General features: G+C 45.1%; 1 protein-coding gene and 1 long non-coding RNA gene across 2 annotated transcripts; both read right to left on the minus strand.

Annotated features, from left to right (window-relative positions):
• Positions 1-21,559: 21,559 nt before the first annotated feature.
• On the minus strand, positions 21,560-22,709 carry LOC138796802 (uncharacterized). The gene is made up of 4 exons (XR_011363825.1): positions 22,658-22,709; positions 22,367-22,399; positions 22,042-22,089; positions 21,560-21,922 (listed from the first exon to the last, which is right to left on the minus strand). It is a non-coding gene; the product is annotated as an uncharacterized lncRNA (long non-coding RNA).
• A 796-nt stretch (positions 22,710-23,505) lies between these two features.
• LOC138796549 (major centromere autoantigen B-like) lies at positions 23,506-44,119 on the minus strand. The gene is made up of 14 exons (XM_069976157.1): positions 44,001-44,119; positions 36,713-36,734; positions 36,599-36,617; positions 36,427-36,468; positions 35,824-35,859; positions 28,695-28,733; positions 27,455-27,505; positions 27,246-27,287; positions 26,928-26,966; positions 26,279-26,320; positions 25,683-25,718; positions 24,929-24,967; positions 23,948-23,998; positions 23,506-23,557 (listed from the first exon to the last, which is right to left on the minus strand). Exons 1-14 carry the CDS (start codon positions 44,082-44,084, stop codon positions 23,506-23,508), a joined length of 594 nt encoding a protein of 197 aa, XP_069832258.1. The 5' UTR covers positions 44,085-44,119.
• Positions 44,120-56,881: the final 12,762 nt, after the last annotated feature.

Raw genomic sequence — 56,881 nt, forward strand, 5'->3', positions numbered from 1 at the left:
CAATCTGATATCAAGAAATTCTTGCCATTGTCTACACACAATTCGGGGAAATGAAGTCTTGGCCAGAGTTTAAAAAAAAATCACTAAAAATAATAAAATGTTATTTATATAGTACCAACATTTTCAACAGAGCTTGTGATCACTTGTATTCATTCCAACCTGCAAGAGTTCTCACAATCTAAATGTCACATTAAAGGGGTAATCTTGTAAAAAAAAAAATTCTTTTAAATCAACTGGTGTCAGAAAGTTACATAGAGTTGTAATTTGTAATTAACATAGAGTTAATTACAAATCTATATAACATTCTGAAACCAATTGATTTGAAAGGGGAAAAAAAATCAGAGTACCCTTTTAAACCTTGCAACGTTGCTAATGTACATCATGTAGAGAGCAGTAATAAATCCCCATAGAAAAAATCCCTTGCTGAGCTCCATGTCAGTATGGAAACGATACATCACCTCCTGCAGGACACACAGCAGCTGATAAGTACCGGAAGGCTTGAGTTTTTGTTTTTTAATAGACGTAATTTACGAAACTGGTACCAGTTCATTTTAAAACATTTTTTTTCCACTGAAGTAGGCCTCTGGTTGGAGACAGTGTTGACCAGCTTCCATGTCAGTGATTGTTCTACTGCAGATGTCCTTTTGGACATGGTGTGAGCGATCTGCAAAGTGCTTATATTGCATGAAGATGGTTGCTCTAATAATCCAGATGCAATGTGGGTAACACCCCTGTAAGATTCCCCAGTAAAATCCTTATAAAGATTTTTAATAAAAGTGCATTGCTGCCTCTTCTAAAGAAATCGTCCTTGGAGTCATTTTTTCTGTAAGTATTTTATACTAGGGTCTTTGATGTGCTGGGGGCCTTCTACTGGGGTCTATAACGTGCTGGGGGTCTTATACTGGGGTCTATAATGTATTGAGGTCTAATAGTGGGGTCTGTAATATGCTGGGGGCTTTATATTAAGGGTATATAATATGCTGGGGGCCTTATACTGAAGTCTATTATATGTTGAACAACCTTATTCTGGGGTCTATAATATGCTGGGGGACTAAGAGTGTATAATACGTTGTGGGCCTTATGCTAGGTTATCATTCTGGGGTCTACATTTTGCAGGACTGCTGTGGTTACAGTGGTCATCTGTGCTGTACACATCACCTCCCTCTGTAGCATCCTGACTGTAAGGTCCTTACAATGAGGACAGTATGGGAAAAATTGGTATACTAGTGTCTGCCATATTATACCCACTGGTGATCTTCCACATTGCTGACAACACAGGAGCGCCCCCTTTAGGCGTATATACTCAGTCTTATTTACAGTTTGGTAATGGGACAATCCTATGAAAACTGTGACTGTTGCGTAGTAACACCCCACTAGGAGCAGGTGGATGCAATTGTAAGTAAATGGTGTGATGTCAATAAGCCTAATGGAAATAAGTATGACTAGACATGCCCATGTGACATCACAACCTTCGATGACATCACGATGTAGGAGCATAGATGGAATCTCTTACTGCTAGGCAGGGCAGTTTCTAGATCATTTTGGCAACAGGGCGAATATTGATAAAAGCGGCATTATGGCATAGATTGGTGTTGCACCCCTAAGAGATAATGTTCAACCGAATACAAAATCATCATACAGGGACTCACAGGTGACGTTCTCTTTGATCTGAGGCGCCATTTTCCTTTTCCTCTCCAACCGGACCACCATGATGATTTCTTGCAGCTACAATTCGTCTCCTCAGAACCTGCCAGACAAACATCTCAGCCTCCGCACTTATCCAGCAACTTCCTTCCCTTTTCCCTCCTAAGCCTCCTAAACTGTAGTAATTCTGCTGCTTGGTGCAGTAAAGTCTGCAAGGTGTGACCTCCATTACACTGACATACAGGATGCTGGGAAAGCTGTGAGACCTCCATTATACTGACATACAGGATACTGGGAAAGCTGGGTGACCTCCATTACACACTGACATACAGGATGCTGGGAAAGCTGGGTGATCTCCATTATACTGACATACAGGATACTGGGAAAGCTGGATAACCTCCATTACACACTGACATACAGGATGCTGGGAAAGCTTGGTGACCTCCATTACACTGACATACAGGATGCTGGGAAAGCTGTGTGACCTCCATTATACTGACATACAGGATACTGGGAAAACTGGGTGACATCCATTATACTGACATACAGGATGCTGGGAAAGCTGGGTGATCTCCATTATACTGACATACAGGATACTGGGAAAGCTGGGTAACCTCCATTACACACTGACATACAGGATGCTGGGAAAGCTTGGTGACCACCCCCTGTAATCCCCCCTGTGCTGTCCCATTGTAACCCCCCCTGCTGCCCCCACTGGTCATAAAGCTCTCTTCCCTGTGCTGCCCCCATAAAAAAATCACCCCCCCATAATAATAATCCCCTCTGCTCGCCCTGCATTGCCAAACACTCACACACACACACACACACACACACACACACACACACACACACAAAAAACACATTATACTCACCTTATTCTGGCATAGGGGTCCCTCTCTCCTCCTCTTCTTCTTCTCCAGCCTGCGAGGAGCAGGCCGCTGCCGCCCCTGCACACTGCTCTCTCCAGCAAACGCAGTGATATGACGTCATTGCGCTGCTGGAGGGAGAAGATGTCTGCAGGTACACAGTGTTCGGCTGGGTCTGGGCGTTCCAGGGCCGGAGCTACGGGCGGTCCGGGGGCAGAGCTACAGGCGGTTCGAAGGCGGAGGTCCGGCGGTCTGGGGGCGGAGCTACGTGTGGTCCGGGGGCGGAACTACTGGCGATACGTGGCGGAGATGAGGGCGGGTGGAGGGCAGTCTTGCCAGATGATGGGGCAGAGGGGCAGGTGATGGAGCGAGCGGGCGGGCGGCCGGGGGTGCGCGCAGCTAAGTGGAGTCCAGGGATGCCACCAGCGCCCCCTAGCTGTCGGCGCCCTGTGCGGTCGCCCGGCCCGCCCGCCTCTAGAAACGGCCCTGCTGCTAGGGCTGCTCATTTGCAGCTTTCTGCTGATCCTACAGTCCACTCTTTGGTTTCCTGGCTGAGCAGCCCAGCTCCTCATTTATACAAGGTGAGAGTCTTATCCGCAACCCCCATCCCCCCATTATTTTTTTTGCTTGTCTTTTTCAGCATTTGTATCTGGAAAAGCCTGGAAGAAGAGCTGAAAAAGACCAGAAGGAGGATGGATGTCTGCATCAGGAAGACTGCCTGCATAAAGACATTACAGGCAGATAGGGATTATACAAACAGGGTTAGAGTGTAACTTCCCCTCCTCCTTTTTATTTTATTTATTTGCAGCTGGTAAAGTCTGGAAGAGGAGCTAAAGAAACCACCTGAGTTTACATGCAAGGTGAGAGTGCCCCCCCCCTCACTTTTTTTTTTGCCTTGTCTTTCTTAGCATTTGAAGCTAGTAAAGCCTGGAAGAGGAGCTGAAGAAGACCGCCTGTGTAAACCTACAATCTATCTATCTATCCAGTGGCGGAACTACTGCCGTAGCAGCAGGTGCCGCTGCTACGGGGCCCGCCATATCATGGGGCCCGGTGCCCGATCGTGTAATGGACCGAGCCCCCTGAGAAGACACTCGCAGCACCCGACCGCCGAGCGGGCCTCATGGGTGCTGCAAACGGCAAGTCGCAGTGTGCCATGAGGCCCCCGTCCTCAGCGTCCCCTGCGGCACCCGCCCCCTCCTTCCCTTGTCCTGCGCAGGGCCATTTTGGGCGACCGCACGGGGCGCCGACAGCTAGGGGGTGCTGATGGCACTCTCCGCACCCACTTAGCTGCGGGCACCCCCGGCCGCCCGCTCAGCCCATCACCTGCCCCCAGTGGCGTAGCGACCGCGGTCGCAGGGGTCGCCGCCGCGACCGGGCCGCTACCAAGGGGGGGCCCGCGAGGCCCCCCCTTACCACTGCACTGCCCGCCTCCCACTCCCTCTTGTGACCGCAAGCAACGTTTTGCTTGCGATCACAAGAGGCAGGGGCCCCCGGCTGTCTTGCCGCCCCCAGGGAGCTCTGTGTGCAGCGGGGGGGGGGGGGGGGGGGGGGGGGAAGTACTTCCAGCGCAGGGAGTATCGCGTTAAGAAAAAACCAGGTCCCGCGAAGCTCCGCCCCCTCCGCGCTAAGCCCCGCCTCCCGCCGGGGGAAGCCCGCCAGCGCGTGTGACCTGGGGGCTACAGAAATCATGCAGGTGAGTATAGATTTTTTTGTTTTTAAGGGGATGATGGGGGTGTAGTGGTATGATGATGGAACAAGAGGATGATGGGGTGTAGTGGTATGATGATGGAACAAGTCGATGATGGGGGTGTAGTGGTATGATGATGGAACAAGAGGATGATGGGGTGTAGTGGTATGATGATGGAACAAGAGGATGATGGGGTGTAGTGGTATGATGATGATGAAGGAACAAGAGGATGATGGGGATGTAGTGGTATGATGATGGAACAAGAGGATGATGGGGGTGTAGTGGTATGATGATGATGGAACAAGAGGATGATGAGGGGTGTAGTGGTATGGTGATGATGGAACAAGAGGATGATGGGGGTGTAGTGGTATGATGATGGAACAAGAGGATGATGGGGTGTAGTGGTATGATGATGGAACAAGAGGATGATGGGGTGTAGTGGTATGATGATGATGAAGGAACAAGAGGATGATGGGGATGTAGTGGTATGATGATGGAACAAGAGGATGATGGGGGTGTAGTGGTATGATGATGATGGAACAAGAGGATGATGAGGGGTGTAGTGGTATGATGATGATGGAACAAGAGGATGATGGGGGTGTAGTGGTATGATGATGATGAAGGAACAAGAGGATGATGGGGTGTAGTGGTATGATGATGAAGGAACAAGAGGAGGATGAGGGGTGTAGTGGTATGATGATGATGATGGAACAAGAGGAAGATGAGGGGTGTAGTGGTATGATGATGATGATGATGAAGGAACAAGAGGATGATGGGGTGTAGTGGTATGATGATGATGATGGAACAAGATGATGATGGGGGGTGTAGTGGTATGATGATGATGATGATGATGGAACAAGAGGATGATGGGGGTGTAGTGATATGATGATGGAACAAGAGGATGATGAGTGGTGTAGTGGTATGATGATGATGGAACAAGAGGATGATGGGAATGTAGTGGTATGATGATGATGGAACAAGAGGAGGATGAGGGGTGTAGTGGTATGATGATGATGGAACAAGAGGATGATGAGGGGTGTAGTGGTATGATGATTATGGAACGAGGATGATGGGGATGTAGTGGTATGATGATGGAACAAGAGGATGATGAGGGGTGTAGTGGTATGATAATGATGGAACGAGGATGATGGGGATGTAGTGGTATGATGATGGAACAAGAGGATGATGAGGGGTGTAGTGGTATGATGATGATGGAACAAGAGGATGATGGGAATGTAGTGGTATGATGATGATGGAACAAGAGGAGGATGAGGGGTGTAGTGGTATGATGATGGAACAAGAGGATGATGGGGGTGTAGTGGTATGATGATGATGGAACAAGAGGATGATGAGGGGTGTAGTGGTATGATGGAACAAGAAGATGATGAGGGGTGTAGTGGTATGATGATGGAACAAGAAGATGATGAGGATGTAGTGGTATGATGATGATGATGATGGAACAAGAGGATGATGGGGGGTGTAGTGGCATGATGATGGAACAAGAGGATGATGAGGGGTGTAGTGGTATGATGATGAAGGAACAAGAGGATGATGAGGATGTAGTGGTATGATGATGAAGGAACAAGAGGATTATGAAGGAACAAGAGGATGATGAGGGGTGTAGTGGTATGATGATGGAACAAGAAGATGATGAGAATGTACTGGTATGATGATGATGATGATGATGATGATGATGATGGAACAAGAGGATGATGGGGGTGTAGTGGTATGATGATGAAACAAGAGGATGATGAGGGGTGTAGTGGTATGATGATGAAGGAACAAGAGGATGATGAGGATGTAGTGGTATGATGATGATGGAACAAGAGGATGATGAGGATGTAGTGGTATGATGATGATGGAACAAGAGGATGATGAGGATGTAGTGGTATGATGATGAAAGGGCAGGAGGATGAAGGGGTAGTAGTATTATGGTGGAGGTGGTTGTAGTATGATGATGGAGGGGCAGGAGGATGAAAGGGGTAGTAGTATGATGATGGAGGGGCAGGAGGAGGGGACAACATGGGGGGCATCTGTAAGGGGGATAAAATGGGGGGCATCTATATGGTTGATAACATGGGGGCAATCTATATGGGGGATAACATGGGGGGCATCTATAATAGGGACAACACAGGGGGCCATCTATAAGGGGGAAACATTGGGGGGCCATCTATAAGGTGGACTACACAGGGGGTGTATACAATAGGGGGATATGTACTATAAGGGAGTCACATAGAGTCAGGCTACCCACTAAATGAGGGTCTAAAGGGGCCAATACAGATGTGCAGTTTGTAGAGAGATGAGGATGGTGTCAGTGTGAGGAGCCTAATATGTCTGTCTGGCAGATTCTGTGGATTCGTGGCTCCAAAAAGTTCTCATAATGGCCCTGGGCAGATGGAGAAGATGAAAAGGGAAGAACTCCGATCAGAGAAGACGTCCCCTGTGAGTCACCTGATATATTTGCACTGTAATGTATATGGTGTATAGAGCCTGTGTAGAACTGGGGCCACCTCTATATGACTGGATGAGGTGATATTGGTCTATGTACAGAGGATTTTATTCAGTAGCAGCGGTTGTGTTAGTCAGTATGTGGTAAGGGGGGGGGGGGCCAAGTTGACCTCTTGCACCAGGGCCCAAGAGACATTAGCTATGCCCCTGCCTGCCCCTCTGCCCCATCACCTGGCAAGACTGCCCTCCGATCGCCTGCCCGTAGCTCCGCCGCCCACCGATAGCTCCGCCCCAGCCCGCCCGTAGCTCCGCCCCCGGACCGCTCCGACTCAGCCGAGCACATGGAGACATCTCCCTCCAGCAGCGCAGTGACGTCATGGAGAGAGAAGACGTTGCAGGGGCGGCAGTGGAGGAGGAGAGGGACCGCGGTATGCCAGAATAAGGTGAGTATAATGTGTTTTTTTTTTTGTGTGTGTGTGTTTGCCAATGCAGGGGGAGCAGAGGGGATTAGTACTATGGGGGGGGGGGGGGGCACAGGGGGGATTTTTTTTATGGGGACAGCATGGGGGAATTACAATGAGGTCAGCACAGGGGAATTACAGGGGGTGGTCACCCAGTTTTCCCAGCATCCAGTATGTCAGTATAGTGGAGGTCACCCAGCTTTTCCAGCATCCTGTATGTCAGTATAATGGAGGTCACACAGCTCTCCGCATCCTGTATGTCAGTGTAATGGAGGTCACCCAGCTTTCCCCTAATCCTGTATGTCAGTATAATGGAGGTCACCCAGCTTTCCCAGCATCCTTTATGTCAGTGTGTAATGGAGGTCACCCAGCTTTCCCAGCATCCTGTATGTCAGTGTAATGGAGGTCACATAGCTTTCCCAGCATCCTGTATGTCAGTGTAATGGAGGTCACCCAGCTTTCCCAGCATCCTGTATGTCAGTGTGTAATGGAGGTCACCCAGCTTTCCCAGCATCCTGTATGTCAGTGTAATGGAGGTCACCCAGCTTTCCCAGCATCCTGTATGTCAGTGTGTAATGGAGGTCACCCAGCTTTCCCAGCATCCTGTATGTCAGTGTAATGGAGGTCACACCTTGCAGACTTTACTGCACCAAGCAGCAGAATTACTACAGTTTAGGAGCCTATAGGAGGGAAAAGGGAAGGAAGTTGACGGAAATGTGCAGAGCCTGAGATGTCTGTCTGGCAGGTTCTGAAGACACGAATTGTAGCTGCAAGAAATCATCATGGTGGTCCGGGCCGGATGGAGGAAAAGGAAAATGGCGCCTCAGATCAAAGAAGACGTCACCTGTGAGTCCCTGTACGATGATTTTGTATTCAGTTGAACTCTTAGGGGTGCAACGCTGCTCTATGCCATAATACACACACTGCTTCTTCCTAATAACCCGATTCCTGATAAAAGCCCCCCTTCCTTCTCCAGGGATGAATTGAGTGAGGTTGGGGGGGGGGGGGGGGGGGGCTTTTATCAAGATTCGCCCTGTTGCCAAAATGATCTAAAAACTGCCCTGGTCCTGCGGCCCCCTCCCCCATCCTCAGCGTCCCCTGCGGCATCCGTCCCCTCCTTCCCCTGTCCTGCGGCTCCCGTCCTCCGCGCCCCCTGCGGCTCCCACCCTGTCCTGTGTCCCCCTGCGGCCTCTGTCTCCGTCCCGTGTCCCCCTGCAGCCCGTGTCCCCGTTCTGTGTCCCCCTGCGGCCTCCGTCTCCGTCCCGTGTCCCCCTGCAGCCCCCGTCCCCGTTCTGTGTCCCCCTGCGGCCTCCGTCTCTGCGGGGTCCCTGTCCCCTACCATCACCATCAGTGCCCCCACAGACCAGAGAGAAGAGGAAGGCGGGCACAGAAGCCACACAGGACCAGAGGACAGAGCAGGAACTAGGACAGGTGAGATTACCCCAGAGAACTACAACGCCCACTATGTCCTGGTAACAGTTCATGAAGGGAGATGTAGTTTTACAGCCTGTGGACATTCAAGTTGCAGAACTACAACCCTCATCATTTCCTATTGATGGTTCATAGTGGGGATTGAAGTTCTGCTGGGGATTAGAGGTTGACATAGTATAGGAGGGGGGAGGCAGTGGCACAGTAGAACTACTTCTCCCAGCATGCTGTGTGGTAATATGCAGGACTACATCCCCCAGCTTTGTGTATAGGGTGGGCTGTAGAACTACATCTCCCATCATGGTGTGTGGTAACATACAGGACTACATCTCCCAGCATAGTGTGGGGTAATATACAGGACTACATCTCCCAGCATAGTGTGGGGTAATATACAGGACTACATCTCCCCGCATAGTGTGGGGTAATATACAGGACTACATCTCCCAGCATAGTGTGGGGTAATATACAGGACTACATCTCCCAGCATAGTGTGGGGTAATATACAGGACTACATCTCCCAGCATAGTGTGGGGTAATATACAGGACTACATCTCCCCGCATAATGTGGGGTAATATACAGGACTACATCTCCCAGCATAGTGTGGGGTAATATACAGGACTACATCTCCCAGCATAGTGTGGGGTAATATACAGGACTACATCTCCCCGCATAATGTGGGGTAATATAGAGGACTACATCTCCCAGCATAGTGTGAGGTAATATACAGGACTACATCTCCCAGCATAGTGTGGGGTAATATACAGGACTACATCTCCCAGCATAGTGTGGGGTAATATACAGGACTTCATCTCCCCGCATAGTGTGGGGTAATATACAGGACTACATCTCCCCGCATAGTGTGGGGTAATATGCAGGACTATTTCACATAATAGGAGTTGTAGTTTTGCAACAGATAAGACGATGACAGGGTACACAAGGGGGAGATGGTGGCACAGTAGACTAGCGGCTATGTGGGTGCATATGTATATGTAGGGCTTGCAACACATTGCCAGAGGCAGCATTCCTTCCAGGAGTATGCTGAGGAGGGGGGCCCCATACAGTTTTTTGCTATGGGGCCCCATGAATCCTAGTTACGCCCCTGTACCTGTGGTTGCCTGGATACCAGTAATGCCTTAGACCTGTGGTTGCTTGGATACCAGCGATGCTTTAGAGCTGTGGTTGCCTGGATACCAGAGGTGATTAGTACCTGTTGTTGCCTGGATACCAGTGATTCCTAGTACTTGTTGTTGCCTGGATACCAGTGGTGCCTAGTACCTGTTGTTACCTGGATACTAGTGATTCCTAGTACTTGTTGTTGCCTGGATACCAGTGATGTATAATACCTGTTGTTGCCTGGATACCAGTGATTCCTAGTACTTGTTGTTGCCTGGATACCAGTGATGTATAGTAGCTGTGGTTTCCTGGATACCAGTGATGTATAGTAGCTGTTGTTGCCTGGATACCAGTGATGTCTAGTATGTGTTGGTTTCCTTGATACCATTGATGCCTAGCATCTCAGCTTTCTTCAGCACAGCACACGTGATGCCAGTCGTGCGCTGAGCGCCGTGAAAGGGAGCAGCCATTGGCTCCTTGCTGCCACTGTCAGCGCTGAATTTCTTTATCAGGAGCGCTCACAATTAGGGCCAGTTCACACGGAGGAAAAGTTGCCGAATCCCGCCTGCCTCAGTGTGTCAATGGGATGGCTTGTGTGCCTCCACTTCCACTGCTCTCCGCTCAAAGAATTGACATGTCCACAACCCATCCCATAGACACACTGTGTGACACTGAGGCAGGCAGATATTCCGCCACTTTTGCTCCATGTGAACTGGCACTTAATAAAGCCACTTGCAGCACCCGGTGTGGAGGGGAACGGGACAAACATAAATCAATATATATAGTGTTTGTTCTCCATCTTTGCTTTCTCTTACAGATGAGCCGGCTCTGTAGCTGGCAGAAATGCAGTATATCAGTGTCACTATGTGCAGCATTTACACTCATCAGTCCTGATCACATAACAATAATTTTACAGCATCACAGTTTATGATTAATGATGTTTTTATTGTTAATATTCTCCTTTTTTATAACTGATCATTTATCACTACGATTGCTCAGAAACAAGTGAATATTGGTGATATTTAGCAACATTTCATGGGTGATTAATATGGTGTATTCAAGTATAAGCTTAGGGTCCATCCACCGCTAACTGCTCCTCCCTCATCACTGACTGCTCCTCCCTCACAGGCCCCTCCTCCATCACTGACTGCTCCTCCCTCATCACTGACTGCTCCTCCCTCACAGGTCCCTACTCCATCACTGACTGCTCCTCCCTTATCACTGACTGCTCCTCCCTCACAGGCCCCTCCTCCATCACTGACTGCTCCTCCCTCATCACTGAATGCTCCTCCCTCACAGGCCCCTCCTCCATCACTGACTGCTCCTCCCTCATCACTGAATGCTCCTCCCTCACAGGCCCCTCCTCCATCACTGACTGCTCCTCCCTTATCACTGACTGCTCCTCCCTCACAGGCCCCTCCTCCATCACTGACTGCTCCTCCCTAATCACTGACTGCTCCTCCCTCACAGGTCACTCCTCCATCACTGACTGCTCCTCCCTCATCACTAACTGCTCTTGCCTCACTCACAGGTCCCTCCTTCATCATTGACTGCTCCTCTGTCACATACAGGCCCCTCTTCCATCACTGACTGCTCCTCTATAACTTACAGGCCCCTCTTCCATCACCGACTGCTCCTCCCTCTCAGGCCACTCCTCCATCACTGACTGCTCCTCCCTCATCACTTACTGCTCCTCCCTCACAGGCCTCTCCTCCATCATTGACTGCTCCTCTGTCTCATACAGGCCCCTCTTCCATCACTGACTGCCCCTCTCTCGCTTACAGGCCCCTCTTCCATCACTGATTGCCTCTTCCTAATCAATGACAGGTCCCTCCTCCCTCACTCACAGGCCCTTCCCCATCGCTGTCAGACTCCTCCTCCATCACCAACTGCTCCTGCCTCATGAATGGACAAATGGACCCTGACTTGGATTACACCAGATAGCACAATACTCCCTTCGAAATGATTGTGCAGATGACCAGATTGGCAAGGTCCTGGGATTGCAGTGATAGGGCTAATAGAGAGCACACTAAACAACAGGTAGATACAAATGGAATTTTTTTTACTGAACAAGGGACGTGTTTTGGCTCTCGCATCTAATAGAGTTTACAAAGCCTCAAATCCAAAGTAATTTAAAGGGCAAGCCCCATGCCCTCTACATATGACTTTGGGGCTTTCCCTTTAAATATGACTTTGGATATGAGTGTTTGTAAGCTTGAGAAAGGCTCTATTAGATACGAGAGCCGAAACACTTGTTTAGTAAAAGACTCTCCGTTTGTATCTACCTGCTGTTCAGAGTGCCCTCTGTTAGCACTATCACTGCAATCCCAGGACCTTGCCAGTCCGGTCATCTGCAGGGCCATTTCGAAGGAAGTATTGTGCTATCTGGCGTAATCCAAGCCAGAGTCTATTCATCCTTGTTACACCTAGTCGCTGACTAGAGTGCATCCCGGCCATGCTGTACTGATTCCCCTGGATATAATAGCTCTGCATAGAGCTGTGCTTAGTGCACAACCAACTAAGGTGAGTGTGCAGTTACAGGAACCTTGTCTGCACTGTTTGTCTGACCTACTTTATACCAGGGCTGTAAACTCGCAGCTAGTTTTGGGTGGAGTCGTAGTCGTAAAAAATGTACCCACTTCGACTCCAGCTTTTAAAAAATCTTAACATTTTTTTGAATTGTTTTGATATAAATTTTATAAGTTTTGCTCATCAATATATTTTATGAGCAACATTCGAATAGGACACTGCCCCTATTAGATAAGGGTGATCGGGAAAAAGTTGTCGGTCACTATTTGGCAGTTTGTTTTTGAGCTTGAAGAGTCCATTGTTTGGGGGGAGATCTGTGCTGCTCTCTTCCTGGATGCTGGATGACTGTATATGAGCAGCAGTGTAATGAGAAGGAGGAGGAGAAGCCATAAGTAGTGTAGACTGTGTGTTTGTGCGCTATGACTGCAGCAGGTTATGTGTGTGTGTGCTATGGCTGCAGCAGGCTGTGTGTGTGTGTGTGCTATGGCTGCAGCAGGCTGTGCATGTGTTCTATGGCTGCAGCAGGCTTTGTGTGTATGTGTGTGTGCTATGGCTGCAGCAGGCTGTGTGCGTGTGCTATGGCTGCAGCAGGCTATGTGTGTATGCTATGGCTGCAGAAGACTATGTGTATGCTATGGCTGCAACAGGCTGTCTGTGCTATGACTGCAGAAGGCTGTGTGTGTGCGTGCTATGGCTGCAGCAGGCTGTGTGTGTGTGCCAGGGCTGCAGCAGGCTGTGTGTGTGTGTGTGTGTGTGTGTGCGCTGTGGCGAGAGCGGGCTGTGAGTGTGTGCTATGGCTGCAGCAGGCTGTGTGTGTATGTGTGTGTGTGTGCTATGGCTGCAGCAGGCTGTGTGTGTGTGCTGTGGCTGCAGCGGGCTGTGAGTGTGTGTACTATGGCTGTAGCTGTGTGTGTGTACGCTATGGCTGCAGCAGACTATGTGTGCTATGACTGCAGCAGGCTGTGTGTTTGTGTGTGTGTGTGCGCTGTGGCTGCAGCGGTCTGTAAGTGTGTGTGTGCTATGGCTGCAGCTGTGTGTGTGTATGCTATGGCTGCAGCAGGCTGTGTGTTGGCTATTGAAATTAAAGGGGTACTCTGGGCAACAGTGAAAAATCCAGGGGGAAACGGGGGTGGTTGGTTCATAATAAAGAAATTCTATTTACCCGTTCCTGTGACCCCTCTATATCACTATGTGTGACCCCTCTATATCACTATGTGTGACCCCTCTATATCACTGTGGCTGACCCCTCTATATCACTATGTGTGACCCCTCTATATCACTGTGGCTGACCCCTCTATATCACTATGTGTGACCTCTCTTTATCACTATGGCTGATTCCTCTGTATCACTATGGTTGACCCCTCTATATCACTATGTGTGGCCCCTCTATATCACTATGGCTGAACCCACTATATCTCTATGTGTGGCCCCTCTATATCGCTATGGCTGAACCCACTATATGTCTTTGTGTGACCCCCTCTATATCACTGTGTGACCCCTCTATAATCCTATGGGTGACCCCTTTATATCACTATGTGTGACCTCTATATCACTATGGCTGATTCCTCTGTATCACTATGTGTGGCCCCTCTATATCACTATGGCTAGCCTCTCTATATCACTATGTGTGACCCCTCTATATCACTATGGCTGACCCCTCTATATCACTATGTGTGACCCCTCTATATCACTATGTGTGACCCCTCTATATCACTATGGTTGACCCCTCTATATCACTGTGTGACCCCTCTATATTCCAATGGGTGACCCCTCTATATCACTATGTGTGACCTCTCTATATCACTATGGCTGACCCCTCTATATCACTATGGCTGACCCCTCTATATCACTATGTGTGACCCCTCTATATCACTATGTGTGACCCCTCTATATTACTGTGGCTGACCCCTCTATATCAGTATGTGTGACCCCTCTATATCACCATGGCTGGCCTCTATATCACAGGGATCTGCCATTGTTAGCAGTGTGTCTTTCTATATGGTGAATATTTAGTTAGAAACATAGAAGATTGTCAGATTGTCAGGAAAAGACCATTTGCTCCATCTAGTCTAGTTGTGAGTAGTTCAGGACCTGATAAAATTCAGGAGTCGGAGTCAGAGCTGCGGCTTACCGACTCCACAGCCCTGCTTTATACTACTCTAGATAGCACCTCCCACCCTTTCTTTCCTCCCTCACTGCTCCTCCTCTATCACTGACTGCTCCTCCTCTGTCACTGACTCCACCTTCATCACTGACTGCTCCTCCTCTATCACTGCTTCTCCCTCTTTAATAACAGGCCCCTCCTCCATCACTGACTGCCCCTCCTTTATCACTATCATGCCCCCTCCTCTATCACTTACTGCCCCTCTCTCTTTAATAACAGGCCCCTCTTCCATTACTGACTGCTCCTCCCTCAGCACACATCTACCCCCTCTCGTTCTACTGATTGGTTGGGGGCAAATACTCAGAGCTCAAACCAAAGAAACACATTTGCTGTGTCTCTGTGCCATGTGGTGCTGTGCCTCTGTGGCGGGTATACCTGTCATGGCATCGCTAAGGAGGTATAGAGAGATGAGTCCAGCCCTCTCTAAAAAGGCCTCTAAAAGCTGTAATCTGATTGGTTGCTATAGGAAACTGCTCCACCGCCCCCCTGCACAATGTCTGATAACTCTCCCCCATTATTATTAATGTTGCAGAACAAAGTGTATAATACAGTCATTAGCTCTGTAGGTGTTTAATGGATGACAGACTCGCCTTAAAGGGATTAGAAAAACATGGCTGTGTCCATCCAAAACTAGTACCACAGGTTGGGGACCATTGCTGTATACATTGCACATGCGCATCATATAGAACATATAATAGAGCTGTTCTACAAAATTTGGTGCAATTTTAGGTCTGTTATTTTTTCAGCATGGTGTAAAGCAAGATTTTAAAGGGCTGCACCCAGTAGAAGGGAATAGGGTCAAAAGGAGCCCCCTTGGCCCCTATTCCCCTCTGCTGGGTGCAGCTGCCTTGGCCCCTATTCCCTTCTGCTGGGTGCAGCTGCCTTGGCCCCTATTCCCCTCTGCTGGGTGCAGCTGCCTTGGCCCCTATTCCCCTCTGCTGGGTGCAGCTGCCTTGGCACCTATTCCCCTCTGCTGGGTGCAGCTGCCTTGGCCCCTATTCCCCTCTGCTGGGTGCAGCTGCCTTGGCCCCTATTCCCTTCTGCTGGGTGCAGCTGCCTTGGCCCCTATTCCCCTCTGCTGGATGCAGCTGCCTTGGCCCCCATTCCCCTCTGCTGGGTGCAGCTGCCTTGGCCCCTATTCCCCTCTGCTGGGTGCAGCTGCCTTGGCCCCTATTCCCTTCTGCTGGATGCAGCTGCCTTGGCCCCTATTCCCTTCTGCTGGATGCAGCTGCCTTGGCCCCTATTCCCCTCTGCTGGGTGCAGCTGCCTTGGCCCCTATTCCCTTCTGCTGGGTGCAGCTGCCTTGGCCCCTATTCCCTTCTGCTGGATGCAGCTGCCTTGGCCCCTATTCCCCTCTGCTGGATGCAGCTGCCTTGGCACCTATTCCCCTCTGCTGGGTGCAGCTGCCTTGGCCCCTATTCCCCTCTGCTGGGTGCAGCTGCCTTGGCCCCTATTCCCTTCTACTGGATGCAGCTGCCTTGGCCCCTATTCCCTTCTGCTGGGTGCACAGGAAAAAGTCTCCAGCACTCAGGACGTCCAAAAACTAATTCTTTTATTGAAGCTTAACGGTACAGTAAAAACCTGAAAGCGCTGACAAGTTTCGACCTGGCTGGATCTTAGTCGTAGCATAGGTGAAAGCATACAATCATGATCTTATATACTTAATAAACATAGTGCAACACCCGTTATCCTGGTCACGCCCCTCTGGGGGGTGGACCTCTCAGACATCTGCACATGTGTGCACATATACAAAAAAAATATATATATAATGTTAGCAAAGAAGTGGTTGAGACCATTTGGATGTCGGGTGCCCAAAGTAAAAATCCCAAAAGCTTTGCAGTTTAGGAGCATATTACGTCTGTCTCCGCCGCGTGGAGGTTGGGCAACATGTTCATTGCCTATACAAGAAAAACTGGCCGCTACATCGCCATACCTGCCTTTGGTGATTATCTTAATGCCAACCCCTTACACTTGAGGTTCACATTGGAGTGGAATACCTAAAGCATTTCCTTTTTAGATTTAACTTAAGTTGGCAATATACACAGACAGACAGTGAGTACCAACACGTATCACAAGCCCATAGCTGGCAACACTATCCTGTGCGCCCAATTATGCCATCCACCGCACACAATTAAAGCTGAACCACTAGGGGAACTCACAAGAGCAAAACGTAATTGCTCTGGTGAGGGGATGTGGCTACAAGAAAAACGCCAAGTGTTGGACAGATTGTCTGAACGTGGCTATAAAAATGGATGTTGGATCGTGCTGAGAAGAGGGTAGCTGGACGCACACGTGACACTCTACTAAATAGGGGAGCTTTTTGGTCATACTTCTGCTAACTTCCCCTCTTTGGTGACTGGTTTTCAGGCTAGGCTGTGAAGGCCTCATCCCCTGGAGCAGCAGGAGAAGGATACAGATAGAATATGAAGCGATTGGAGGAGACTAACGAAAAGCTCGACAACTGGAGACCGTCCGGCAGATGAGGAGCGGGCGTGACGCTCCTGAGGATCAGATGGGGACAGAGACGGCTGAGCCGCAGGTATCACCTCATACATAGACCCACATTAGATTTCCACTGTGGTTATTGGTGCGGAAATGGCACAGATTTTCCCTTTGACAAATAATCCCACAAGATTTCGGCTGCACTTAATCCCTCCTTGACTGGAGTGCTGCAAAAAAAAAATTGAAAAAAAAAAAAAAAAAAAAAGATACGAAGATGGAAAATAAAGATATTGGGGGAGATTTATTAAACCTTATGAAGAACTATATGTTCCTATAGTGCATGGAGCGCTGAGGATGAGTAGAATTCTTGCTGTCATCCTCGGCACCGTTTCTGTTATATTAGGAGATTAATCCGTATGCTAATAAGTTGTTTTGGTGCACTGTCCAGCCCGCTCTGCTGATATTCATTAGGGGGGTGGAGCGGCCAGGGGGCAGATCAGTACATGTTGGAGCTGTAGCCCCGCCCCCAGTGCACCAAAACAACTTGGGGGGCATTTATTAAGTCCGGCGTTTTTTACGCCGGACTTAAAAATGCCCCCGCAGCTCCGGCGCTACGGAGATTTATGTAGAGGCGGACTGCCTCTACATAAATGCCGTGCGCGCCGGTGCGCACCGCCGAAAACCTACGCCAGCTGAGGACTGGAGTAGGTTTTCGGCGTATATTTGGCCGGATTGGATGGTAAATCGCGCCCTCCGGATTAGATGGAGTCCGCTCCCTCCGTTCCGCCCACTACACGCCCCCTTTCCGCCCCCCTGGCGTACTCGGCGGAAAGTGCCGTTTTGTGAATATTTTATTCGCAAATCGGCCATTTGCGTATAAAATAATACGCAAATCGGCACTTTCCGACGAAAATCATCCCTTCGCCGGATGATACATGTGGCCCCTTGTGTACAAGTGTATAATACTGTCTTTAGTTCTGTAGGTGTTCAATGGATGACAGATTCGCTTTAAATGAATTATCTAGGATTAGAAAAACATTCTTCCAAAAATAGCGACATACGTGTCCTCAGGTTGTGTGTGGTATTACAACTCAGTTCCATTCACTTCAGTGAATCTGAGCTGCAATTCCATAAACAAACTGAGGACAGGAGTGGTGCTGTTTCTATAGGAATACGGTCATGTTTTACTAATCATGGATAACCTCTTTAGAGTTTTTAGTCTGGTTTTGCCAAACAAATAAAGGGTTGTTCTGGAGACTCAAAAATACCCCCCTTAATTAACTAATACATTGCTTTAATAAAGTTACATTACTTTGTAAGATAACTTTATTAAAATAAATGTATGTATTTTGGTAGCAAATAGTCAACCATTTATTCATACATTTCCAGCAGGAATAAAAGGAGTGACACAATGCAGAGTGCTCCCAAGAGACGCTCCACAATTGCTTTCGGTAATATGAGTTTTTCCTAAACTAGACATGTCAGGAGAGCTGACCGATCCTCCAGATCCTCTGATCAGTGCTTTACTCTCTTATATAGTCGGCAGTGTGATGACTTGTGTACAAATGATTCTGACCACTATATGGCGGTATTATTGTCTGTATTGTTCTTTGTGTAGCGGTAATGGATACTTGTCACCTGTGCCTGATCATGTGACTTGGTGTTTCCATGGTCCACTGTTATTTTCCTTCTTATGACCATAGTGTAGACCACATGTTTAAGCAAGTATCAAAGACTGTCATCAAGTAAAGCAAGAGTGCAGTGACATGCGTTGTGTACTGCAATAGGGGGTAACACCCCCCCCCACACACACACACACACCTAATGGGGAAATTGCCTAACTACCGGGGGCATCTACTTATGAGGGGGGATTAACCTACTGCACTTCTGCCCCTTCATTCTAGCAATCAGTAAGGGTCTCAGCACCTTTTCCCCACCCACACAATCTTCTAGCGTGTCACTATGACATATCAAAAGTTTATCCAAAAAATAGAAAACCTTTAAAAAATGTTAAATAAAAATATAAGAAAACTGCCCACTTGATGAAAATTTAACTCACCCCCTTTTTCCCATTTTTCAAATAAAAATGTAACTAAAAACAGCCAGACTTGGTATCACCATGTGCGGAATGATCCGGACACTACCTGGAAGTAAAGACACAGACACAAAGATGTAAAGGGGCAAAAAAAGATATTTTATTTCAAGTTATAGGGAGAGTAATTTTACATGTATGACTGTGGGGGCTGTGAGGCTGAGATGATCCTGAGGAAGGCAAAAACCCCTAAGAGGGAAGAGTCAATTGTCCTCAAGGGGAAAAATTCCTTCCCGACCCCAAAAGTGGCGATCAGAGCAAGTCCCAGGATCACAGCCGCTATCTATGTGTAGTGCATGTTTATGTGTATATATATATGTGTGTGTGTAGTCGTCATGTGTCTGTGAGGTGCGATACTTACCAGGCCTGTAGCGGAGAGTTCAGGGATAATAGCGCTGTGGTAAGATCACTGGTGTCAATGGCCCCAGGGCTACAATAAGCAGCTATTATTCCTGAGCTCTCCAGGTGCCAGATGGGAAATACTCACTGGCTGCTCCTGTGGTGTAGAGGGTCATCAGGAGGTGGTGGTGGTTTCTGATGCCAGCCGGATATTGGAGGATGCCCAGTCAAGTTCAGATGGATGTTAATTTGCCTAGGGATGCTACAGACACCTCCTCCAGACTCCTACAGATGTTTAACCCTTTCACCACCTGGGATCATTGATGCCTCAATGCCCAGGTTGTAATTTTACATCAGCTTATGGGATCATAAAGATCCCATAAGCTGATGTCCTCTAGAGCTGACATCTCACTTCTGGTTTGATGACATCTCATCCTGACAACTTCTGACCTGGCATAGAGGTGGCGGCTGAGGTGGGAGATCAGGTACTATGGTGTGATCGCCACATGTGGGTGAAACCAGTCCCGCCGGTAGTGGCCAATATATGCAGAATGATGGAATATCGTGTGTACATTGGCTACCACTGGTTTCACCCGCATGTGACAATCACAGCCCAGTACCTGCCCCACTGTCTCAGCCCGCTGCCTTTATGCCAAGTCAGATAGTGTAGAATGAGAAGACACCAAACCAGAGGAGAGACAAAAGGAAAGATAATGCCTTCTAGCTCCCTAGCTAACTTATCTAAGGGCGCCTCCTCCAGACCCCTAAAGATGTGTATGGGAGTCATCTCCTTTAGGTTTTGTTGTTAAAGGGGGCCTCCTCCTGCCCCATATGAGGCAAATAAATCCTCCAGATTTTACTGACGCCTCATTTGCCTCTAGGTGTTAAGGGCGCCTCCTCCAGACCCCTACAGATGTTTAAGGGAGTCTTCTCCCCCTTTTTCTGATGTTATAGGGGGCCTCCTCCTCCCCATTTGAGGCAAATGAACCCCAATGATGTTAATGGCGCCTCATTTGCCTCTAGGTGTTACAGTGGTTATCTGGGGAGCTAAACAGGCATTTCCTTTCCTCTCTCACCGGCATCTCACTTCCAGTTTGGTGACATCTCATCCTGACAACTTCTGACCTGGCATAGAGGTGGCAGCTGAGGTGGGAGATCAGGTACTATGGTGTGATCACCACATGTGGGTGAAACCAGTCCCACCGGTAGTGGCCAATATATGCACAATGATGGAATATTGTGTGTACATTGGCTACCACTGGTTTCACCCGCATGTGACAATCGCAGCCCAGTACCTGCCCCACTGTCTCAGCCCGCTGCCCTTATGCCAAGTCAGATAGTGTAGAATGAGAAGACACCAAACCAGAGGAGAGACAAAAGGAAAGATAATGCCTTCTAGCTCCCTAGCTAACTTACCTAAGGGCGCCTCCTCCAGTCCCCTCTAGGTGTTCTTAGAGTCTAGTCCTCCTATCTTTGATGGTAAAAGGGGGGCTCCTCCTTCCCCCATATGAGGCAAATAAATCCACCTGATGTTACGGGCCCCTAATTTGCCTCTAGATGTTAAAAGGGGTTATCTGGGGAGCTGAAAAGATATTTCCACCATTACCAGCATTTCACTTCCAGTTCGGACTCACCTCATTCCAAAATCTTCTGACCTGGCAAAGGTCTGAGACAGTAGATCAGGTACTATGGTGTGATCACCACATGTGGGTGAAACTCGCCGCCAGCAGTGGCCAATGTACGCACAATGTTGTGATGACATTGGCAACATTGTTTGTACATTGGCCGCAACTAGTTTCACCCGCATGCGACAATCACAACAAAGTACCTGCCCCACTGTCTCAGGCCGCCTCCGTTTTGCCAGATAAGAAGATGATGGTGCGAGAGGAGACCAAACTAGAAGTGAGAAGCCGGCGAGGAAGGAAACGCCTTTTTAGTTACCAAGATAACCCCTTTAAGGGCACCTCCTCCAGACCCCTCTAGGTGTTGTGAGTGTCTATTCCTCCTATCTCTGATGGTAAAAAGGGGGCTCCTCCTCCCCCATGTGTGGTAAATATATCCTCCGGATGTTATGGGCGCCCCATTTACCACTTGATGTTAAAAGGGGTTATCTGGGGAGCTGAAAAGATATTTCCACCATTACCAGCATCTCACTTCCAGTTCGGACTCATCTCATCCCAACATCTTCTGACCTGGCAAAGGTCTGAGACAGTAGATCAGGTACTATGGTGTGATCACCCCATGTGGGTGAAACTCGCCGCCAGCAGTGGTCAATGTACGCACAATGTTGTGATGACATCGCCAACATTGTTTGTACATTGGCCTCCACTGGTTTCACCCGCATGCGACAATCACAACAAAGTACCTGGCCCACTGTCTCAGGCCGCCTCCGTTTTGCCAGATAAGAAGATGATGGTGTGAGAGGAGACCTAACCAGAAGTGAGACGCCGGCGAGGAAGGAAATGCGTTTTTAGTAACCTAGATAACCCCTTTAAGGGCACCTCCTCCAGACCCCTCTAGGTGTTGTGAGTGTCTATTCCTCCTATCTCTGATGGTAAAAGGGGGGCTCCTCCTCCCCCATGTGTGGTAAATGTGTCCTCCGGATGTTATTGGCGTCCCATTTACCACTTGATGTTCCGGACACCTCCTCCTCCAGACAGCTCCAGATGGTCGGGTGTCTTCTCCTCACTCTGGCGGCGCGGTGTTACCTAGATAGGATATATAACAAGCAATGTGTTAATAATGACAGGTTACATATATAGGCTCCATATAAATATACAGTCAGGATAAAAGTAATCTGAGGTGTGATGGGATTTTGGGTACTCACCTTTACTCCTCCTTGGTGGTGCAGCAGCAGCAGAACAGCGCCCGCAGTCTATAAGGGAAGGAGAAAAACCAGCATGACTTTCCTGAGATCAGACCCGTCAGCAGTGATGGGGAATAGACATTACACTGGAGAGAGGGGACTCAGTGCTATCCTAGTGGGTGAGATACAGGCGGCACCATGTCACTTGTATGTCTGTATTATGTACATGAGGCCTTTCGTGGTTATTATATGTGACTGATAATATAATATATAGTGATGAAATGAGAATATACAGTGCAGCAATAAAGGTGTGTTATCATGTAAGTGTATCATCCCTTATATTTACCTGGATAAGATGGATCTCCTTCTGCTGCTGCTTCTGCCGAGGAGAAATGACCAAGAAATGGAGGGAAATCAATGGTTAGTGTAAGGAAACCCGAATTTCTGAGCACATTATATAGAAACAATGCTCTTTTACCAGCTCTACTCACACCTGCAGTAATATACTATTCACTATTACCCACAATAGAAATTAGATCCCACCTCTAAATAGAGCGCCCCCCCGTCCTCTCTCTATATACAGGATTGTAAATAACAATTCCTTGCATTCACAATGTTATAAGTTTTGTTTCATTACCTGGGGGTCTCCATGGTCGTCCCTTGGTCCTCGTCGTCCTCCTCTTCTTCTCTGTGTATAGAATGTAAACCATCTCATATATAAATGTATTGTTATATTACAGATTATAGAGTTTATTGTAAAGAAAGTGATTGCAATAGTAATGTAGTGAGCTGTACACTGCTCTATACAATAACCATATAGTACTGTATATTGCAGGTACAGCCAGCGAAAGTATAAAGTGTAGTGGGACCTTAACAACTAAGTCCCAGTGTCAGCAGTTTGTAATGTAAATAAATGCTGTTAAAATAAATAGAAAAATATGATTCTATGTCTAACTAGAGCGCTCCCTATCCGGCCTTCCCACTGCTCCTCTCTCTATACAGGATGGGAAAAAAATAAACGTGTATCCACAATACTATAAGCTTTGAGCCCTCACCTGGGGGGGTCTGCAGCCTCGTCCTCTTCCTCGTCGACGTCGATTTCACTGTATAGAGAACATAAACCAGCTTGTATATGTATATATATATATATATATATATATATATATATATATATATACATCCTGTCTTTCTGCTGCTCCTCTCTCTATACAGTATAGTAAAAAAAAAAAATAAATGTGTGTGCACAATACTATAAGCTTTGAGTCCTCACCTGGGGATGTCCGCAGCCGCGCCATCTTCCTCGTCGTCGTCGATTTCACTGTGTAGAGAACATACACCAGCTTGTGTATATATATATATATATATATATATATATATATATATATATATATATATATACACATCCTGTCTTCCTGCCGCTCCTCACTCTATACAGGATGGTAAAAAAAATAAATATGTATTCACAATGCAATAAGCTTTGAGTCCTCACCTGGAATTGTCCGCTGCCTCGTCCGCCTCCTCCTCTTCGTCAGTCTCACTATATATAGAACATAAACCAGCTTGTGTGTATAAATATATATAGACATTTATTAGGACCAGTGTAAATCCAGCAGGACCTGTACCTACCACAAGGCAGCTGCAGAAATCTACAAGTGCTCCGCAGCAGGTGTAGGTTTCTGCCCTGGTTTTTCCCTGTTTTTCGGCATAAACCATGATAAATTAGTAGCAGATGGAGGCCACAGCTTCTTGTGCCTCTTTCTCAATGTGCTCAGGGGTGCACATATATAAATCTTCCCCATAGTTTTTGGGGATATGGGTATATAACTTTGTAAGTTTTGGGCGGGGAACACAGATATAAATGGACTCATATAATCAATCTATATCATGTAGATGGATGATTATATCTCTGCTGCTTCTTCATACTTACACGATGGTCTCCAGGCTCGGGATCCAACCGTGCAGTGGGTACTTGTCGTCTCTGTAACAGAGAACATCGGGTTGGTTAGGATGATTGTTACTTGGTCCCATTTGAAACTTTCAGAAAATGTTATTTATTGTGACCTCTCAATAAGAACATAAAATCCATCAGGATATTTACTAACCCCTTTTCATCACTGCCAGTTTTCCCCTTAAGGGGATGTGCACATTGAGGAATAGGCCAGGAATTGGAAGCGGGATCCGCTCTTAGAGTGTGTTCACACTTCAGAATCTGCACGGATTATCTCCAGTGGATTCCGCCGCTTGCCCCTGCTCGCATCCGTGTGCCTCTACACCTGTCCCATAGACTCCATTCTATTGTCGGGCGGATTCCGCCATCTGCCCAAAGAGTTTAATCCGTGGCAGGTTATCCGTGCGGATTCCATAATGTGAATGCACCCTAAATTTCCGCTTGAAATTCTTCCCATAAAATATGAATAGAGCAATGTTCCATTGTGTTCAATGGGATTTCCGCTCTGTTGTTCACACAGCAGAATTTTCAAGCAGAATTTTCTGCTGCGGATCCGCCTTCTGAAAAAGAATTGACTTGTCAATTTTTTAGGCCGATTCCGGCAGGGGAATTAATTTCTGCTTGAATTCCGCTTGAATTCTGCTCCTATTCAGCCAGAGCTGAATAGATGAATTTCAAGCAGAAAACTTTCCTCTTCAAATCCTCGCTAGTAACCCGCCTCGGATTAGGCCACTTGCGCTGGAACACATCTCCACCCGTGCCATAGACTCTGTTCTATGTTCGGTCATATTCCGACATCCGCCCGAAGAATTGTCAAGTCAATTCTTTGGGTGGACGTCGGAATCCGCCCGACCATAGAATGGAGTCTATGGCATGGGCAGAGATGTGTGTGAGCAGGGGCGAAAACAATTGAAAAATTATTTATTTTATTTTTTTGCTGTTTTTGTTTAGTGTAATTACCTGAATATCCACGGGGCGTCCATCACAGCCATCTTCCACCTATTACATAATAAAAAAAATAATTGCATATTATAAAGGGGATATTAGTCTGTCCTCCAAGTGCTGCATGTTGGGGGAGGTTTTATAGAAACATGTACATTGGAAATCCACTGGCCCAGATTTATTAGACCAGATGATCTGACTGTAAATGCGCTGTACTAGGTATTTGGGATGGAATATAATTTTGCACAAAATCTATGCAAAAAAACTATGTATAAAGTACAATATGTGAGTTCACCTTAAAAAAAAAGTCTTCTTACTTTTTTTTATTAAACCAAAGGACATTTTTTTAAATACCCAAGGGGATGTTGTTCGGCACCAGATCCCTACTGTGTACCTGTAAGTACCTTAAAGGTGTGGCTTAACCTGTAAGGTGCCGCTGTTTTACTAGCTCCAATCCTATTCTTTCAAATCAACTGGTGCCAGAAAATGCCAGAGATTAGTAATAAATAAAAAATCTCAAGTCCTTCATTACTTATCAGCTGCTGTATGTCCTGCATGATGTGGTGTATTGTTACCATTCTGGAGAGCAGAAGTTTTTTAAGGGGATTTGCTGCTGCTCTGGGCAGATCAATGAATTTTGCTGAATTACAACTTTAGAAAAAGAAAGCTCCAAACACTAATTTTCATAGGTTTGTTGTTTGATACGTGATCCCCCTGCGGACATGTCTGTAACTGATTTTATTACTATAGTATTTTACTGTGAGATACTTACTCCAAATCCTCCAGACGCTCATCGATGTCGTCGCTGCTGTTGGTGATAGAATAGAGAAGATGGTGAGAACCAAACACACATTAGAGACATCAGTTTTCTGGCAGAACTTCACCAATAAGAAGGGAGTAGAAAGGATTGTTCAGCAAACAGTTTTTTCATTCAAACCAGCTGGTGGCAGAAAAATGCCAGAGGTTTAGAGATTTGTAATTTACTTCCATTAAAAAATCCCAAGTCCTCCATTACTTATCAGCTGCTGAATGTTCTGCAGGAAGTGGTATTCTTTCCAGTCTGGACAGCAGGAAAGATTTTCTATGGGGATTTGCTGTTGTTCTGGGCAGTTCTTGTCCCAGACAGAAGTGACAGCAGAGAGCAACTGTGTCAGACTGGAAAGAATACACCCATTATTGCAGGACATACAGCAGCTGATAAGTATTGGATATTATTTTTTAATAGAAGTAAATTACAAATATCTGGCACCAGTTGATTTGAAAGAATCTTTGTTGCTGAATTACCCCTTTAAAAAAATAAAAATATAAAATCTTCTAACACTGTGATTTTCAAAGGCTTGTTGTTTAAGACGAGACTTAGATACTTACTCCCAATCGTCCGAATCCTCCGCGATGTCGTCCATGTCGCTCCTGTTAGTGATAGAATAGAGAAGATAGTGAAAACCTAACACACATTAGCGACATCAGTGATGATCGGTGTCTATAGGGGAGGAATTATAGGGTCACACAAGTTTTACATTTTTATTTTTACATTTAAATAAAATGCAACAAATTTTGCTAGAAAAAATACAACTAATGTAAAATTAAAGGGGTAGTTCAGCAAAAAAGTTTTTCTTTCAAACCAGCTGGTGCCAGAAAATGCCAGAGATTTGTAATTTACTTCCATTACCTCCATTACTTCTCAGTTGCTGTATGTCCTGCAGGAAGTGGTAGTCTTTCTATTGTGGAAAGTAGAGAGGTTTTCTATGGGGATTTGCTACCGCTCTGGGCAGTTCCTTTCCTAGACTTAGATGTCAGAGAGCAACAGACTGGAAAGAATACACCATTTCCTGCAGAACCTACAGCTGCTGAGAAGTACTGGAAAATTTTTAATAGAATTGAATTACAAATCTTTGGCACTTTCTGGCTACAGCTAATTTGAAAGAATTTTTTTTGCTGAATTACCCCTTTAAAAAAAACTCCTAACACTGTAATTTTCATAGGCTTGTTGTTTAAGACGAGACTATGAGATACTTACTCCCAATCCTCCGAATCCTCCTCGGTGTCGTCCTCGCTCCTGTAAGTGATAGAATAGAGAAGATAGTGAAAACCAGACACACATTAGAGACAACAGTTTTCTGGCAGAACGTCATTAATAAGAGACAATAATGATATTTAGAGACATCTTCACGATGATCGGAGTCTATAGGGGAAGATGCAGTTAAAATAGATAGAAAATAGGATTCTATGTCTAACTAGAGCGCCCCCTATCCTGTCCTCCCCACGCTCCTCTCTCTATACAGGATGGTTAAAAAATAAACATGTATTCACAATACTATAAGGTTTGAGCCCTCACCAGGGGATGTCCACTGCCTCGTCCTCTTCTTCGTCAGTCTCCCTGTATATAGATCAGAAACCAAATCGTGTGTTAAATTTGCCCCATAGTTTTGGGGATATGTGAATATACATATGTGAGTTTTTGGTGGGGAACACAGATATAAATGGAATCATATTGTGATATCATGTAGATGGATGATTATATCTCTGCTGCTTCTTCATACTTACACGATGGTCTCCAGGCTCGGGACCCAACTGTAGAGCGGGTACTTGTCGTCTCTGTAACAGAGAACATCGGGTTGGTTAGGATGATTGTTACTTGGTCCCATTTGAAACTTTCAGAAAATGTTATTTATTGTGACCTCTCAATAAGAACATAAAATCCATCAGGATATTTACTAACCCCTTGTCATCACTGCCAGTTTTCCCCTTAAGGGGATGTGCACATTGAGGAATAGGCCAGGAATTTGAAGCAGAATGCGCTCTAAGGGTATAAACCCACACCCCGTATACGCAGCGTATTTAATGCTGCGATACGCAGCAAATACGCAGCAAATACGCAACAAATACGCAGCAGATTAGATCTAAATAACTGAACACAGCATCAAATCAAACCATCAAATCTGCTGCGTATTTGTTGCGTATCTGCTGCGTATACGGTGTGTGGGTTTGTACCCTTAGGGTGTGTTCACACTTCAGAATCTGCACAGATAATCCCCAGTGTATTCTGCCGCTTGCCCCTGCTCGCACCCGTGTGCCTCTCCACCTGTCCCATCGACTCCATCTTTAATCGGGCGGACATGTCAATTCTTTGTGCAGATGGCGGAATCCCCAGACCAAAGAATGGAGTCAATGGAACAGGAGGAGATGTGAGCAGGGGAATCCATGGCAGGTTATCCGCGCGGATTCCATAATGTGAACACACCCTAAATATCCGCTTGAAATTCTTTCCATAAAATATGAATAGAGCAATGTTCTATTGTGTTCAATGGGATTTCCGCTCTGTTATTCACACAGCAGAATTTTCAAGCAGAATTTTCTGCCACGGATCCGCCTTCCAACAAAGAATTGATATGTCAATTTTTTGGGCCTATTCCTCCAGGGGAATCCTATAGAAGTAAATGAAGTCAATTCCGCTTGAATTCTGCTCCTATTCTGCCAGAGCTGAATAGATGAATTTCATGCAGAAACCTTTCCTCTTCAAATCCTCGCTAGTAACCCGCCTCGGATTAGGCCACTCGCGCTGAAACGCATCTCCACCCTTGCCATAGACTCCGTTTTATGGTCAGTCAGATTCCGCCATCCGCCTGAAGAATTGACAAGTCAATTCTTTGGGTGGACGGCGGAATCCACCCGACCATAGAATGGAGTCTATGGCATGGGCAGAGATGTGTGTGAGCGGGGGCGAAAGCTATTGTAAAAATGATTTTTTTAATTTTTTTCTGCTGTTTTAATGTAGTGTAATTACCTGAAAATCCACGGGGCGTCCATCACGGCCATCTTCCACCTATTACATAATAATAAAAAAATAATTGCATATTATGAAGGGGATATTAGTCTGTCCTCCAAGTGCTGCATGTTGGGGGAGGTTTTATAGAAACATATATATTGGAAATCCACTGGCCCAGATTTATTAGACCAGATGATGGGACTATAAATGCGCTGTACTGGCTATTTGGGATGAGATGTGAAAGTCACCACAATCAATGATTTTGTCTACTTGGTGTTTTTTGTCACTTTGGGACCTTGGTGTGTGCTCTAGGTATGGCGTCTATTCTTTACATATGTGTTGTGTGTTTTGTTAAGGTTTTAGTTTTTTACTTTACAGTTCATGTGATTGAGGTTGAGGCTCCAATCTGGATCCTAGATCGGTGGTTTAGAAGGCTACTTGCTCTTATTAATAGTCTGATATGGGGGAGGAGAAAAGTGGGGATTAAATATCAGCTATTGGTACAGAGAGAGGGGGAAGGTGGGCTGAGCATGCCAGACTTTCGGCTATATTTTCTAGCAATGAAGTTACAGGACTTGATGCGGGGCGTCCTCTCCCCTACAGTCAGATATATCCTCCAAGAAGCTGCCCCAAATGGAAATATCTTGGAAAGTTTAGAAGGAGAGCAGTTGAAGGGGGATAATTTAGGTTTCTTTTCTTATGTTAAATTGTACACTAGAACATGGAAAGTGGTCAAACGCCTATGTAAGATTAAAAACAGTTTAGAGTTTACGCCAATCTGGGGGAATACAAAATTTCACGAATTTACAAAGATAGGAGATTGACAATTTTGGATTAACAAAGGAGTTAGGCACTTAAAGTGACACTGTCACCCCCAATAATCATTTTTCAATCTTTATAGGTGTGTGTAACCCGCCTATAGCTCTCTGCATACCTGTAATTGTTTTTCTTTTTCAAGAGGTGGCTTTGCCTGAAATTTTACCTTTGCCGAGTATCTTCTAGCGCCACTGGGCGGGGCTTGGTCCCTGAAGCGCCACATAGCCCCGCCCATTACAGCGCCGTTGACCCCGCCCCCTTGGGCTCCGTTTTGAGGCCTCCTTGACGTGCCCGTCCACATCTCCTGCCATCTTCCGCGTGCGGGAGCGTCATGTGGCGCGCAGGCGCAGAAGGTGACCGCCGGGTCACCCACAGCCGGGCTGTGCGTGAGGTCGCACAGCCCCCCGATTACACCGGCCGCACCGTCCCTTGTTGTGTGGGACTCTCCGGAGGCCTCGCTGCGGCTGTGAAACCCTCCTCACAGCCAGCAGCGAGGCGCAGACATAGTGCTCAGGCGCACTGCGGCGTCCGCCGCGCACTGCGCATGCGCCGAAAAGGGCCGCCGCAGTGCGGCGAAATCGTAAATAAGAATGCAATATGGTAACGTTTGGGGGGTTCCTGTGTCTATGTAATACACTATATGGTAAAAGTAACATGATACTATTACTCTATAGGTCAGCCCGAACACAACCATATGCAGGTTACACAGATTCTCTAATGTTATATATATTTTTTTTTATGAAATCCTTTTTTTTGGCAATTAAATATTAATAAAATGGGCCTATTGTGACACTTTTAACAGTTTTATTTTTTCACCTACGGGACTGTATGGGGTGTCATTTTTTCCGCCATGATCTATAGTTTTTATTAATACCATATTTGTGAAGATCGGATGTTTTGATCACTTTTTATTGATTTTTTTTAATATATAATGTAACATAAAATCGGTAATCTGCGCACTTTTTTTCCCTCTTTTCGTGTACGCCGTTCACCGATCACAATGATGCTTGTTATATTTTAATAGATCGGACAATTACGCACGCTACGGAATATTATATGTTTATCTATTTATTTATTTTTATATGTTTTATTTATATAATAGGATAGGGGGGGTTATTTCAACTTTTATTGGGTGAGGGGTTTTGGGGTAGTGTAATAGTGTTTTGAACTTTTTTTTTTTTACACATTTGAAGTCCCTTTGGGGACTTTTACATACACTAGTTTGATTTCTACACTGATCATTGCTATGCCATAGACATAGCATTGATCAGTGTTATCGGCGATCTGCTCATTGAGCCTGCCTGTGCAGGCTTAGTGTAGCAGATCGCCGATCGGACCGCACGGAGGCAGGTGAGAGACCTCCGGCGGTCCGTTTCAACGATCGGGACCCCCGCAGTCACACTGCGGGGGTCCCGATCGGTAAGTGACAAGGGACTCCCCCTGTCACTTACACTTAAACGCCGAGATCGCAGCGTTTAAGGGGTTAATGACACGCGGCAGCGCGATCGCTGCAGCGTGTCATTACCGGTGAGGTCCCGGCTGCTCACTGCAGCCGGCCCCCACCTCCTATGAAGTGCGCTCCGCTCCGGAGCGCGCTTCATAGCGGGAGAAACACCCAGGACGTAGAGTTACGTCCAGGGTCGTCTGGAGACAGACTTCCATGACGTAACTCTACGTCCTGAGTCGTCTAGGGGTTAAGGTCCTTTTCTTCGTACTACCAACACCTACCAAGTGGGTATCATCACACAAAATAATCAGGGAAGGATAAGGCACTATTTCCAACTCGAGCTCTTTTTCTACCTCCTCTAATACCGCTTTCCAAAATTCATTTAAGGCTGGACATAACCAAAAGATATGTAACCAATCCTTCACTATTTCCCCACGCCTTGGGCAGTCCGCTTCTCTTCTTCTACCTATTTTCTTCAGGAAGTGTGGGGAATAGTAAAGACGGTGCAAAATATGTAACTGTACCAATTGATGGTTTTGATTTACCAAGACACCCTTGGTATTACTTAGGATCCTCTCCCATGCTCTATCCGAAAGAATCCCAATTTCCTTTTCCTACCTTCCCCTACACCCTAATTCATTCACCTCATATACTTCTTCCCTCAACTTTCTGTACATTCTAGACAACCCTTTTTTTGGTGGCTGCCCCTTATGTATTTTTGTTAGTATATCAGGTGCAGGGTTGACTAGGAAAAGACTTTTATCTTTAGAGCAAATGAAGGCGTGCCTCAGCTGTACATACTCATACCACTCTTTCCCCTCCAGCCCATATTCCTCCTTCAAGGACTGCCAGGACCTTAGGTTCCCATCTCTAAAGGCATCACATACCCTCACTATGCCCGCTCCTTTGAGATTTACCAAGGTCCCTAATTTATAGATTTCCTCCATTCCTCCATTCTGGAATTCTTCCAAAGGGAAGTAAATTCAATAAAGTTACGTACATTGCACCATTTCTTGCACCTCTCCCATATCTTAATCAACATACCAACTGATGGGAAGCCTTCCCAATCCTCCCCCTTTAGGGCATCTCCAGGACCTAAACCATACCACCGTAGGAATCTCTCAATTTATTTTCCAGGGATTTGTATAGCTCAACGTTATCTCTATTCCACAGGTGGTACAGCTGAGACGCCAGGAAGTATGATCTCATGTCCGGGAGACCAACTCCACCCTTGCCTTTTGGTAAACATAGAACCGATTGCCTCAGCCTCACTCGTTTTCTTCCCCATATTAACTTATTCAAGACTGACTCCACCCTTTTAAAGGTACTATCATCTACCCAAATGGGTGTAGCACAAAAGATATATAATAATTTTGGCAAGATTATTGTACTGACCAGCATTACTCTGTCCGCTTTGAACCTTATCAGGTTTACCCATATATCCACCTTCTTATCTATCTCTCTCAGGACTTTAAAAGTATTTTTTTTCGTGGAAATCATTAATGTCCCTCATAACTTCTACTCCCAAATATTTGAAGCTCTCTCCTGATTTTAACACTCTCATTTGCTCACATCCTCCATGATCCAGGCCGCTAACTACACTATCCGAGAGCGGAAGCAATATGGACTTGTCCCAATTGATTTCTAATCCAGAGAAAGCTTCATATCTTTCTATTAGATCCATTACATATTTCACTGTATACTCGGGGTTACCAATAAATAAAAGTGTATCATCGGCAAAAAGGCTGATTTTATCGTTTCCCCCCTTCACCCCGAAGCCCTGAATCTTCTTGTCCTCTCTAACCAGTATTGCCAATGGTTCGAGAGCCAAAACATATAGCAGGGGGGACAGGGGACATCCCTGTCGTGTACCTCTTTCCAGACTGAAGCTCTCGGAACCAACTCCATTCACTACAACATGAGATCTCACTTCACTATACAAAAGCTGCACTTTCTTCACAAATTCCATCCCCAACCCAAATCTTTCCATTACCTTCCAAAGGAATCCCCACTCCACCCTGTCAAAGGCCTTCTCAGCGTCCAATGACAGGATGGAGTGGGCACCCCCCTCCCCAGCCCCCTCAACATTGTGAAAAACTCCACCAATATTTTTCATAATTGACCTTCCCGGGATAAAACCCCCCTGATCCTCATGCATAAGCATCGAGATCACTTTTTTAAAGCGATTAGCTAGAACCTTTGCGTATAATTTAATGTCGACGTTCAATAATGCGATGGGTCTATAAGATCCCGCAGATTGCAGATCTTTCCCCTCCTTAGGGATCAAAATGGTCCCTGCTTCCTTCATGGAGTTTGGTAGATGGCCTATCTCCAAAGCCCCCTCCATTACCCTGCACAAGGCCGGTATCATCACCGCTCCATATCTCCTGTAGGCTTCAAATGGGAGGCCATCCACCCCCGGGGTGGTATTACCCTTCACTTCTTTTAATGCTATTTCAAATTCAGCTACTGTCAGTGGGGCCCCTAACTCCATTCTTTGATCTTCTAACAAGACTGGGAATTTCACTAGATTGAAATAGTTCTCCAATTCCTCCTCTCCTACCCTCTTCTCTGATTTGTACAGCCTTTTGTAGTAATTCTCAAAAACCTCTCTAATTCCCTTTTGAGAGCTTATTAGTCTCCCTTCACTATCCCTTATAACGGATATCTGTTTCTTTGGAGCTTGATTAGCTTTATGGACATTATACATTTATTAGGTTTCCCACTATTTAGATACCTTTCCTACCCCTGAAAGAAAATTTTATTTTTAGCCTTAACCCTAACATGTTGTTATAATCCTCCTGGGCCTGCATCCACACCCTCTTACTATCCTCACAAAGGTTTTCATAGTAGTGTTTCTCTGCTACCACTAGTCTATCCTCCAGCTCCTTCTCTTCCTTCCTAAATTCCCTCTTCTTCACTTCAATACTCTTTTTTAAAATTCCTCTAAGGAACGCTTTCAACGTGTCCCAAACTATACTATCTGGTGCAGACCCCTAGTTCTCCCCCAGCATCTCTTCTAGTTCATCTCTAATCTCCCTATCCCTGTTTAGCAGACTGAACCAGTGAGCGTTGATCTTCCAACTCCCGCCTCTCCTCTCCCGTATGTATCTCCACACACAGTGGAGAATGGTCCGACACTGCTCTCGTCTTATATTTTATATCCCCAACATAACGCACAAAAAGATCATTCACTAATGCCATATGTATACGGGAACTAGTCTGACATGTTTTGTTAAAGCACGAGAAGGCCGACACCCCAGGGTTCCGCTCTCTCCATATGTCTCTGAACCCTAATTCCGTGCATATTCTGTTCAGAGGAGTAACACTCGGGATATTTTTGATCTTTTTTTGACCTTAATCTGTCAACCCTCTCGTCCATGACACAATTCATGTCTCCCAAGATCATAGTAGGTAATTCCTCCCATTTATGGAGAGCCCCTAACACCTCATTCAAAACCACAGTAGAGAATGGTGGTGGCACATACAAAAATATCAAAACACAAACTAAGCCCCCCACCCTACACTTAAATATTATAACCTCCCCTCTTTATCTACAATACAATCATATAATTCCCAACTAATCAATCTATGAACTAACACTGAAATCCCCCTTGAATATTCTGAATAAGTAGAGTGATATTGCGAAGACCACCAGGGCCCATTTAAAAAAGAAATTGTGGATTTAGTGAGATGTGTTTCTGTCAAACATATAATACTAGGTAAATAGTTTCTAACTACCCCATAGACCGCATGTCTTTTAACCTTGTCGTTTAACCCCCTTATATTCCACACCACTATTTTAGTGTTCATCTACCCAAAACCAAATTGTGCCCCTCCCCACCCCCGGATTTCTCCCGTGGGTTCTCGGGTGCCCAGAGAGTATAGAAGAAAAAAAAAAAACTCGAAAAGAAAAAAATAGTTCTGACCATAAGCAGGGAAGAAAAATAGAGCGACGAGAGGAGGACAGCCCTGCTAAATGACTAATAAAGTGATAGAGAGAGATTGGCCCAGTTAAGTAGGTATATTGCATATCGCTGGTTCAACTATGATCACCCTCCCCTCCTCTACTTCCCAACTCCTATACTCCTGTATATTTATTTTTGATTGTTGATATGCAATGATATTCGTTGTAAAGGAAAAAAAAGGGTTTGTTTTTTACTTTACAGTTCATGAGATTGAGGTTGGTTTCACACAAGACAGTTTTTTTAGGAAATCTGGCAGGTAGGAGATATATAAGCGCTTCCTTTATTGTACCCATTACTTTGAATCCACTTCTGGTTTTGGCTTAAAAACTGCAATGGCAGCTTTCCAAAAAAACTGCCATGTGTAAACCCAGCCTCAAAGGGAAACCAATGAATCACATGCTCTGCTATGGGGGAAAACACCATAAAAATCAGACCAAGAAAAACACTTATTCAAACAAAATGCTGCAAGGTTTGCTAGAAAACAATGCAAGTAATGTAACATTAAAACAAAAAAGAAAAATTCTATTAAATCAAATGGTGCCAGAAAATGTCAGAGATTTGTAATCTATGAAAAAAATCTTAAGTCTTCCATTACTTATCAGCTGCTGTATGTTATGCATGATGTGGTGTATTCTTGATGTGGTTTAGTATTGGGATTTGCTGCTAATCTGGGCAGTTCATGACATGGACAGAGGTGGCATCAGAGAGCACAGACTGGAAAGAATACACCACTTCCTGCAGGACATGCAGCAGCTGATAAGTACTGGAAGAGTTGAGTTTTTTTGCTGAATTACCCCTTTAAAAAAAGAAAGCTCCAAATGCTGTTTTTCATAGGTTTGTTTTAAATATGTGATCCCCCTGCAAACATGTCTGTGACTGATTTTATTACTATAGTATTTTACTGTGAGATACTTACTCCAAATCCTCCAGACGCTCATCGATGTCGTCGCTGCTGTTGGTGATAGAATAGAGAAGATGGTGAGAACCAAACACACATTAGAGACATCAGTTTTCTGGCAGAACTTCACCAATAAGAAGGGAGTAGATAGGATAGTTCAGCCAAACGTTTTTTCTTTCAAACCAGCTGGTGCCAGAAAAGTGCAAAAGATTTAGAGATTTGTAATTTACTTTCATTAAAAAATCCCAAGTCCTCCATTACTTATCAGCTGCTGAATGTCCTGCAGGAAGTGGTATTCTTTCCAGTCTGGAAAGCAGGAAAGGTTTTCTATGGGGATTTGCTACAGTGCAGTTCCTGTCCCAGACTTAGATGGCAGCATAGAGCAACTGTGTCAGACTGGAAAGAATACACCACTTCATGCAGGACATACAGCAGCTGATAAGTGTTGGAGATTTTCTTTTTATAGAAGTAAATTACATATCTCTGGCACTTTCTGTCACTAGTTGATTTGAAAGAATTTTGTTTTTGCTGAATTACCCCTTAAAAAAACAACACAAAAAGCTCCTAACACCTGTAATTTTTATAGGCTTGTTGTTTAAGACGATACTATGAGATACTTACTCCCAATCGTCCGAATCCTCCTCGATGTCGTCAATGTCGCTCCTGTTAGTGATAGAATAGAGAAAATAGTGAAAACCTAAGACACATTAGAGACATCAGTGATGATCGGGGTCTATAGGGGAGGAATTATAGGGTCACACAAGTTTTACATCTTCAGTTTAGATTTACTCACCCGAAATCCGATTCTTCATCTAAAGAAAAAAAATAGAAAACCATTAGTTTAGAGAACTGCTTTATACATTGTAGAGATACATAGATACATAGAGATATTATAGACAAAACTCACCCTCGTCGTCATCCAGTCCAGCCTGAAATAGGAAATAGAGAGAGTAAGCAGAGGACATTGGTATATTGCTGAGCATGAGACCTCCTTCTGTGTCCATCTGACCTATGTGCTTGGATGGGATAGGGTGTAGGTGGGGGCACTATTACAGTGCTCATCCAGGATTAGACACACAGTCATTTCTTCCAAAAACAGACGGGGGGCTGATTTAGTGGGCTATGAAGCAGAATGGTCAGATTTGTAATCCCGCTGTCAGTCCGCTCTGTGGAGAAGGTGGGGGGCAGCCCGAGGACCATGTGGATGATATCTATGTTTTTCCATGTGGTCCTGGGGCTGTCTCTACCTTTTCCACAGAGAGGGCAGACAGCGGGATCCATACTGCATACTGCTCCCTAGTATCTTCATTGCTTCTGCCCGCTGTCCTTAGGCGCCGGTGGAACTCCAGAGACGGTCTGTGAAGTTGCACCGGCAGCTGCGGACAGCGGGCAGAAGCCAGGAAAATATCGGGGAGCGGGCAGAAGCATCGGGGAGCGGGCAGAGGTATGTATATACTTTATTATTTTCTTTATACAGTCATCAGCCATCGGCCGTGCATCGTTATTACACGTAGTGATGCGCAGTCGGCGGCCAATGTTTGTAGGTCAGGACCAAAAATAACCAATCAGTCGATCGTTGTCTTTATTACAAGGAGCAATAATCTGCAGAATCGGAGCTCTGGCTAGTAGGACCCCACTCTTTTCTAGCTGGGTGTCTGTTTGGGAAATGAGATATCTGAACAAGAGAGATATTGCAAACCTGATTGAGGCAATCCATTTCTGAGAAAATTCTTTGTTTTTATATATGCCACATGACCACCTTCCCATTGGAAAATTTGCCCTTGATCCAATATGGCGGCCATCAAAATGGTGACGGAATATCAATAAAAAGTACAAATTCCCCAAACCAGCGCCGCAGATGAATATAATGAAGGTAGATGAGTAATCAGTGTCTGTGGATAATTTTATTAGAATTCCATCCAGTACACATTGGGGTAATATACCGTCATATTGTGTCACTCTGTTGCATAGAAAACTCTCCTATATACTGCACACCCTATTTGTGGTATAATTTACAATTATAATTGTCACTTATGTTTGAAAAATGCGGACAATAAACTAACAAATCAGTGTAAGCTTTTATCTTAGATATAGGAGGTTATGTGAGTTATCCTGAATTATAAATGTATGTATTTATTTATTTATTTATGATTTATTTCAAGAACGGCGCCATGCTTATCCTCAGGTGTTATGTGGTATTACAACTCAGTTTTATTCACTTCACTAGAAAATGTGCTGCAATACCACAGAAAAACCGGGGACAATAGTGGCGCTGTTTATGGATGGGAGCAGCTATGGCCCAAATTTATCAAACTGTGTAAGGCAACGTTCACACATAGTCAAAACACTCACTCACTCACTCACACATAGGAACTTACGTGCTATAGACACCCAACAACTGCTAGATACCGTACAGTCATCATTGCCCCCCACCACTTCCCTCTCCTGTCCTAATCTTGCTGCCAAACAATACCACGACACCCTCAAAACCACTCTGGACAAACTTGCACCCCCTATACCCCAAACAGCCCGACACAGACGGCCACAACCCTGGAACACATGCAGAACTCGTTTTCTTAGACGGTGTTCTAGGTGTGCTGAACGTCTGTGGAGGAAATCCAAGACAACAGCCAACCTCCTACATTATAAGTCTATGCTTAGAAGCTACTACTCAGCTCTTCACTCAGCTAAGCAATCCTACTTTACCACTCTGATCTCTTCTCTTTCCCATAACCCAAAACGCCTCTTTGATACCCTCAACTCTCTCCTTAAACCCAAAGTTCAGACACCCATCACTAACCTCTGTGCTGAAGGCTTAGCCAACTACTTCAAGGACAAAATAAACACAATCCGCCAGGAGATCATCTCCCATTCCCCAGGTAATATTAATCCTATTCCTTCTCACTGTTCCTCCTCATCCCTCTCAGCCTTTGAGCCAGTGACAGAGGAGGAAGTCTCCAGACTCCTAGCCTCCTCTCGCCCCACCACCTGCCCTAGTGACCCTATTCCCTCACACCTTGTCCAGTCTCTCTCCCCTGTTGTCACTACCTACCTTACTAAAGTCTTCAACCTCTCCCTCTCCTCTGGCATCTTCCCCTCGGCTTTCAAACACTCCACCATCACTCCATTACTGAAAAAAACCTCTCAAGACCGCTCCTGTGCAGCCAACTATCGACCTGTCTCTAATCTTCCTTTTATCTCCAAACTGTTGGAACGTCTGGTCTATTCCTGCCTAACCCGTTACCTCTCTGACAACTCTCTCCTTGACCCCCTTCAGTCCGGTTTCCGTCCTCACCACTCTACAGAAACTGCCCTTACTAAAGTCTCTAATGATCTCCTCACCGCCAAATCTAAAGGTGACCATTCCCTGCTCATTCTCCTGGACCTATCTGCAGCTTTTGACACTGTAGACCACCAGCTCCTCCTCTCCACGCTCCGCTCTGTCGGCCTCAAAGACTCTGCTCTTTCCTGGTTTTCCTCCTATCTCTCTGACCGCTCCTTTAGTGTATCACTGTCTGGCTCCACCTCATCTTCCCTCCCCCTTACAGTCGGGGTTCCTCAGGGATCAGTCCTGGGCCCTCTCCTTTTCTCACTTTACACTTTACCCATCGGACAAATCATCAGTAAGTTTGGTTTTCAGTACCATCTCTATGCTGATGATACCCAGCTATATACCTCCTCCCGTGATATCACCCCCGCACTTCTACAGAACACCAGTAACTGTCTGTCTGCCGTCTCCAACGCTATGTCCTCCCTATTCTTAAAACTAAACCTTGCTAAGACTGAGCTTCTTGTCTTCCCTCCCTCTGCTAAACACCCTCCACCTGACATCTCCATCTCTGTCTGTGGTGCAACCATAACCCCTACACAACAAGCCCGCTGCCTTGGGGTTATGTCAGATCTGTCCTTCACTCCTCATATTAAATCTCTTTCACGTTCCTGTAATCTGCATCTAAAAAACATCTCTAAAATCCGTCCCTTCCTTACTGTCGAATCTGCTAAAACTCTCATTGTCGCTCTGATTCATTCCCGTCTTGACTACTGCAATTCCTTACTAATCGGCCTTCCTTCCTCTAAACTCTCCTCTCTCCAGTCCATTCTCAATACAGCGACCAGGCTCATCTCCCTGTCCAGCCGCTATACAGATGCCTCCTCCCTGTGCCAGTCACTACATTGGCTCCCTATTAAACACAGGATACAATACAAAGTCCTCCTGCTCACCCACAAGGCTCTCCACAGTGCTACACCTCCCTATATCTCCTCCCTCATCTCTGTCTACTGCCCTACCCGTGCCTTACGCTCCTCTAATGACTTAAGACTAACATCCACCTTAATCCGCACCTCTCACTTCCGTCTCCAGGACTTCACCCGAGCTGCACCAGTTCTATGGAATGCATTACCCAAGACTGTCAGACTCACCTCCAATACCCAAAAGCTTCAAACGTGCCCTCAAAACACATCTGTTCAAACAGGCTTACCAGGTTCCCTAATTTTCACTGCTACCCTCAACCTCTCCCCCCCCACCCCCCCCCCCCCACACACACACACCTACCACCACGCATACATACATACATACATACATACACACACACACCAAGCATCTAAGCACTTAGACCTGTGCATGCATTGGCTGGTGACAGGTTCACCCACCCTTACCTGCACTGCCTTATTTATAATGATGGCCGGACCATAAGAACAATGATGCACTTTGCCCCTCTGCCATTCTGTCTCGCACCCCCTCCTGATAGTGTGTAAGCTCATGCATGCGAGCAGGGACCTCACTCCTCATGTATGGATAATTATATGTACCTCTCTTTAATGTCTATTTTTTGTCTATGTATGTACCCCAGAATTGTAAAGTGGTGCGGATTCTGTTGGCGCTATATAAACAAAAATTATTATAAAACAAAAATTGTTATTATTATTATTATTAAAACATCGGTCGTTGTTGGCAGTGTAAAACAACGGCCACTGTTTTATTTCTATTTGGATTGCGGGCAGATTTGGGTGTGCCTGTAATCCAATTAACCATAGACATCTGTTCAATGTACAGCCGTCAAAATGGCCATACAGTACAATGTGTGCACAGTCTGAACAACGGCCGTTGTTCCTGCACCAGCGGCCGTAAATAATGGACAAGTCAATTGTTTGTGGGGCTGTAGCTAACAACCGCCATTGTTCAATACAGCGTGTGAATAAAAGATGCTGTTCGCATAGAGTTCAATGCATGGCATTATTTTATCACAAGAACGGCCGTTCTTGTCATAAAAAATACATTGTGTGCGCATAGCTTAACACTGAAACTGGTGTCGCCGGCCCACAGCAACCAATCACAGCTCAGCTCAGGAGAATCTGTCAGGTACAGAATCTGGCCAGGTACAGAGCTGCAGACACAGGTGATACAGAGAGAATACAAGGGAAGCCTGGGTCTTTGCTGACGGCCATTTGCAGAGTTATACAATTGCATTTTCTATGCACTCAATCATTTATTTCCCTAATCTACACATCATAAATCTGCAACATAAAATTCACAGTATAAAATCTGCAGCAAACACAGTACATGTGAATGTTCCCTTAAAGACAAAGCAGGATGTGCTACATTTAGGCTGGATTTCCCCAAAGTATCCGAAAAACAAAAACTCCAGTATTGCTGCATAGACCAGTCCCCATATGTATACTGCTTGTAGATGAATGGTGGTCTGCTCATCCTGAATGTGCAGGGTAGGAGGATGGAGATAGTAGGGAGCAGCTTTGTACCTAATAGGCCCCATGTCAGGTGCACCAAACTACCCCTGCTCGCTCAGGGACCTGTCAGGGCAAAAATGTCCTAATGTGGGTGGAGCCATATGCTACACCCAGGGCATGTGACTGGCCTTTTTGGGCCATTTTTTGTGTGTGTTTTTTTTACAACTGTCTTTGTTTTGGCGCCGGCTACAAGCTGCCGTAACAATCTCCCCCGACTATTCCTGGTGGATGGAACCAGTTGGGAGTAAATGATAGGGAGCGTGGGGCCACTGAGGCTTCTGTCACAGATCTTTGCTGCCCCGGTCTTGCAGGCCAGATGTGGCTCTTTTGATGGCCGCATCTGGCTCGCAGCTGGCTGCGACTGCCACTCCGCCTCACCTACTATTGGATTGGAGGAGCACGTCCGGGCAGGCAGTAGGTGAGGCGGAGTGGCAGTCGCAGCCAGCTGCGAGCCAGATGCGGCCATCAAAAGAGCCACATCTGGCCTGCAAGACCGGGGCAGCAAAGATCTGTGACAGAAGCCTCAGTGTTAAACAGAGACTCTATGAGAGGGCTCACATGCTTCCTCTCTCCTCCGCTCCAAGAATTGACATGTCAACGCCGCTTGACATTGAGGCAGGCGTTGCTCTTACAGTTTGGGGTCTACAGTATAGCAGCTATTTGCCAGTAAATGTATGTTACACCTAATAATAAATCAGAGTGCATTCTAATATATATATATATATATATATATATATATATATATATATATATATATATATATATATATATATATTAATTTATTTTTATTTAAAGGAGTACACCAGTCATCATGCAAAAATTTTAATGTTTTCTTAGAAGGTATCCAGCAGACAATACACAGAACCCTGCTGACATGGTCATTTTGTAATTACATATCAATAAATAGTTGTACCATGCCGGGTTTGTTACAGCGCGCTCTCCTCCAGTGCTCTCCTCCATTTGCGGCAAATCTGGAGCTCCATGCTGTCTCACAGACGGAGAGTGACCTGGCACAGTTCCTCACAGCGCTGTGTCTGTTGGCCGCTATGGAGGATGGCCGGGCTGCTGTGCACTGCGGGGGTCCATAGCTGTGCTCGACAATGTCCCGGCTCTACAAGCAGACAGGGAAGCCTGTTGTGGAATCCTCCCCCCCATTACAATGCGGAGGAGGTGCTGCTGTGCGAGGGGTGGTAGGAGGATTCCACTACAGGCTTCCCCATCTGGCCGTATAGCCAGGACAATGTACAGCAGTCGTTGTGCCCCCCCCATAGGCCATCCCCAGGACATTGTGCAAGAGCAGCGGTGGCCCCGTTCATCCTTAAGGCACCTCCCCCTTGACAAAACCGAGCGACGCTGTCAGTGGTGCTGTATGATGGGGGATTACACTCCAGGCTTCCCTGTCTTCCTGTAGAGCCCGTAGAGGGACAATGTCCAGCGGCACCCCTCTTGTATGTCAGCATCTCAGTGGCTGTGTAATGGGGGAGGGGGATATCACTGCAGGCTTCCCTGCCACCCCCTCTGTGACTCTCCAGCTATTAAATTCTTTATTTAGAGAAGCAGCAGGGAAACACAACAACACTCCAGTGCGCCAGTACACATAGCAAGTTGCACAACAAAATAACACAGGAGCAGCTGTGTATAACTCCCATTATGCCCTGGTGACATTACATGATGGGTGTTCTTTCTTTTCTGTGTGTTTTTACCTATGTTTAATAAAGTATATCTTGTATATGATCTTCGGATGTGCTGAGCATTTTCTCTTCAGACTTTTTCTTTTTGTTTGTTTTTCTCCCGTAAAGTGTTGTCACCACACCATGAGGATGGGGCTTGTAGTTATGCAACCAGGAGAGCTTCAGGTTGCAGAACTACAAATCCCATACTGTACCATATATATTATAATTATTTTTATTCAACCTGACAGATCACACAGTAGATCCTGATCCAGTGATAGCATTGTCACATATTACTGCACATCTGGATAAAGTCTTAGGCCAGGCCCATGGCTTATGTGTGCTATGTGATTTCCCTCTCTACTTTATAGGAGTATATTCCTTCCTATGTCCGCAGAGGTGCTGGAGATCACATAACACACAGTGCATGAGCCCGGCCATAGACCACAGCCACCACCCAGCAGTTATCATGGCCAACTAAGCCCCGCCCCCTGCATGGAACATGGCAAAATGGCAGTTTGAAATGGCTGAACATGGGGAATAAGTAACAGGGTGTAAGGTATTTATAGCTCCCCATTCTACACATCTCCTCCCATCACCACTGTCTCCTATGGGGGGGGGGCACCTATGTGGTCATGTGATCAGAGAGGAGTATCTACAGGTACAGATACTCCTGGACAGGACACCCCACTATGTACACAACCCCATCCCTATACAAGCACCCCACAGTGTATCCTATCTGCTATACCCTGCTATACTGGATGGGGAATTCTCACTCACATGTTCCTCGTAGACAACGGGAAAGTCCATATCCTCCACGAACTGGTCCTCCTCGCTGTAGATGATGGTCAGCTCTTCCTCCATGTCTCCAAAACTCCTTCTGTCACCAATCTCGCACAAATCGCCTATGTGTGTGAGAGAATTAAAGATTACATGGAGAAAACTGATTAAAAATAGAAAATAACAAAAAAATACCAGGAGCCAATGGATGTGTGTACTTACAGTCCAACTCCTAATAAAGCTCTGAAGGGTCCGGTTTGTAAACAAATTACATCATGATTTTCAATAATCTTTATTTAAACATCTTGAAACAAACACTTGTACTAACCATACAATGAACAGTCTGCCATTGGCAGGAATTAGTGTGAATAAAATCTTGGTCTATGCGCTCGGCTGTAGTATTTTATTATGATTTATACTGATATTTGATTAATGTTGCTCAAAAAAACAAAAAAATTTATTTGATAAAAGGTTCCAGTCCCTTCCTATAAGAATAGTTTTTCCCATATAATTACTATTTTATTAATAGTTTTATATAAGGGTAATAAGTGATTATTATTACATATCTGCCGCTACTTTCCCGCCTGCTCTGCCTGTGTAGGGTTCAGGTCTCTTTTGGGGTTTAGTGTTCAGGTTCATCTTGACTTTTGTGCACAGTTTGCCATAGGCGGCCATTATAACACATATGTGTATAGAGAAGTCCAGTCTCCTACACTCAATACACTTCAGCCAGTGACAATATGGGGCATTGCATCTGGTTACAGGGGGCATATCTAACTACTATTGTTATTGTATATGGCTACAGAGAGCCTCTCTAGCTACATAGGGCATTGTTTCTGGCTTCAGGGGCCACTGTATCTGGGTATAGGGGCCATAATGTATATGGTTAAAGTAGACATTGGGGGAAATTTATCAACAGGGGATTTTTCTAGATGTGGTCTATTTCTGCTTTGGCAAGAATAGACTGTTCTATTTAAAGTGCAATTTACTATCAGGGATAAGCCTGGTCTATTTTCTGTGGTGCAGATTTGTTTGGTTAAGAATTGTCTCTAAATGGTCTCAGAATTGTCTCTAAATAGTCTCATTGGCCCTGGTTTGCCTCCTAGGTAATGAGCATTATCTTCTCCCTTTCTAGTTCAGATACCGGCATGCAGAGGATTACGTCGGATTCGTTTGGACTACTTTGATGACCAGCGGACTTTACTGTTGAATAAAATGGTCTACGAGGGGTGTGGGGGTGTTTTTATTTGATTAAAATATTTTTCTAAGTGTGTTGTGTTTTCTTTCATTACTTTACAGACTTAGTAGTGGAAGCTGTCTGATAGACGGAATCCATTATTAAGTCTGGGCCTAGTGCTAGGTATAAAATGGCTAACACTAACCCCGCCATTATTACCCCAGTACCCAATGCCACCAGGGGTACTGGGAAGAGCTGGGTGCCAGTGGTCCCGGAGCGTCAAAATTGGCGCTTTTGGACTGGGCGGCAGCAGGCTGGTAATATTAGGCTGGGGAGGGCCAAAATAAATGGCCCTTCCCACCCTGGTGCTACTAGGCTGCTGCTGCTTGGTTTTTAACCTGGCTAGTTATGGAAAGTGGGGGGGATCCTATGTGTTTTTTTTAAATATATAAATAATTAAAAACGCATTGGATCCCCTCCCTTTCCATAACCAGCTGGGTTAAAAAACAAGCAGCAGCAGCCTAGTAATACCAGTGTGGGAAGGGCCATTTATTTTGGCTGCACCTGACCCACGGAGCATGCCGGCTCCACATTATAGGTGGTGAAATACACCACCTCTAGTATGGAGTCAGTCTGCGACCCATGTGTGACTATTTTAGTTAGTTGTATATCATGTCTACTTTCAGCGTAAGCCGAAGTAGGCATGATTGGTGTATGTCGAGGAAAAGTCGCAACTATGCGGTCGCAAAATTTTGTGACTTTTGCACTTCAAAAAAATGGCTTAAATTTTTGATAAATCTCCCTAATTTTTTGTTTTGTTACGGGGGCATATCTAGCTGTAAGGGTCATTCTAACTGGTTATAGGGGCACATTGTATCTGGCTATAGCAGACATGGAATTTGATCCAGGTAGTATATCTCGTAACAAGACGTATTGTATCTGGTTATAGGGGTATTGTATCTGGTTATAGGGGTATTGTATCTGGTTATAGGAGCATTGTATCTGGTTATAGGGGCATTGTATCTGGTTATAGGGGTATTGTATCTGATTATAGGGGCATTGTATCTGGTTATAGGGGCATTGTATCTGTTATAGGAGCATTGTATCTGGTTATAGGGGTATTGTATCTGGTTATAGGGGCATTGTCTCTGGTTATAGGGGCATTGTATCTGGTTATAGGGGCATTGTATCTGGTTATAGTGGTATTGTATTTGGTTATAGGGGCATTGTATCTGGTTATAGTGGTATTGTATCTGGTTATAGGGGTATTGTATCTGGTTATAGGATCATTGTATCTGGTTATAGGAGCATTGTATCTGGTTATAGGGGTATTGTATCTGGTTATAGGGGCATTGTATCTGGTTATAGGGGTACTGTATCTGGTTATAGGATCATTGTATCTGGTTATAGGAGCATTGTATCTGGTTATAGGGGTATTGTATCTGGTTATAGGGGCATTGTATCTGGTTATAGGGGTATTGTATCTGGTTATAGGGGCATTGTATCTGGTTATAGGGGCATTGTATGTGGTTATAGGGATATTGTATCTGGTTATAGGGGCATTGTATCTGGTTATAGGGGTATTGTATATGGTTATAGGGGTATTGTATCTGGTTATAGGGGTATTGTATCTGGCTGCAGGAGGCACAGTGTTGGGTTGGTGGAAAGTAAGTGTAACTTTCTTTCTGTTTGCATGGCATTGTTTTGGGTTATATGGGGCATAGCTGGCTACAGGGGGCATTGTATCTGGTTTTAAAGGAAATACTGTATCTGACTACAGGGGACATTGCATCTGGTCATAGGAGGCATATCTGGTTATATGGGGTGTTGTATCTGGCTGTAGGGAGCATTGTATCTAGCTACTGAGGCATTACCACTGGCTATAGGGGGCCTATCTGTCTACAGAGACCACTGAATCTGGCTGCAGGCGGCATATCTAGCTACAGGGGCCTTATTATTTTATTATTGGCAAAAGGGGATGTTATTATAGGGGAATGTGGTCATCATTATGGGTTATGGAGCATTGTTACTGGCTGCAAGAGAGTTTTATTACTTGTTACAGGGTCATTATTGCTGACTACTGGTGACACTATTACTTGGAATAGGGACATTATATCTGGCTACAGGGCTCCATATTACTGGGGGAGGGGCATTACTAATGGCTACAGGGTGCACTATTACTGAGGAAGGGGCATTACTAATGGCTACAGGGCTCCATATTACTGGGGAAGGGACATTACTAATGGCTACAGGGGACACTAATATTTGAGAAGCAAGCATAATAACTGGGACATGGTCAGTCACATTGTTATTGAGGGATCTGATGTGGAAAGGAGCTGCTGACAGAGCCTATGGCTGCAGTGGGATATTAGTCCTTGGGGGTCTCATTGAGTAAATCTTATCACTCTTCTTTCTTCTTTAATACCTGACCCTCTGCATCTCTTTCCTTCTGCCTAAATTCCTTTTTACTTTTGTCTATTCCAATTTTTAATTGCAAACCACACCTGAACTGGAGACAAGAGAGGGGGGAAAAGTGGCCATGTTTTTGTAGAACTGGATAACCCCTTTAAGGATTCTCCTTAAGTGTTAGCGTCATCTCAAACTATACAGTCTGTGGCTCGGTTCACACGTTGTAAGAGTGCGGCTGTATTTGCGGCTGTAATTGTGCGGCGGTATTTTTGGTGGTTCGTGTGTATGCTTGGAAGTATAGGATATGCGGCTGCACAGTGCACACTATGTCTGAATCTACGGCCCTATCGTAAACGGACCCGTAAAAAATGAACAAGACCATTGTTTGCGGCTGAACATGCGGCCGAGGATTGACAGGCGGTCCGTACGGAGTACTTCAAAAATAGCCGGCAATGATGCCGAATGCCGATGCCTCTAATAGTTAATATATTAAATTACTAAAACACATTTTCTTTGTAATCAAGACACTTTCGTTGGTCAATAATTTATTTCTAACGAATCCATCATTTTGCAATTAAATATACTGTTAAAAAAAAATAAATGTATATTTATCTATATATTTATTTTTTGACAGTATATTGAATTGCACAATGATGGATTCGTTAGAATTAAATTATTGACCAACGAAACTGTATTTATTTCAACGAAAATGTGTTTTATTAATTAAATATTAATTAGTACAGGAAGCTCTATAAGCCGTTAATTCATATGCCGGCAATAGAGCATTCTGTACTAATCATCACTTTACTTTAATGAAAACATCAAATGTTTCTTCTAATTATGTTGTGACAATAGCATTATTAGAAGAAACATTTAGAATTATATGTGCGCTCAGCTGATTGGCTGTTCGGCTGAGCGCACATATAATGAGCCGGTCCGCAGCACAGAGACTTCATTGTGCTGCGGACCAGCGAAGAGGACACATCGGGACAGCGCATGGTGAGTATAGAGCTCTCCCCACCCCCTCCCCGGCACTGCACCCCTCCCAGCAAGGAAGGGGGGTCACTTAACCCCTTCCTTGCTGGGATGGGTGCAGTCTGACATCAGTCTGGCCCCCAGGGGGTTAAGGGGGATGCAATACATCCTCCCTTAACCCCTTGGGGATCAGACTGGAAGCAGCGATCTGTAAAGATGCTGCATACTGTAAGGAGCACAACACCGCTCACAATGATGGGTGTTGTGCTCCTGTTTGTGTGTTTTTTGTGTGTTTCTCCCTTTTTGTTTTTCAGATATCGGTATCCTGGGGATTACGTCGGATTCCATGGACTACGTCGATGACCAGCGGTTGTTCTTTGAATTTTTTTAATAAAATGGTCAATGAGGGGTGTGGGGGTGTTTTTATTTGAATAAAAAATATTTTAAACTTGTGTCTTGTCTTTATTTCTTTACTTTATAGACTTAGAAGTGGAAGCCGTCTAATAGACGGAATCCATTACTAAGTCGGGGCCTAGTGTTAGCCGGTATAAAATGGCTAACACTAACCCCCTATTATTACCCCAGTACCCAATGCCACCAGGGGTACTGGGAAGAGCCGGGTGCCAGTGGTCCCGGAGCGTCAATATTGGCGCTCCTGGACCGGGCGGCAGCAGGCTGGTAAGATTTAGGCTGGGGAGGGCCTAAACCAATGGCTCTTCCCACCCTGGTGTTACCAGGCTGCTGTCGTTTGGTTTTTAACCCGGCTGGTTATAAAAATAGGGGGGACCCTGAGATGTTTGAGTCTCCTGCACATGTCGGTAAGGCTGGGTTCACGGGCTGTTGGGGCGGAGCATGAAGCGTGAGTGAGCGTCACGCTGTCTAGGAGGACTGTGGCGTATGCGGATTCCCTCTCCTGGTGCCTGGCGGGCTAGGGAACCGCGAGGACGGCTATACCGAGAGACCAAGTTAGGAGTGTGGGCTCATGTGAACGAGTCATCTGGGAGCAAGCACCTGTGCTGTTGAGAGCGGCGCCGCTTCGTCGTTGATCTCGTTCTGGACGGGAGCAGGAGACGAGCGTGGGAGAGAGACACAGTGTACTGCCTGCAGAAAGGAGATTGTAAGTCGCGGGACACGTGTGGGCTCGCCGAGATCCCTGGTAGTGCGAGAGCCTCAATCCAAAGGAAGAGCCGAGACCCCCGGAGGTGAAGGGCTGCCCTGAATTGGGTCGCGGTCGGCACTAGTGAGAGCGGTGGATGACCGCGGCCATAAGGAGGTGGTCCGGGAAGCTGACGGAGGTGTCTGGCGTGGAGGCGGATGCACATTGTGGTGACTGAGGGAGTGGAGCGAGCAAAGTTCCCGGGAGAAGTTCACAGGAGAGGTGCAGGGCATCGGCTCACAGGAGGGTAACTAATGGTATACGTGATATAACCCAGATCCTGAGAACTGTGCCTGAAGGAGAGCCCTAATGATTGCGTGGTAGCCGTTTTATACTAACCGTATTTTCAGCTAAAATTTGCTAGGCTCTGAGTGACTGAGTAATTGTGGTAACATTACTGAATTGGCAGTATCTGCAAAGTACTAACATACTAACTTGCCATTCATTGGAGTATGGCCCCCTAAATGAGTAAATGAGCATTAGAACTGTAATATAACTGCCCTCATAACAAGGATTTTTGTCTTGGATTAATACAGAGGACAGTGTTTTTTGATCCTTTTTTCCTCTCTACAGTGACTCTACCGTAAAAATCTGATGAGGGTGAATTTTTTTTTTTTACTTTGAGGCATTGATTCCTCTCCTTTCCGAGGCGTATGGACACAGTCCTTTTGGAGTGACTTTTCAAGAAATTATGAACTTTAGGAGTATTGCTACATGTAGAGTACTCAAGTGAAGGATTTGTGCTCTGTTTGTTCTACGGCTGTGAGGGGAAATCTTTTACGCACACTTGACCTACTTTTTTCTTTGCAGGTTTTTTTTTTTTTTTTTTTTTTTTTTGGCATAATATAGCGACATATTTTTAGTGTTTGCTAAGGGGGATTAGACAAGTGCCAGTATAGTAGGATAGGTAAAGTGTCAGGTAGGAGGAAGAAAATGAAAAAAGCGCAAAAAGCCACTAAGGGGGGGAGTCCAGCTAAGGAAATAAAAGAGCAGAAGGGGGCGGGCAGATTGGATAAGATATTTGGTTCGCCAGTTACAGTTAGTAAGGGGAGGCTGTCACTTAATGGTAATAATGTGGAAGCTCAGGAACCAAATGATAAAGAGGGGGAAGGGGAGAAAAAAACGGGGGAACCCCCAGAATGGCTGGGAGAGGTACTGTCAGCTATTAAAAAGTGTGACAGCTCGATTGCAGGGCTGGCAGTCCAGGTGGGAAGTATAAGTACAGAGATCTCTATTGTGCGAAATGATCTGAATAGATTCAGAGAGAGGTTTGAGGAAGCTGAAAATCGAATTAGTAATCTAGAAGATGAGATGAAAACAATGAAGGGTGAAATGAGTACAGTTGTAACGGAAAACGAACAATTAAGAGCCAGAGTAACTGAAATAGAGGACAGAAACAGAAGAAGCAATCTTAGGATTGTGGGTATGCCAGAGGGTTCTGAAGGGAGAAATGCTGTGGAATTTGTTAAAAATTGGTTACAAGAATTAATAGGTAAAGAAAATCTGTCCAGTATGTTTTGTGTAGAGAGAGCGCACAGAGTTCCTAGTAAAGTCCCCCCACCTGGTAGTAGGCCAAGAGCCATAATTGTTAAGATCTTGTGCTTTCAAGACAAGGAAGTTATTTTGAGGAGAGGTAGGGAGCTGGAAGATTTAAAATACAATAATGTGAAGATAATGATATTTCCAGACTATGCGTTTGAGACACAGAAAAAAAGAATGTCGTTTATTCACATTAAGAAACGTTTGAGAGATAACAAGATCAAGTACATGTTAATGTTTCCAGCCAAACTTAAGGTGATATATGCTGAAAAGAGTTGGTTTTTTGAAACCCCTGAGGAAGTTGAAAAATGGATGGAGGGAGTAGGGATTAGATAAGAAATTGATTATATCTGGCGGATTAGCCACGGTCCTGCTTAGATTATATGCTCCAGTTAAGAGGTAATAGGGTTGATATCCTATGCCAAAAGGGGGGGGGGAGGGTGGGGGGGGGCAGGGTGGGGGGGGGTACTGGGGAGGGAAGATCTGCCGGGGACTTTGTTTTTTTTGTAGGGGGAGCTGTAGGTTGTTTTTGTTTCCTTGCTGTTGTTTTTCTTTTTTTTTCTGCCACTCCTGCTTGCTCCTTTGTGCCCTCTGGTGTTCCAGGTTATCTTAAAAACAGTGTAAAATGATAAGGGTGATTGCATGGAACATCAGAGGGATGTCAGATAGAGTCAAGAGGATTGCGGTGTTTAATTATTTAAAAGTTCATTTGCCCGCGGTAGTATGTTTATTAGAGACGCACTTAGTAGCGGAAAACACAAGAATACTAAGTAAGCTCTGGTCGGCATATCAGTACCACTCGATATACTCTAATTATGCGAGGGGTGTCTCTGTGCTGGTTCATCGTAGCTATGACTGGTGTTTACTGGATAGTAGAATAGACCCGGAAGGGAGATATGTTTTTCTCCATTGCCTGATAGAAGGAATTACATGCATATTAGCGTTTATTTATATACCCCCCCCCATTTAACTCTCTGGTGTTGGAAACATTGCTTAATTTCTGTAAGGTTAAGGAAGAATGCCCAATGTTGGCGATGGGGGATTATAATATGGTACTAAATGAGCTGACTGACAGAATTAGGAAAAATAAGTGGGAGGGAAAGGGTGGGTATACAACCCTTTGGAGACTATTAAAGGAATTGGGCTGGCAAGATATATGGAGGGGAAGAAATCCAGAAAGTATGGAATTCACATGTTGGAACAAAACTGTGGGGACAATGTCCAGGATAGATATGGCAATTTGTAATAATGCAATGGCACAATTAATATGTAGAGTGGAGCACCTGAAGAGATGTATCTCAGACCACACACCAATTATAGTAGAGTTTGGGAGGAGGGAGATTATAGCACCAAGACAGATTAGAATAAATGCGCACTGGATAAGTTTAATTAAAGGTAAAGAAGATTTGGATAAAGAATTTAAAGTTTTATGGGAAATAAATTGGGGTTCTGCACCGGGGCGTATAGTTTGGGAAGCAATGAAATTAGTAGTTAAAGGGAAATATTATGGAATTATCTGTAAAATGAAAACAGAGTTTAGGAAAGAAGAGGAGAAGCTAAAGGGCAGGGTTAGAGATATAGAGTCAGAGTTTAGGAAAACACATACACTAGAGTGGGAGGAGAGATTAAGGGGGAGTCAGGAGGAGTTGGATTTGTTTTTGCTGGAGAAGGCCAGAAATCAACTCTCTTTTTCGAAGGAGAGGAGATTTCTGGGTGCCGGAAAACCAAATAAGAGTTTGATGGCTTTGATTAAGAATCAAACAAATAATAGGGGAATAACAGCTATAAGAGGGAGGAATGGGACTATTATTAATCACATAACACAAATCACTGAAGAATTTAGACATTTTTTTCACACATTATACACAACAGAGAGGAAAAAAAGTATCCAAAATCTGAAAACACTTCTGGACAATTTGGAGTTCCCACAGTTAAAACATGACCACAAAGAGGAATTAGAAGCCCCCATAGTGTTGGAAGAACTTTATGATGCTTTAGATACAGTGAAGAGGGACTCAGCTCCGGGGAATGATGGTATTCCATACGAAATATATAAAACACATAAGGATGTACTGGTTAAGGGTTTGCATAAAGTAATTGAGACGTCTATTGAGGTTGGAGAGCTACCTGAATCAATGGAGGAGGCAATTATAAGTTTAATACCAAAACCTGGGAAGGACTTACTGGAAGTGGAATCATATAGACCTATTTCTCTCCTTAATGCTGATGCGAAGGTTTATGCAAAGGTGTTGGCATTGAGGTTGGGAAAAGTTATAAACACTATAATCCATGAAGATCAAACAGGGTTTGTCCCTGGCAGAATGCCCAGATTTAATATAAGACGACTATATGAAAATATGCAATCAGTGAGAGAACCAGGATCCCACTCCATCCTGTCCTTAGACGCTGTTAAGGCGTTTGACAGGGTGGAGTGGGACTATTTATGGGAGATAATGAGGAGGTTTGGTTTTGGGGAAAAATATATAGAGATGGTCAAACTTCTATATAAAAACCCAAGAGCAGCAGTTAGGGTAAATGGAGATGTATCTAGCTTTTTCGGGCTTAGCAGAGGCACACGGCAGGGTTGTCCCCTCTCCCCTCTTCTCTTCGCCCTTGGGATTGAGCCTTTAGCGATCAAAATAAGGTCCGATCCAGGAATAGAGGGCTTTGGGGCGCGGGGAGGAGGGGATAGGATTTCGTTATATGCTGACGACCTGCTTTTGTTCCTGAAAAACCCTGAAGAGGCAATCCCGAGGGTAATGGCGTTTATTGGGGAGTTGGGGGAATACTCCGGGTTGTCAATTAACTGGAAAAAGTCAGTGATAATGTCTCTTAATCCTGAGTATGTGATTGAAATGGATAATGTGCATGTACTTGGTCAGACAAAAAGTTTCCGATATTTGGGGTTTCAGATTTCTAGAGAGATTCAGGAGTTTAATGCTTTGAATACAAAGAAAACTATAGATATAATTGAAAAGAAGATAAATATATGGCAGAGGTTTTTTTTGTCAAGGGCGGATAGAATTATTTTGTTGAAATCAGTGGTTCTCCCAAAGTTGCTATATCTATTTTCGGCAGCGCCAATTTGGATACAAGATAAGGAAATGAAAAAAATCAGATCACTGTTGAATGCTCTTATCTGGGGAAGAAGAAGGGTAAGGATGAAATTGGAAAGGTTGTACCCGCCAATTGATAAGGGTGGGTTGGGGGTCCCAGATATAAAAAAGTATTTCCTTGCATCACAGGTCTATTGGTTAATTAAAAGCGAGCATATCCACCTTCTGAACTCCATAGAGTATGAGAAGAAGTATGGGCAAATGGATATTCTCCAGATTTTGGTACCACTAAGATAACATTGGTAAGGAAATTAAAGAATAAGATTGTGAGATGGTTATTTTATGCAAAATTATTAATAGTTAGAAATTGGATGTCATCAGTAGTTCCAACAGTAAGGATGTGGAAGTGTTGTGTTAAGAAATATGACAAGCTGCAAAAGTTACAGTGAGACCTTGGCAGATCGGGATGGGGGGGGGGGGGGGAGGTTGATATTGTTTGTTCAAGGGAAGGGAAATAAAGTATTAAGTCTTTATGTATGATATTTGTAAAAATTTAGATGTTTCTTATTATGTCTGTTTTAAGTAATGTGATATATTTAAAATTAATAAAAATATTGAATATAAAAAAAAAATAGGGGGGACCCTATGCGTTTTTTTTTTAAATAAATAAATAATTAAAAAAAAACGCATAGGGTCCCCCCTATTTTTATAACCAGCCGGGTTAAAAACCAAACGACAGCAGCCTGGTAACACCAGGGTGGGAAGAGCCATTGGTTTAGGCCCTCCCCAGCCTAAATCTTACAAGCCTGCTGCCGCCCGGTCCAGGAGCGCCAATATTGACGCTCCGGGACCACTGGCACCCGGCTCTTCCCAGTACCCCTGGTGGCATTGGGTACTGGGGTAATAATAGGGGGTTAGTGTTAGCCATTTTATACCGGCTAACACTAGGCCCCGACTTAGTAATGGATTCCGTCTATTAGACGGCTTCCACTACTAAGTCTATAAAGTAAAGAATAAAGACAAGACACAAGTTTAAAATATTTTTTATTCAAATAAAAACACCCCCACACCCCTCATTGACCATTTTATTAAAAAAATTCAAAGAACAACCGCTGGTCATCGACGTAGTCCATAGAATCCGACGTAATCCCCAGGATACCGATATCTGAAAAACAAAAAGGGAGAAACACACAAAAAACACACAAACAGGAGCACAACACCCATCATTGTGAGCGGTGTTGTGCTCCTTACAGTATGCAGCATCTTTACAGATCGCTGCTTACAGTCTGACCCCCAAGGGGTTAAGGGAGGATGTATTGCATCCCCCTTAACCCCCTGGGGGCCAGACTGATGTCAGACTGCACCCATCCCAGCAAGGAAGGGGTTAAGTGACCCCCCTTCCTTGCTGGGAGGGGTGCAGTGCCGGGGAGGGGGTGGGGAGAGCTCTATACTCACCATCCGATGTCCCGATGTGTCCTCTTCGCTGGTCCGCAGCACAATGAAGTCACTGTGCTGCGGACCCGCTCTTTATATGTGCGCTCAGCCGATCAGCCAATCAGCTGAGCGCACATATAATTCAAAATGTTTCTTCTAATAATGCTATTGTCACAACATAATTAGAAGAAACATTTGATGTTTTCATTAAAGTAAAGTGATGATTAGTACAGAAAGCTCTATTGCCGGCATATGAATTAACGGCTTATAGAGCTTCCTGTACTAATTAATATTTAATTAATAAAACACATTTTCGTTGAAATAAATACAGTTTCTTTGTTCAATAATTTAATTCTAACGAATCCATCATTGTGCAATTCAATATACTGTCAAAAAATAAATATATATATAAATATACATTTATTTATATATATTTATTTTAACAGTATATTTAATTGCAAAATGATGGAATCGTTTACATTTAATTATTGAACAATAAAAGGGACTTTATTAGACAGAAAATGTGTTTTATTAATTCAATATATTAACCATGAGAGACATCGGCTATAGTGCAGAGGATCGCAAACCCCCGGTAATAGCAATTCATGTAAACTGTGTTCCCTGCTTTCCCAGATGCATCCAGAGGTGTTTGCATCACTTTCTTAACATTTTATTTGTTATTTTTAGTTGAATCAGATTTCCAAGTAAATGACCGTATGTTTTGAGCCGCATGTCTATTTTTTCCCACGGCCGTAGTTTCACCCGCACATTTACAGCCGCATAAAAAATACAGCCGCACAGTTACAGCGTGTGAACCCAGCCTGTAGCTGTATTTCAGTTTTTCTCCAACGTCTCAAGCATTCAATACAAGTATTCAGCGGGATCTGCTTACATGGTTCTTTACTGATGTTCCAGTATTCTCTTAAACCTTTAGAGATTGTGCCACACAATTCTGCCTGCCATGAGGGCCCACCTATATACTTGTAATGCTCACCTAGGCCCACCTAGATGGTTGTATTGGCTGACCCCAGGCCCAACCAGATGATCACAGAGCACAGCTCCAACAATCACCTAGGCCGAACTAGAGGGCTACATAGCACAGCTCCAACAATTACATAGACCCCTTCAGATAATT

This window comes from Dendropsophus ebraccatus, chromosome 7 (assembly GCF_027789765.1).
Source record: "Dendropsophus ebraccatus isolate aDenEbr1 chromosome 7, aDenEbr1.pat, whole genome shotgun sequence".
Lineage (NCBI taxonomy): Eukaryota > Metazoa > Chordata > Amphibia > Anura > Hylidae > Dendropsophus > Dendropsophus ebraccatus.

What these genes read in the sequence shown, in the direction of transcription:
- LOC138796549 (XM_069976157.1), bottom strand. Translation starts at nt 44,084, where the DNA reads ATGGAGGAAGAGCTGACCATCATCTACAGCGAGGAGGACCAGTTCGTG. An exon ending in GAGCGTCTGGAGGATTTGGA is followed by an intron (nt 28,734 to 35,823) that starts GTAAGTATCTCA and finishes ATTATGTAATAG; the next exon opens with GTGGAAGATGGCCGTGATGG. An exon ending in GACGCCCCGTGGATATTCAG is followed by an intron (nt 23,999 to 24,928) that starts GTAATTACACTA and finishes TCTCTGTTACAG; the next exon opens with AGACGACAAGTACCCACTGC.